Here is a 70,168-nt window from a genome sequence, read left to right as displayed (position 1 = left end):
GACAGGCAGGCTCCTTAGTTGCAGCTCCAGGGGTCCTTAGTTGTGGCATGTGAACTCCTAGTTTCGGCATGCATGTGGGATCTAGTTCCCTGACTAGGGATCAACCCAGGCCCCCTGCATTGGGAGCATGGAATCTTATCCACTGCACCACCAAGGAAGTCCCAATGTTAATATTTCTTATGTTTCTTCCCTTTTAACTGTATAGCACACATCTCTACAGCATATATCTCTAGCTACCCACCAATCTATATATCTATCGCCTATCAATGATTCACATGATATATGTATACGATATCTTAGATATATGATATATATGATATGCTACATGATATATGACATATATATGATATGACTATATATGTCCAAGCTTCCGTTTTCTTATCTGTAAAATGGAGACATAACCCTATAAATCTTTGTATGCTTGTGATGAGGATAAAATGATATAGCAGGGTACTTAAATCACATAACCCAATAATAATAAATGCAGCTGATATAAAATACTACCCCTGCCCACAGGGAGTTTACCGTCTGTCCCCCGTCACTTTCCTTCCCTGGTCCTCCAAGACAAACCATCCCTCCCTAAACTGTCCTCTGCTCATCCTTCTTACATTCAAGCAAGTGATGCTGAAGATGCTGAAGGATCGCAGCCTTGACCTGAAAAGAGGAATCTGTTTACCCCGAATTATCACCTCTTGGTGGAATTGGAGGAGTCTGGGAGGAAACCCTTCTTCTAATAGGGAGCTGTCCACTGCTCTCCCCACCCCACCCCCCACAACACAGAGAAAACAAAATTAAAGGGAAACAAAGGGGAAAACCATTTTGATGCAGTCTCGTAGTTCCTGGTAGTTCCTTCTAATCCACGCAGTGCACTGGGTTTACTGCCCTCACAGCTTCAGGGAAGCCAGGGCACCGCAGAAAGCAGAGGATAAAGGCTGCTTGCCTTTGTAGTTCCAAAACTGTCAAGGCTTTGTGGGAAGAGGAAGAAACGTGCCCACCATAGATTTGAGGGAAGTAAGGAGCGAGAGAAAGCCTTCCAGCCTCAAACCAGAAAAGGGTGTCCTGGCTGGCGGCAGGGGCTGACCCCAACGTGGAGTTGCCCGGAGAACCAGCAGTTCTGCTGTTCAAATCGAGGCAGCCATGGGCCACTGGTGGGTCCTAGCTCTTGAAATCTGGAAGTTCTCAATTGAGGTGGGCTGTGAGTCTAAGAAGGCTTGAAACAAATAAGAGGATGTAGAATATCTCATTAATAATATAACACGATGATTACATATCAAAATGATAATATTTTGGATATATTGTAAATAAAATATATTACTAAAATCAATTCCACTTCCTTCCTTTCTTCCTTCCTTCTTCCTTTCTAGGGGAATGGGTGGGCTGAGGTTTCTTCACACAGTGGAACACTGTACAGCAGTGAAACAAATTGGCTTCTTTGTTTTACAGAACAAGAGCCACAGGCCAGAGAGGTTACCTGAAACGACAAATGCCGCTCAGGTGGGTGACGGAAAATCTGAATCTTGTGTCCAGGACTCCTGGGATCTTAGTGCTTGAAAAACAAAACCCTTTATTATCTCAAAACAATTTCAAATATGTAGAAAAATTCTGAAAACAGCACAAAACACTCCCAAATATCCTTTATGCAGATTCACCTTTTTAAAAAACATTTTGCCACATTTGTTTTGTTATTCTGTTTATATTTATACATTTCTTTTTCCTGAATTATCTATAAATAGGTTGCTTATATTACATCATCTCTATTGGGCTAAGCCTGCTACACTCAGATGCCCTTGGTGTGTCTTCCAGTGGTGTCTGATAAAGTCCCCCCTGCCCCCTCCCCCAGCTGTGTCCTGCCTTTGTTTTACAATCCAGATTCCCCCTCAAAATACAGCACCATGTTTGGCATAGGATGCTAACATAAATATTTGCAGTATTAGATAATGTTAGGTTCATCATGTATTCACAACTGGTCTAAGGAATTGGAAGGCATTTCTAAAGTAGCCCAAATCCTTTAGAAAGATGACCCAGGGCTGATTTACCCAGGGTTAAGAAAATGACTACAAAACTATGTTCGTTTTTAAACTTTGCTTCCGAGCAAAATGTACTGTGGGGTAAACCCTGGATAAGGCTCAGCCTTGGAGCAAGACGTAGGGATTGGGCAACCGTGTGTCTCCACCTTGTGGCCATGTCTGGAATCACACATGGTGGATCCTTAGCCCATCTTCCTTGCTCCAGCTGGTCTGTCAGTGCAGAAGGAATTCAGTATTTTCCAGGTCACTGCAGCTGAGAAGGGGCAGGGCCTGAAACAGGAGAAAGGACAGGAAAACTCCTGCTCAGCTTTGCAGTTCCCCCGTTGCAGTTCCCACCCCGTGGATGTCATTGTGCCAAAAGAAAACAGGATTCCTGCTCAACCTTGACTTCTGTTGTTTGGTGCCCAATTGTCTCTTCTCAGTTCCTGGATTTTCCCCAGCCTGACTTCAGCAGATCAAAGGCAAGGGCAGTCACACCACCTGTGGCTGATGTAATGGATTTGGGGTCAGACAGAGCAGGTCTTAAACCTCACCCTGCCCTTACCAGCTCCAGGGTCTGGGGATGTCACTCCACACCGCTGAGTCTCTGTTTTCTCCCCCCCCCCCCCCCCCGTGACCACCAGTGGCCCTTCAGTGCTTTCTCCCTCACCAGGCTCAGAAGCAAGCTCTTCCTAAAGGCTCCGCCCACTCCGCGCCCCCTGCCATCCATGCTGTTCGTTGCCTCCTAGACGCCTTCCAGGTGCCCTTGACCTGGGTTCTCAGAGTCTGCAAATTATTTGTTGCCAATTCTTTGATGTAACACTCTCCCCAGTTCTCTCCTTTGAATCTGACCCTCAGAACCCTTCCCCTTTCCTTACATGCTGCGAATCTGGGCCACCTGGGGCAGATGAAGCCACACATCCTAAAACCCAGGCCAAGGGCAAACCCTGGGTTCCCTTGTGTTTGGGGGGAAAGTGTAAAAAGGGAATGACAGCGCTTTCAGGACATTTTTTTATCAAGTATTTTTTAAACTAATGAATTAAGTAATTGGCTGCACTGGGTCTTTGTTGCTGTGCGCAGGCTTTCTCGAGTTGCGGCAAGTGGGGGCTACTCCTCGTTGTGGTGCGTGGGCTTCTCATTGCGGTGGCTTCTCCTGTTGCAGGGCACGGCTCTAGGAACTTGGGCTTCGGTAGTTGTGGCTCTCGGGCTCTAGAGCGCAGGCTCAGTAGTTGTGGCGTGTGAGCTTAGTTGCTCCGCGGCATGTGGGATCTTCCCAGACCAGGGATTGAACCCGTGCCCCCTGCACTGGCAGGTGGATTCTCAACCACTGTGCCACCAGGGAAGCCCCACTTTCAGGATTATTGAATCATGTGGAGGCACCAAATAGAGGCCCTGAACCAAAAAGTGTTCTCCTTGTATGTGAATTACCTTCCTCCCCCTGCCTTCCTCCCCCCATCTTCCTTCCTTCCCCTTTTTCTCTCTCCCTTTTTCTTTTTCTTTCTTTCTTTCTTTCTTTCTTTCTTTCTTTCTTTCTTTCTTTCTTTCTTTTTCTTTCTTTGTTTTTCTTTTTCTTTCTTTCTTTCTTCCTTCCTTCCTTCCTTTCTTTCTTTTCCACCCTTCCTTCCCTCTTTCCTCCCTCCCTTCCTTTCTCTTTATCAGCAGTTGTTAAGAAGTCTATAAGGCACCATGACCTTTATTTTAATAGTTATAAGAGGGAACATAACTAATCGCCCTCTACAAGTAAAACTCAACAGCACATGTTGGTTGATTTCAGTGATGAAATGACCCAGTCGACCTCAGCTGCCTTGTGCAAGCTGTAATAACGTGTGTTTAAGAGTAACATATTAAAACAAACTGTCAGGATAGGACTGCACCAGCCAGACACTGTAACTGTTTAATAAGTAAAGCATGATGTTGGCATCGATTAGTTAGTGTGTGCAGGTGGATGAATCTGGAAGGTGAGTAAAGAGGAGGAATGATGGGTTATAAAGAAGGAGCAGGGAGCTTGGATTGACAAGGGTCTCTGATCACCTAACACTCGGAGAACTGAATTCAAGGTGAAAGTCGCCAGCGAGACACAGATACAGAGAACAAAGTAGTAGTTACCAGCATGGAGAGGAAAGGGGGGAGGGGCAAGATGGGGGGAGGGGCAAGATAGGGGCAGGGGATTAAGAGGTCCAAACTACTATGGATAAAATAAATAAGCTACAAGGATACACTGAACAGTGCAGGGAATATACCCATCATTTTATAATAACTACAAACAGTATAACATTTAAAACTTGTGAATCACTATATCGTACACCTATCACATATAATATTGTACATCAGCTATACTTCAATAAAATTTTGCCTGCAGAATATCGATTGGCTAAGCGGCTCTCCACTTCCGTAGAAGCAGAATTGTCCTCACAGTATGGGTTCGGTCAGTGAGAGGGTCAGACATGTCCTAAACCTATCAGATTATCAAATTCGTGGGCTGTCAGCTGATCAAAAGGGATGTGGGATCAGTAAAAAGATCTGTGTAAAATTCTCTACCAATGTCAGAGAAAGAGCTCTGGGGCTTTGGGGGCTCCTTCCATTCATGTCACTAATGAAGTTAAAACAGTGTCATCCCCACTAAGACCAGAGCTGGCCACTCAGCATCTTAGGAACACCTTGGAGCACGTGTGTGTGTGTGTGTGTGTGTGTGTGTGTGTGTGTGTGTGTGTGTGTGAGAGAGAGAGAGAGAGAGAGAGATAGAGAGAGGGAGAGAAAGAGAGAATCAAATATCCATACATCCATCCTTGGCCATCATGGACCACATTTTTGTACCTGTGTTGGGGTGTGTATCTGTGACTGTCACTGTAGGAAAAAAATCCCATCAGTGGACCTGTTTATTGTAATAGATATTTGACAAGCTCCCCTTCAAAAAAGTCTTTCCCTCTTACTTTTCCATCAAGAATACCCAACAGAGTCCATTTCCCATCACTCTTGCCAACCTTGGATATATTCAAACCTCTATTTTATTTTCAGCGTGATTGGAGAAAATAGTATCAATTTGCATCCCCTTACTTACGAGTGAGGTTGAACCCACTTTCACGTTTATTTACCATTTAATTTCTTGTCCTGTGAACTACCTATTTGTCCACTTGGCCACTGAGTTGTTCACCATTTTCTTAAATGAAGTTTTATTTTATTATTATTATTATTATTTTGGCTGGCACGTGGGGCTTGTGGGATCTTAGTTCTCTGACCAGGGATGGAACCCACGGCCCCTGCAGTGGAAGCTCAGAGTCCTAACCACTGGACTGCCAGGGAATTCCCTAGTTTTCTTATTGAGTCCCTACATGAGTGCTTTGTAAATTGGAGAAGATTTGCTCCTTGTCAAATGCCTGCAACATTTCCTCCCCAGTTTGCCATTTCATTCTGAATTTGTATGGGGTTTTTCACCCAGTGAAGTTTCATGTTTTATGAGGTCGAATTCTTCCATCTTTTGCCTTATGACTCACGAGGTCCGGGTCTTTATTTTATTTTATTTTATTTTCATTTTATTTATTTATTATTATTTTTTGGGGGGGTACACCAAGTTCAATCATCTGTTTTTCCCACTTTTATTTTTTTTCCAGAGGCTTTATAATTTAATTTATTAATACCCTTCTTTTTTTTAAATTTTATTTATTTATTTATTATTTTTTTGGGGGTACACCAAGTTCAATCATCTGTTTTTATACACATATCCCCGTATTCCCTCCCTCCCTCGACTCCTCCCCCCCCCCCCCCCCCCCCCCGTCCCAATCCTCTAAGGCATCTTTCATCCTCATGAGGTCCGGGTCTTTAGACCGTTCCCATTTCAAGATTCTAATAGATTCACCTATTAGTCTAAAAATTGTAGTTGCATTTTACTTTACTTAAAAATATTTTTTGGCCACACCACGAGACGTGTGGGATCTTAGTCCCCTGGCCAGGGATTGAACTCGGGCCCTCGGCAGTGAGAACGCAGAGTCCTGACCGCTGGACCGCCAGGGAAGTCTCTAGTTTCATTTTATATTTAAATCTTTCATCCATCCGTAAGTTAGTTGGGGTTACAGAGTGACGTACGGATAGAACTTTGTTTTTTCTAAGATTCAGCCAGTTATCTCAATGCCATTTATTGAAAAACCCTTCCTTTCCCATGTGCTGTGCTCCATTGGAAGCTTAGGGAGTAAGTCAAGTGACTTACCCAGCATTTGAAACCTCTTCTGTTTGGCTCAAAAGTCTGCAGCCTTTCCTTCCTGCCCTTGATTTTTTGAGCACTGTTCTTTGTTTTACAAGTGATAGCAAGTCAGTAGGGTCCCACTGCCTGGCATGGGTTCCAGGTCTGAGCTATTTGCATTCCTGCTGCTCTAAGTGGATGTGAAGGGTCTCTAAGGGTGACGTCACACACAGGAGCGGGGCTGGAGGGAACTTGCTCATGGGGAGGCAGCTGCTTCCACTTGGCGCTGTGTGGGGCCCCGGAGAAACCCCAGACACCATCATCTCTCCCGCGCACCCGTCAAAGCACCTACACCCCACCTGTGTGGGTGGGGCCATTTATTTGGATCTGCAGGTTCTGTTAGCAGACTCTGTTCCTCTGGGGAGACCTGGGAGCCTCTGGGGCAGGAGGGGTTCGGCACAAAGTCCTAGATAAGGCTCAGGATCAGCTGGGGTGGGGGAGGGGACGTCTCTGGACTTGAGTGGGACTTTGTGACTTTCCTCTTGAAAAGATGCTCTAATAAGAAGCCTCTCTCATCTAGGCTGATGCAGCCAGCTGTGGGACTGGGGGGGCAAAGGCTCTGGAGGGAGAGGACAGGGGTCCAGAGAGTGGGTGTCCGGCTGCTCACTGCTCACAAGCTAGCAGAGGCCAGGTTGGTGGAAGGGAAAGTTTGCTTTATTTTGGGTGCTGGCAACTGGGGGAAGGGTGGATGCCTGTCCAAAGGCCGACTCCCGTCCCTGACAATCAGGGGGCAAGAGCTTTGATAGACAGAGGGAGGGGGCCACATGCAGACACAGCACAGGCGGCTCTGACAGTCATCTTGAAATTGGGCAGCAGTGGTCTGACCAGCTCCTCTTGATTGTTTTAGGTGCAGTTAATCCTCAGCTCGGTTTGTTCCCATTTCCTTGAGGCCAGTTCTCGGAATTGTGGCAGCTGACGTCACGGCTACAGCCTGGTCATCATGGAGTTAACGTCTCCCACCTGGTGGGGGTTTCAGTATCTACAAGACAGCTCACAGGACAGGGCTCAGAATATTATCTACAGCCCTTGAGCAGGAACTGAAGGTCTTTGACTGTGCTTTATGACGAAATTACTATTATTTGGTCTCCTTTGACTCTTTTCCTTTGTTTCTGCATTTTCTCACTTTTGTGCTTAAACTCATTCTTTGGCTAAAGTTTTTCCACAGACAAAAGGCAGGCTGAGGACATTGGGTGGCGGGGAGGTGGGGGAGTGGGGCACGTGGTGGCAAAGACCATAAGGTCCTGCCCCATTTCAAGATCACCATTTTCTAGGACTCTTCCAAAATCCTAGAGGAGGAGGGAGCGAGAGTCTTCTAACCCCCTCGCTTTCACCTGAACCCCAGGTCAGGTGCCACCGAGTGCTAAGCCACGTTAGTAAGTATTGGTAATTGTCACGGCCACTGCGAATGTTCTTCCCCATGAAGTTCCTGAGGGGCACGTGGCCTCGTGTCACTTCCAGTCTGAGCCACATTTCAGCTGGAATCCCAGGCTGCGCCGACACCTCTGCTGCCTGGAAGCCTCCCACCTGGTCAGAGCAACACTCACCGCTCAGCCCACAGGATCCCATCCAGGGCGTGGACTCCGCCCACACAAGCAGAGATGCTCGGTGCTCTGGGACAGCCTGGAGGATGCAAGCCCCAGACGTAGCCTCCTCCCACCTGCTCCAGGGCCAAGACCCACGCATGCCGGGAGCACAGCCCGAGTCCATGTGCCCGAGAGAACAGTCCAAAGTCTATATTGGGAGCTCCTGGTGGAACCTGGCCAAGAAGGTGTGCAAATAGCAGGACTTCCTGACTACCTGGGGCTCTGGCTTAGGGACAAACACCTGCCCCCACCCTTGTCACTGAAGCATCTTTCTTCCTGGGGACAGAGCTTTAGGAGATTGACTTCAGAAGGCGCCACTCTCTACCCACAGATATTTGAAGTAGTAAGTCCTCTAATTTCAAATTCTCCACTGACAGAGGCAGCACAGCCTGGCCGGTGATTAGAGGGGCCCGGACCAGGTGTCGGGAAACGGGCGTCCTGTCCTGGCTCAGAGTTGTGGGAAGTCCAGGTTGGCAGGTATGGAGCAGGTCATGCATCATCCATTTCACAGATGTGAAAACTGAGGCCCAAGGAGGTGAAGGGAGGCACCTGAGTCTGCACTGTCAGCACGGAGCCTGGATCCTGGACCAGGCTCTAAATAGGCCTGAGTTATTCCTTTCCTTTCTCTCTTTTTTTTTTTTTTGGCCGCACAGTGTGGCTTCTGGGATCTCCGTTCCCTGGCCAGGGATTGAACTTGGGCCCTTGGCAGGGAAAGCACAGGATCCTAACCACTGGACTGCCAGGGAATTCCCTTTTTTTTTCTTCACTTTAAATATGGATAGTTTATTAAACACCAATTATACCTTAATAAAGCCATTTTACAATGGTTTCTTTGGGGGGGTTGTTTGTTTTATAAATTATTTATTTATTTATTTTTATTTATTGGTTGTATTGGGTCTTTGTTGCTGAGCTCTCGCTTTCTGTAGTTGTGGCAAGCGGGGGCTACTCTTCGTTGCGGTGCGAAGGCTTTTCATTGCAGTAGCTTCTCTTGTTGTGGAGCATGGACTCTAGGCACGCAGCTTTCAGTAGTTGTGGCACTGGGGTTCATTAGTTGTGGCTCACGGGCTCTAGAGTGCAGGCTCAGTAGTTGTAGCACACGGGCTTAGTTGCTCCGAGGCGTATGGGATCTTCCCGGACCAGGGCTCGAACCCCTGTCCCCTGCATTGGCAGGCGGATTCTTAACCACTGTGCTACCAGGGAAGCCCAATTCCCCCCCCCCCCTTTTTTTTATTTAATTGAAATGCAGTTGATTTACAGCGTTGTGTTCATTTCTGATGTACAGCAAAGTGATTCAGTTTTTTTATATACATATATATTCTTTTCTGGATTCTTTTCCATTATAGGTTATTACAAGATACTGAATACAGTTCCTTGTGCTATACAGTAGGATACTGTTTTATGTATAAAACAATTTATATCTGTTTTATATATAGTAGCATATATCTGTTAATCCCATACTCCCAGTTTATCCCTCCCCTCCTTTCCCCTTTGGTAACCATAAGTTTGTTTCCTATGTCTGTGAGTCTGTTTCTGTTTTGTGAATAAGTTCATCTGTATTATTTTTAAAGATTCCACATATAAGTGATATCATATGATATCTGTCTTTCTCTGTCTGACATACTTCACTTAGTATAATCATCTCTAGGTCCATCCATGTTGCTGCAAATGGCATTATTTCATTCTTTTTTTTTTTAATGGCTGAGCAATATTCCCTGAATCTATTCTTTGAGCTGAATTCCTTCACCTGTGAAGTGAGCTCGAGACTAGCCTCACCCACCAGCCAGAGCTGTTGGGAAGGACAGATAGGATGGATGTTGTACAAGTGGGGTTTCAGCTGTTAGAACTCTGTGCGTGTGTGTGTTACAAAACGTTATCACTGACCTGTGATGTAAGTTTCCTTCCCTCCCTGATCATCTGCCCACAGTGGTGTTGACTCTTTCTGATGTCCCTCAGGGGGCTTTTCTCCTTGTTGCTGGGTTCTAGGCTCAGCGCAGGAATGCAGTGAGGACACATGCGGGGGAGATGCTGAAATGAGGTCAGGGAGCATGTATGTGAGCGGCATGAGGATCTGGAGCCCAGCAGACGGATGGGTGCACTGGTCCCTTTGGGATCATTCTGCCTCATAAAGAGGGCCATGGGGACCCTAGTTTTGTTTGGTTGGACCAATCCCACCAAATGCTTTTGAGGGTGATGGAGTTAGGAGGTGATGCAGAGGCATTGTTAAGAGGCCTCCTCATGCAACACCACTTTGGTGAATTTACCCAGGTCTGGTCCTCATCCTTGCACGTCTAGAGCCCAGGCTCCAGCCAGATAAGCAGAGATGCTCAGACACCATGATGACTTAACTCAAGGGATTTATTTTGGGGATAGTCCCTTCCAGGCACCTGAATACCTTGATCCCATGTCCAGGCATGCTTCAGTGCCTCTCTCCAGTTTTCACCTACCAGGGGAGTTGCCTGAATCAGGAAATAGGTAGAAAATAGCTCGTAAGCCTAGGCTAGAACTGGCATCCCTCCACCAGGGACATCTCCTTCTGCAGCCGGGCTGGCCTCAAATGGCCCCCATTGCTTCTGTCTTTCTTTGTGTTCCATCATCAAATACTCTGCTGTTGGCATCATATTCTTTGCTTAGTATTCTAAGCAAAGGTTGAGTTTCTCAACCTTGGCACGCTTCAATTTTTTTTTGAGTGATCCAGTTTTAAAGATATAATCCCCATACTATGAAATTCACCCTTTTAAAGTACACAGTTCAGTGGTTCTCAGCATATCTACAAAGATGGGCAGCCACCACCACTGTCTAACTGCAGGACACTTTCGTTATTCCAAAAAGAAACCCCTGTACCCATCAGCACTCCCCTCCCATTTCCCTGCTTTCCTCCCCTCTGTCCCTCGCAACCACAAGTCTACTTTCTGTCTCGATAGGTGGACCTATTCTGGACACTTTGTATAAATGGAATCATATAATATGAAGCCTTCTGTGTTTGACTTCTTTCACTCAGCATAACGTTTTCAAGGTTCATCCATGTTGGAGAGTGTATCAGTACTTGGTTCCTGTTTGTAGCTCAATTATATTCCATTGTATGGATATACCGTATTTTGCTTATTGATTCCTCAATTGATGGGCAATTGGGTTATTTCCATCTTTGGACATTGTGAACAATGCTACTATTTCATGTGGACATGTATTTTCTTTTAAAAAATTTTTATATATGTATATTTTTATTTATTTATTTATTTATTTATTTATTTATTTGTTTGTTTATCAGCTGCTTTTGGTCTGCCTTGCTACGTGCAGGCTCTCTCTAGTTGCAGCAAGCGGAGGCTACTCTTCATTGCGGTGCGAAAAGTCTCATAAACCTATTCCAGTCAGTACTATATAGCCGATTGTGTTAGTTGGGTACCTAGGTTAACTTTGCTGGACTTACGAACAAATTGGACTTAAGAATGCGCCCTTGGCACGGAGCTCATTTGCATGTAGGGGACTTACTATACATTGTAGGATGTGCAGCAGAATCCCTGGCCTCTACCTGGTGGGTGCCAGTAGCAGCCCCCACCCGAAACACACACCTGTCGTGACAACCAAAATCGTCTCAGACATTGACAGATGTCCCCATGTTGTAGCATCCCTGGTTGAGAACCTCTGGTTTAGAGGGTTTGTTTGGCTTATTAAAGTGAAGTCGGGACTTCCCTGGCGGTCCAGTGTTTAGGACTCTGTGCTCCCATGGCAGGGGGCCTGGGTTCGATCCCTGGTTGGGGAACTAAGATTCCCCACAAGCCATTTGGTGTAGCCAGGAAAAAATAAATAAATAAAGTGACGTCAGGTCATAACATTGGTCCTTTGGGCCTGGCAAACATTCCGCGTGTCTTTCTAAACTTCCTCCCTCCTCAGCCCCCAACACTGAGTTGTTGTTTTTTTTAAGGTCTTTATTGGAATATAATTGTTTTACACTGTTGTGCCAGTTTCTGCTGTACAACAAAGTGAATTAGCTGTATTTATACATATATCCCCACATCTCCTCCCTCCCACGACTCCTTCCTGCCCTCCCTATCCCACCCCCCTAAGTCATCACCCATCATCGAGTTGATCTCCCTGCAACACTGAAGTTTTTTTTGTTTTTTGTTTTTTTGGCACACGGTCTTAGTTGCTCCACGGCGTGTGGGATCTTCCGGGAGCAGGGATCGAACCCGTGTCCTCTGCATTGGCAGGCAGATTCTTAACCACTGCGCCACCTAGGAAGCCCACTGAGTATTATTTTAAATGAACTTGTCCTCACAGGGGCAGACCCGCCCCCCCCTACTCTTATACTCGGAGCCACCACATTTTCTGTCATTTCCCCATTCCCTTATTTAGCGTCCATTTATTAACGGCCTGCTAGGTACCAGGTGCTTCCCACACCCCAGGGCATGCGGAAGTCAGCAAGATAAGCAAGGTTCCTGCTTCACGGCTCTCCTCTTCCTCATCCTGCTCATCACCATCAACAGCAAGTGTACGCTGGTGCCTGCTGTGCAGAGAGGGCTCAAGCGTTCTCGAAACTTAAAATGGAAAATCCGTTAGGAGCCGTTAAGTCTGTGCCCTCACTGCACACAGGACATTAGGGGAAGAGCAGCAGGGAAATCAGAGACAGAAGGTCACAGCAGCACAAGGACCATGATCCACACGCCTGGACCCCACCACGGTGCTTTTTGCCCCCATTATTCAAGACTGGGTGTGTTTGATCTGTTAAGACCAACCCCCAGGCTTTCTCAGGGCATCTTAGGAACCTAGCCTTATCAAAGGATGTGCAAATCCAAGGTTTTTGTTTTTTTTTTTAGTTTAAAATCTTTATTTTTTAGTCTAAAAGGGCTTAAGAGAGTTAACCAGGAGAGGAAAGACTGAAAAATCCTTATAACATCCATCCTGATTTAGCCTCAGAAATTCTTGGGCTTCTCAGCAGGATTTTTGATCATCTTAACTCTCTGACCCAAACCTGCCCCTTTAGCCTCACGTCCCTTCTTCCCGCCATCCTGAGACGCTCCGCTGGGGCGCCCACCGCTCCATTTTCCCAAGCAGGGTTGGGGGCAGCCTCAGAACCCTCCCTCTCCAGCTCTTGTCTCTCCTGACGTATAAAAGGAAGCAAATCCTGACCCCATGTGGATTTCACCCCAACGCCGTCCAACAGGAATACAATGGGAGCCACGTGTGTAATTAAAAATTTTCTAGTGGCCACCTTAAAGACACTCTTAAGGGACTTCCCTGGTGGTCCAGTGGTTAAGCATCCACCTTCCAATGCAGGGGATGCAGGTTTGATCCCTGGTTGGGGAACTAAGATCCCACATGCCATGGGGCAACTACTGAGCCCACGTGCTCTAGAGCTTGCGTGCCACAAACTATAGAGCCCACGGCACCCTGAAGCCCACGGCACCCTGGAGCCCAGGCGCCGCACGTGCCACAAAGAGCCCATGCGCTGCAAAGAAAGATCCTGCATGCCGCAGTGAAGATCTCACGTGCCACAACTAAGACCCCATGCAGCCAACTACATACATACATACACTTTTAAAAAGCTGAAATTAATTTTAGGGGTATATTTCATTTAACCTGATATACTCAAAATATGATCATTTCAACGATCTCAGAGGTATTTTAAATTCTTTTTTCTACAGTAAGTTTTCAACACCTACTGTGCATTTGACACTCACAGCACACCTCGAGGCAGACCAACCACATGTTCAAGTGCTCAATAGCCAAGTGCGGCTGCCATATTTGCCTCGATGCTTGTTTCCCAGCTCCCAAATCTCCATCCCAGACCTCCTCGGTGTTTCTCTTTCATCTACTTCCTCCTCCCACCTCCTCCAGCTGTGTGTGTCTTAATTTCAAGTCAAAGAGGCAGCAGTGACAGAAAACTTCCAGAACGGGGTTGAGAGCGTGACGCACACTTGACTATGAGCTTTGTCTTGGTAACCGAATCAACAGAATGCACTCAGAGTTCCCGTGTATAAACTACAGAATGTGGCAATCCTCCCATCTCCCCATCACAGCTCCCTCCTGCCTCTGGCCAGCTGCCCTTCCTCTCCAAGATTCTCATTTTTCCTCTTTGTGGTCAGGGCAGTGCCCTAAATAAACGTCTTCAAGACGAAGACTCTACTCATCTTTCTGGTTAGATGATTAGGGTATAATTAGCATCCATTTTTTTTTCCTTCCCACCACTTGCTCTATCAAGATTAGTTTAATCGGTGTTCATCTAGTCTTTGGACCATCGATGTCATATGATGAGTGGAAGAGACACTTCTGGTTCTGGGGAAGAGTCTGTGGCACCAAGGTGGGGAGAGGTTGTCAGTTGTCTGTTGTCCTCATAATACAATCTATGGGTTTTTTTTTTCCAGTGCCGGTTTGTGTGGATGGCACAACATAGCACATCCAGGACCCACAACAAACGCATATCACCAAATGAGGCCCAGAATACACGTCCAAAAGTCCCCCAATTCCTGCATGAACTTGAGAGTCAGAGGGCCACTCAAACTGTCTTAAAAGGGGCTGTGCCATTTCGTACTCCATCACCAATTGCTGAACGTTCCTGTTGCTCCACATCCTCACCAGCATTGGATGTTGTCGATGTTTTGGATTTTAGCCATTCTAATAGATGTGTGGTCGTATCTCATTGTTCTAATCCCAAGCTATGTTTTGTACATCATCTCTAATGGAGGCTAAATCGTCATAGGAAAGCCCGTGGGCGCCCTCGTCAGCTGCAACCTTCCTCTTCAGGATAAGAGGAGGGCGGTTGAAATGAAAACACGCTCTTGGATTTCAAATGTATAGAAGAAGACTGCCGGGGCTTTCCTCATTCAAACAATAGTCAATGTGCATTGAATACGGTGCCTGGACTTCGTAGGCACGTTACTTACATTTGTTGAATGAATGAGTGAGTTAATGAGGATCTGACTTGGCCCAGATCCCATGCTTTATTTTATTTTATTATTTTATTTGTTTATTGGCTGCATTGGGTCTTCGTAGCTGCACACAGTCTTTCTCTAGTTGAGACAAGCAGGGGGCTACTCTTTGTTGCGGTGTGTGGGCTCCTCATTGCGGAGGCTTCTCTTGTTGTGGAGCACGGGCTCTCGGCACGTGGGCTTCAGTAGTTGCAGCACGCAGGCTCAAGAGTTGTGGTGCACGGACTTAGTTGCTCCGTGGCATGTGGGATCTTCTTGGACCAGGGCTCGAACCTGGGTCCCCTGCATTGGCAGGCGGATTCTTAACCGCTGCGCCACCTAGGAAGATCCCCATGCTTTCTTTCTTTCTTTTTTTTGGCCGTACTGTGTGGCTTGCAGTATCTAGGTACTCCATCCAGGGATCCAACCCTGGCTCCAGCAGTGAAAGCACTGAGTTGTAACCACTGGACCACCAGGGAATTCCCACCCAATACCATGCTTTCAATGGGAACAGTAGACCTAACTCCCTAAAAGGTCATCATCCTTGGAGTTCCCACTGGATAGGGGCCCTACTTATTGGGAACTAAGGCTGACCTCCACACTCGAGACACCTGGCCCAGGCATGGGGCTGCACAGACACAGGGGTGATTTGTGAGCCGGGTTGAGGGCTGGCAGGGGTTGGACAGGGACCTGGTCACAGGTCTGAGGTTCCTAAGCTCAGGAAAGGCTTGAGGAAGGGTGACCAGCGGACGAGGAGCTGGTGTGGAGACGGTACACAGTAGCAGAGGCTGTCCTGCCAGCGAGGGGGTGGGAGAGTGGTACCCAGAGGGAGCCTAGGTCCCAGGCTCCCTCCCTGCTAACTCTCACCGCAGGAGTTTAGAGGGAGCCCAGGAGAGCCACCAGAGCTGCATCTGGGCCCCCGTTCTGGGAGGAGCCTTGACTCCCAGCTTCACAGGGGGCAGGGGGGCAGGGGTAAGGGCATAAACAGACCCAGTCATGAGGATCTGGGAAGCTCGGGGCCGGCGGATAAAAGCCAGGCAGACAAGCCAGCCGTGGAGAGTGACGTTCAGAGGATAGGTGAGCAGAGGTGCGGATAGGTGCTGGAAACTGATTCCTTTAGCCTCATCTATTAAGAAAACACCATTCAGGACACATCCATCCTTGAGGAGAGAGGACCCCACGTCCTGGCTTGGGCTGCTGCTGCTTTTCGTGCCCCTGACGCACTTCTCTCTGCTGTGGGTGAACTTCCTCTGCGGTCGCGCAGATGCTCAGAAGTGAAGACCCACGATAGGAACTCACGGGGAAGGAGAAGTTGTGCTTCCCTTTGAAAGGAGCAATCCACATCCGCTCTCTCCACCTCTCTATCTCTGCCGACTCTTGGTTACAGAATGTGCTGAAATCACACATGAAGAAACACCCGCTTCTCCAGCAGTTTAAGGCATGAGGGCTTGTGCACTAGGCTCCTGATGGAAACACATTGGCTGGAAAATACTCTCCCAGCTCGAGTGCTAACTTATTTCATTTCCGTCTTTCTCCCTACCCCGGACAGCGAGCGTATTAGGCAGGTTTTTCTTGACAGCTTTCATCGGAACCCAAGGGGCACCTCCCAGAAGTGTGTGTGTGTGTGTGTGCGTGTGTGTGGCGGGGATGGGGTTCAGGACAGACGGGATGCCTACTCCAGTGGATTTTCTTTGATGACGTTGTGAGGGTAACAACCCAACCACAGTTTCTCCAAAGAGATAGGGGGCTCCGTGAATATCACAGTAAGGAACTGTGGGAAAAGCACTGTCACTAGGTCGGCAACCCCCCGTGGCCCCTCGCCCACCTGAGCTAATGAGGCAGCTGGGCTCTGGCTTTGCCCTCCACAGAGCTGCTGTGTCACCCGCATCTGGTCGGATCTCCCAGAGGCTGGATTCACAGAGGGGGGGACTCTGGAGCTGGCGGACTGTGGGTCCCTAACAGGGTGACTCAAAGAGTCTTAATCTGGCTCAACTCCAGTCCTTTCTGGGAATTTTCAGGCCTGTCACTGACCACAGCCCTAAACCAAGTGTAAAGTGGGAGAAAGTTTCTCATTGGCTGAAGAGCACGGAGAGAGGATTATAGCATCCTGTGGGGTAGGGCGGGGTGGAGAGGCTTCAGCTACCATGCTGAGGACCGGAAGATTCCCCTCTCTTTTATCCCCAGATGAGGCATCTTCTGGTGGCCTCTTGAGGCTGAGAACCAGGGCCCACCCCTTAGGACAAAGGGCAGGGTGGACGTGTCCTCACAGCTGTTCAAAGGGAAACATTCCACATAGAACCAGGGAGAAGAATGGTGGTTACTGGGGGCTGGGGGTGGGGGAAGGAAAGGGAGAGGTTGGCCAGAGGGCACAAACTTCCAGTTGTAAGATGAAAAAACCTAGGGGTCTAATAGCACAGCGACTTGACTTAATCATACTGTGTTGTGTCTTGGAAATTTGCTAAGAGGGTAGATCTTACGTGTTCTCATTACACCGAAAAAAAAAAGAAATTAAAATATATTAAAACGGTAACAGTGTAAAGTGATGGCTATGTCGTTAACTTGATTGGGGTATTCGTCTCACAATGTATGTTAAATCATCACATTTACACCTTAAATATATACAATTTTTATTTGTCAATGATACCTCAATAAAGCTGGGGGATAAAACATTGGGGAAAGTTCCAAACGTGTGTCTATATTTGTGTTTGTGTGGGGGGGCGGGGGGGACCCATCTCAGACCGGACGGCTTCTCCTCACCCAAAGGGAGGCCGCCTTGCTGTGAGGACCGCGACCCACGTGACACAAAGCGACGGAATCCCAGGGTGTCGTTGACATGCATGAGGCGCTTCAAAGAGGGGACTTTCCCTCAGACGTTTCATTGTTAAGATGGTTTAAACAACGTCATTTAAGAGAGGCAACATGGTTTCCCTCAGTTTTCATATCACCCTCCCTGACCTGGAGGTAGTTTCTGAGGCCCAGCAGTCGTGCTGAGGGGAGAAGGGAAGGCCGGGCTCCCAAGTCACAGCTGCTAGGGAGCCCCAGCCCTGGAGAGGTGGAGGGCAGGGAGCTTGGAGAGTCAGGACAGAGGAGGCGGAGGGGGAGGGGAGAAGAAGGGGGAGGAGGAGGGTTAGGAAAGGAGGGGGAGGGGGAGGGGGAGGAGGGGGGAGGAGGAGGGAGGAAAGAAGAGGAGGGAGGAAAGAGGAGGAGGAGGATAAAGGAGGGGGAGGGGAGGAGGAAGACCAGCACTGGGGGCCCTCCTCAGCAGGGTGTACTCAGAGCAGTGTCCTCACTGGGCAGAGGGGATGTCCAACCTCTCATGGCCCAGAACCAGGACTCTCCACAGAATCACCCTCCTTGGGGGGGGTGTGTGTGTGTGTGTGTGTGTGCGCGCGCGCGCGCGCGCGCGCGCGCGCGCTCATTGGTCAGGGTTCTCATAGGCACAGGCCATCGATACCCAGCAGCTCAGACATAGCGGGCGTTGCGCTGGTCTCAGGAGTGAAGGGACCCCAGCACCGGGCAGGCCCCGACTCTCTCTACTGAATCCCTGTTTCTTCTCTCTGTGCCTCGGCCCCCGGCTCCGCGCCCGAGTGCTTCCAGGAGTGGGGACACAGCCGTCCGAACTTGAGTTCCATCCCAACAGCTCCCGACCTGGAGCCTGGACCCCCATGGGTGGGGCGGGGGGCGGGCGGGTGTCCAGGACGCTGGACCCCGGGCAGTGAGGACACATCAGAAGGGGCTGAGCCGTGTCCCTGAGCTGTGCCGGGCAGGACGGGTGCCTGGCCAGCCCCCAGGCCCCCAGCCTGGTCACCGCATCCTGACAACGCAGAGGGATTTCTTCCACAGCCCGCTTCTCCCCTGGAAATGGAGTCCCGGGTTGGAAGGTGCTGCTCATCGGTCAGTCTAAGGGGCGGTGTCTTTGGTCAGAAGGTCAGAGGACAGATTCATGTAGATGGGCTGTTCCCATTGTTCCTCGGCCTCCCTGTGAGGTTCCTTCAACCAGAGCACAGCACCGACCAAGATGAGCAAGATGGGCACCTTCAGGAACGCCAGGAGCAAGTAGTGGGTCCTGGGAGAGCAGGCAGACGGTCAGAGCCCCGGGCCCCGGCAGGGCCCGTCCCCGCAGAGCCTGACACGGTGGGGCTTGGCCAGCTCCGTGAAGCCCATGACCCAGGGCCCGGCAGCCCCTCTCTGAAGACCCCCAAGGACCTCCTCAGTGGCTCAACCGCCAGGGTCCTCGGAATAACTCAGCTTTTTTGTTTTGCTCTCAACTGGACCCACCTTCCTTTCTTAGTTCCATTTGTCCAAAGTGCATCTCAGCCCAGCAGAAGCACCTGCAGTCTGCCTCTGTGTTCTCACTGCTTCCACTAACGCCAGCTCCGGGTTCCTAAATCATCCTCCCTGATGCATTGGTTCCTGAAGATTGTGTCTTGTCTCCCTTGGCATCCACTAGGTCATCGGTGCTTTTTTGTTGACAATTGAATGGGCAGAGGATTTGCAGACCTCCCTTCCACCAGGGATGCTTACAGAGGAGAGGTCTGCAGGGCAGATTTCTGCCCGGGGCTAGAATGAGGAAATGGAGGATGCAGCGTGATGTGGGTGGGAGTGGGCTGAGAGGTGGGCTTTGGGCCTTGGCTCTGACTGTGATGGGCTCCAGGATCAGGTGACTGCATGGGGTTCCCAGGCTCAGCTGTCCCATAGGAAAGGCCCCAGGTAGGGGCAGGAGAAAGGACCGCAGCTACTCACCTGATGTGGGGTCTGGAAGACTTGTCTGAATGGCTGTTGGCAGCTGTCCTGGTGAGCAGGCTTCTTGATGTGGTCAGAACAGCTCCCTCTAGACACCGACAAAGTTGGTCCCAGGTTATTGGCACAGACTGGGGTTTCGTGCTCTCCTGGCAATGCCACTCCACCCCTGCCAGCCCTCACAGGAGACTCCCTTCCCCTGGATCAGGAGGCTTCGTCTCTTTGGATGCAGCCCCTCTGGCTTCTTCCCTTTCTATCGAGTCATCTGAATCACAACCCACAGTCATTTTCCCCCATTGTTTCCAGGTATGGCAAGAAGAAATAAAGATTAGACAGGAGGAAGCAGTGCAGTTTATTCTGGGGAGAGAGAGAGAGGAATCACACTGCAAGTGGCACTTTTGGTTGGGGAGAAAAATCCCTGGTCCTTTCCGCTCAAACAGTGCCTGAAGAAACAGGGCTCAAGAACAGACAGTTCTGGAAACAGGACGTCTAGTTATTGGGGTGGTAAAGGGCGAGGGGGATTCTGGCTGGTGAATAAGAGGACGCCTTCTGGTCAAATAGTGAACAGTGACAGTGATGAAGAAGATATGTTTATGAGGAACTGTTAAGACGATTTATGTGCGCAGCCTGGTGTCCAGAGAGGAGAGGTGCCAGGATGTTGGCCAGGTTCCTGGAGTTCAGCACTGGGACCCAGATGCCGCCCTGTGCCCCTCTGCGTGATGCCAGGTCCTGGGTGTGACTGTCAGAGGTTGCCCACTTCCCAGAGCAATGCCCTGCCTGGGACATCACTGCAGGTGCCTCAGAGGGACCTCAGGGATGTGACGGGCAGCCGGGCTGGGCTGCTGCTCGGCCTTGATTTCTCCCACCTCTTTCCCACGTGTCTGTCTGTCCCTCGCTCTCACACACACTTGCTCTCAAAAAGTCTCTGGCTTCCCCTCTGCCCTCGGGGAGGAGGGGGCAGGGGCCCTCGCTCGTCCAGTCCTGAGCACCAGGACCCCGCCGTGTAGACGAGGAAGTTCTTACCTGGGTCAACGGTGACTTTAATTCGTGTCCCCAGGTCAATTCCAGTCTTTTCAATCCCGCACCAGTAAGTGTCTGTGTCGTCTGACCTGAGCCTCAGCATGGTCACCGTGAACAAGCGGTTTCTCTGATCGTCCTTGATGGACACACGGTCCTTGCTCACTTCTTGCTCTGATCCTCTGGTTTCAACGAGGATCCTGCACGTGTCCCACCTTGCCCCTCGGCACCACCACTTCACGTGGGTCTCCCATCCTGGGCGGTAGTGACACTGCACGGTCACCGATCCCCGCTCTGGGCCTTGCACGGACCCTGGGCCTTGGATGGAGAAACAGCCTGGAAAACAGAAACCCGGGATACAGCTCCTGCCACCCTGAGCCAGCCCACACCGGCGTCCAGAGACTGGACCAGGGTCCCCAGCCTTCCCGGCTACCCCCTTGAGCTGACGCCTCGCATCCACCGTCTCCTCTGTCTAGCATCCCCACCAAGCCCCCTCGGTGACAGTGCTCTGGCCTCTTTGGCCCCCACTTCCCTACCTCTGCTCATGGCATCTGATTTTCTGACACTTTCTTTCCTTGTCCTCTCAAGGCTGTTCTCACCTGGGCCCTCCTTCTTCTCCAGCTACGCTGTCCCAGAGGCCTCTACCAATTTCTTTTCTCTCCCTCTCTCTTTAAATCTTAGTGTAAACAGTAATGTGCTGGTAAACATTTCACAGCCAGTCCTCTGGGGAGAAAAAAAATCTTGGGTTTGCAGCGCTTTTCAATTTCCTGAGTGTAAACATTCCCACCAGGCCTGATTTCAGGCTCTCGATGCCATGTCTCTGGACACAGAGGTAGGAAGAGATGTCCCTTGTCTGAGTGGGCCTGGGGCAGCTCCACTGTCGGGCAGCCCAGGGTCCCCCTCCAGCCTTTATCTGTCTCCCACTATTTCACCCCACGGGGTGATTTTCCATTTATACGCTTTCAGTTCTCGCCGACATGCGGATGGTTCCCAAATCCATATTTGCAGCCACAATTCTTCCCTGAGCCCCCGTCCACCACTTACAAGTACACAGTGGATGTCTGTTTCCCAAAGTCAATAGTTACAGAACTGGAACACCTTTTTTTTTTTTTTTTTTTTTTGGCCTCGCCACGCAGCTTGCAGGATCTTAGTTCCCAGGGCTTGAATCTGGGCAGTGAAAGCTCTGAGTCCTAACCACTGGACCACCAGGCAAGTCCCTCAAGAGTTGGTTTGAAGGAAGAGAGAGAGAGAAATGACAGGACAGCCGTGATGTGGAAGCAGAACTCTGGGGAACAGGGCTGACAGGTTTTAAAAGCATACGGCTGTTTAAATTTCCATTTTTCATTTTCGTGAATTTGAGATAGAAACCTTCTCCTTTGTGTCAAACCTTCAGGATAGTTTGCCTTATGTGCAAAATCCCTGGTTAAACAATTGCCTCAAAATTTAGATCACAGTTGATCTCCACGTCTGGGCAGATAGCAAGTGACAGATGACCTGTAACATGAGTCAGAACAGCCGATGGGGAGCTCAGAGCAGAGGTGCCTGGGGAACGTGAGTTGTGCAATGGGTTTGTTTTGTTTTGTTTTTAATTTATAACGGTTCCTTCTTTCTCTGTCTTTACATTCTTAAAAATAAATAAATAAATTAATTAATTAAATACATTAATAAATTTATTGGCTATGTTGGGTCTTCTTTGCTTCTCGGGCTTTCTCTAGTTGCGGAAAGCGGAGCTACTTTTCATTGTAGTGCATGGGCTTCTCATTGCAGTGGCTTCTGTTGTTGCAGAGCACGGGCCCTGCGTGCTCGGGTTTCAGTAATTGTGGCTCGAGGGCTCAATAGTTGTGGCTCACGGGCTCTAGAGCACAAGCTCAGTAGTTGTGGCGCATGGGCTTAGTTGCTCCATGACATGTGGGATCTTCCTGGACCAGGGATCGAATCCGTGTCTCCTGCATTGGCAGGCGGATTCTTAACCACTGCGCCACCAGGGAAGTCCCTGCAATGGGGTTTGAGGCAGTCTTAGTTTGCACTTTGGGTGCCAGGGGTCTGTGCTGGCGTTCCCAAGCCATCATGCCAGCCCAAGCTCAGAAGAGTAAGTTCCAAGGTACAGGTCCAGGCCCCGGGCCATTCTTGCAACCCTTTGCTCATTGGGGGAACAGGGGTCTCTTCTTCCATTCTCGGGGTTGTTGGGGGATCAGATAACCAAGCAGACGAGAGAATGTCCTGCCGGAAGCTGGGTCACTGTGACTTCACCTGGTCCACTTTCTCTCCTGCCTTTCACAATAGGAACCCAGAGCGGCTGATGGGATCTAGAGTTGAAAACTTGGCAGGGTGGCTTTTTTCCATCCTTGGCTAACTTCACACCCACGTTCATTCAGAATCGAAGGAGGAGGGACCCCGCCCCATCTCTCAGCACCCACCCTCCCCAAGGCTCTGATTAGCCTCAGTGGGTCTCAGTCTTCAAATGGGGGAGAAGAGTGTTTGTGTGAGTGTGTGCATTTAACTCTGTGTATGTGTGTGTGAGACGGTATGTGTGTGTCTTTTGGTGTGTGAGATGAGAGTGCGACTTTGTGTGTGAGTGAGAAAGATTGTGTGTGCGTGTGTGTGTGGCTGTGCAAGTGTGTGTACCATTTTGTGTCCCTGTGAGCGAATATATGCATGTGTGCCTGTGTGTCTAAATGAGTGTGTGTGTGTGTGTATGAGAGTGTGAGAATATAAATGTGAACTGGGGTGTGATTCCGTGTGGGTGTGTGCGTTCGACTCCATTGTGGGAGTGTGTTGTGTGCATGCATGTAAGAGCTTGCGAGCCCAGCACAGCCCCCCCACACTCTTCTCCTTGGCCTCCAGGTGAGCTGGACTTTGGGTTTAAGAGAGAGCAGATGGCAGGGGGGGCCTCAGAACTCAAATGCAAAGCCGGAGCCCAGGGGGAGATGCAGACATTCTGAGTTGCTGTGCTTTGGGAATTTGGGCCATTCGGGGTCCCACTTAATGAACGTGGCCGTCACAGACAAGCCTCTGCCCTGGCAGCCTGTCCACAAGTATCAACACAAGGCTTCTTCAGCATCAGTACCATCAATGACCGCGAGAATTCAGGGATGCCCACAGCCCTCATCTATGTAATGGGTTGGCCAAAAACATTTTGGCCAACCCAATACATCTATCTGAATGGTAGAGTCCTACATCATTAGAGTTGGAATGGGCTCAGGGACTCCGTTCCACTAGAAATCCAGGTTCTAGAACAATAAGGGACTGAACTCGGCTCTCCCGTCTCCTTGGCCACACTCTTTCCTGGGTGCCCTGCATGGACAAGTCTGTTTGTGCCAGATGGTCAGTCCCCTGGCCTGGAGAGCGAGGACTGTGTAAGCCACACCTCCTGCCTACATTGTGCAAGCCTCCACGCTGTGCCCTAGTATCCAGGGAACAGCGTAGGCAGTGTTTTCTCCACAGAAGAGAAGCCCCTCGCGTCACCCATCTGGGTTCCTGAGAAATTTCCTCTTTGAAAGTCTCAGTTCCTGGACATGATGTCCTGGGCCCCTCAGAATCCTGTCTCTCCCATTCCCAGCCTTGCTTCCAACCGGTCACCCCAAGGCTCTCTGCAAAGGCAGAGCTCCCTCTGCAGGGACCCCTATCTTCTCTCAAGCCTCCACCCCTTGGCATGCAGTTCCCACTTCAGGGAATGCCTTTCCCTGTTCTCTGCTTGAAGGGCTGATCCCTTTCTCCCAGGCTCATCAGATAGATGGTTGCCATGAGCCTTTTTTTTTTTTTTCTTCTCAGCTGTGCTGTGCAGCTTGCGGGATCTTAGTTCCCCGACCAGAGAGCCAACCCGGGCCCTCGACAGTGAAAGCGTGGAGTCCTAATCACTGGACCTCCAGGAAATTCCTGGCTCCTCTTTCTTTTTTTTTTCCAGCTGTTCTTTATAATGGTCAGTCATTTCTCTCTTTTCCCATCACGTCCTCACAGCCCTGTGCCTGCCTGGCACAAAGAGTACCCCAGTGCACTTTTGCTGGATGAAAGAACAAAGTCACCTCTCATTTCCCCAGACGTGACATCCTTCCTTGTACCTGCGACAGACCCTCTCCCCCACCTCCCTGCCCCTGCGGTGCCCCCGCACACTCACCTGGGAGGCTGAGAAGCAGTAGAGCAGGGGACAGCCACATGGCCCTGCCTCCCCGCCCCCTCGCCCCTCTGCGCTACAGCTGGAAAGCACGTGCAGACCCCAGCTGGCTCTCGAAGCTCTGTCTGAACACAGGCTTGTACCCTCTGCTTGGCCAGACCGCCTTTGAGTTTCTTACTCATTCGCTTCCTTTTATAGAGTGTTTCCTGTGTTTAATTATTCAGCAAAAGGGGTGTTGTTCTTGGCAGGGCTGGGTCACAGGGGCACGAGAGTCCGCACTAGGTAGGAAAGAGGAAGAAAGGGAGCTCTGCGGAGGCAGAAGGGCGGGGGTCGGGGGGGATGTGTCTGCAGAAAGGTCAGAGGAGGCGGCATCTGACCTATCAGGCCTTGGGGCCAAGGGGCACCGCAGTCTGGGTGTCAACTCCAGCACAACAACGGATCCCGGCAGCAGGGAACCCCCAACTCACATGTCAGCTGAACGTGCTTGGCACACCTGGAGATGTCTCTGTCCAGGTGTTACAGCCAAGTGCACAGAAGTGCAGGCTGTGAGATGAGACAGACCCGGGCTCAACCCCCACAAGCACTACATATAAGCTGTGTGACTGTGGACAACTTCCTTAACCTTTCTGAGCCTCAGTGTGTATATGTGTAAATTGGACTAATGAGAGTTGTTATGAGAATTCAGTTGAGAAAATGTATCTGCAGTTCCGAGGACAGAGTCCTGGGACAGGGGGAGCACCCTGTGTCATTGTTAACACCCTGGGCAAGACTTGTGATGCTAGATGAGGAGTAGGATTAAAACAAGCCCAGGACAGGAGGCTGAGAGGAGGGTTTCCTCACTAGTAGTAGGACAAATTCTAAACGTAACCTGACATTGTTTAATTCAGATCACGATAGATGTAACCCAGTAGTAAAGCTCTTGAAGAACACTTTTGGGAGGCAGGGGAGGTTTATCTCTTCCCAGGTGTCCAGAGCAAACTTGGAGGGAGGAGCTGTCCCTGGAAGTCCTGTGGTTTGGTGGCTCAGGATACGTTCAGCAAGGCTGAGAGAAGTTAGAGGACTTAGTCCTGTACCAGGGCGCTGGGGGCGCCAAGAAAGTGATGGGAAATAGGAAAAGATCTGGGATGTGCGTCAGACAGGATCGGGCCAGATCATCGCCCCGCTATCTTCACTTCTCTGCGAAGGTGGAACAAGTTTGTTGTTAGTATAAAAAATGTAGGGAATTCCCCGGTGGTCCAGTGGTTAAGACTTGGTGCTTTCACTGCCAGGGCCCAGGTTCAATCCCTGGTCTAAGATCCCACAAGTCGCGTGGCACGGCCAAAAGAAAAAATTTTTTTATACAATTCATCATGGTAATGTAATAAGAGAAAAACCACAGTCATAAATCAATACTACGTATGCAAAGCATTATATAAAAATCCTTTACTTTTCATGATAAGCTAGGAATGGAAAAGTATCTATAAGGAAACATTCTGCAAACATTAAAACCAATGGCGGGCTTCTCTGGTGGTGCAGTGGTTAAGAACCCACCTGTCAACGCAGGGGACACAGGTTCGAGCCCTAGGCTGGGAAGAGCCCACATGCCGCGGAGCAACTAAGCCCATGTGTAACAACTACTGAGCCTGTGCTCTGGAGCCTGTGAGCCACAACTGTTGAGCCCATGTGCCACAACTACTGAAGCCCGCATGTCTAGAGTCTGTGCTTGCAACAAGAGAAGCCACCGCAATGAGAAGCCTGTGCACCACAATGAAGAGTAGCCCCTGCTCTCTGCAACTAGAGAAAGCCCACATGCAGCAACGAACACCCAACACAGCCAATAAATAAACAAACAAATAAATAAATTTTTTCTTAAGAAATTTTATTGAGATACAGTTAACAGACAATAAACTGCATATATTTAGGGTGTACAATTTGGTGTTTTTTTCTTATTTGTAATGTATATATGGCAATCCCTATCTCCCAGTTCATTCCCCCCCAACCCTCTCCACTTTCCCCACTTGGTGTCCATATGTTTGTTCTCTACATCTGTTCTCTACATAAATAAAATTTTTTAAAAAATAAAAATAAAAATAAATAAAAACAAAACAAAACAAAATCAATGGCAGAGAATTCCCTGGTTGTCCAGTGGTTAGAACGCCACGCTTTCCATGCCAAGTGCATGGGTTCAATCTCTGGTCAGGGAACTAAGATCCCACAAGCTACATGGTTCAGCCAAAAAAACCAAAAACCATGGAAAATCGTGAAAAGGCTTTCCTTTAAAGCAGGAGGAGGACCAGGCTGCTGGCAATCATGACTGATTCAGTGCTTTAACAGGCTTGTGGAATCAACAAGAAAAAGAAATAAAAGATATGAGAACTGGAAACGAAGAAACAAAATTCTAAACAATCATAGATGAATTGATCGTCTTCACATAAAACTAAAAAGAGTCAGATTTTCGTAGGCTTGCTATAGACTGTAGTTTCCCTTTATTTCTAGTTTGTTGAGTGTTTTTTTTACCATGAAAAGGTGTTAAATTTTTTTTTAATATTTATTTATCTAGTTAGTTAGTTGCACCAAGTCTTAGTTGCAGCGCGCAGGCTCCTTTGTTACGGCATGCGAACTCTTAGTGGTGACACACATGTGGCATCTAGTTCCCTGACCAGGGCTGGAACCCGAGCCCCCTGCATTGGGAGCACGGAGTCTCATCCACTGCACCACCAGGGAAGTCCCAAGGTGTTAAATTTTTGTTGTATGTTTTTTCTGCATCAATTGAAATGATCTTGTGGGGTTTTTTTTTCTCAACAGAGTTCTTTCTTGTAAATTTGATTCATTGTAAAATTTATATGGAAGAGGAAATGGTCAATGTTTACAAAGATTCCTAATATCAAAGAACGATGTGCAGTTGTGTCCTATCAGATCTCAAGACTTTTTTTTTAAGAACTTTTATTGAGATACAATTGACATACAATAAACTGCATATATTTAAAGTGTACAATTTGATATTTTTTTCTTATTAGTAATGTATATATGGCAATCCCAATCTCCCAATTCATCCCACCCCAACCTTCCCCCCTTCCCCTGCCACTTTCGCCACTTGGTGTCCATGTTTGTTCTCTACATCTGTGTCTCTGTTTCTGCCTTGCAAACCAGTTGATCTGTACCGTTTTTCTATATTCTGCATATATGCGTTACTATACGATATTTATTCTCTTTCTGACTCGCTTCACTCTGTATGACAGTCTCTAGGTCCATCTATGTCTCTACAAATGTCCCAATTTCGACTTTTAATAAAGCTGTAACTGTGCTGTGCCAGCTATCAGAGTCAAACAATTGGATGAATAAAATAGGATAAAGAGTCCAGGAAAAAAGTCCAAGAGTACACAGAAATCAGACATAGGGAAAAAGTCCTTAACATTGGTCTTGGCAATGATTTTTGAATATGACACCAAAAGCACAATCAACAAATGCTAAAATTATAAGTGGGACTGCATCAAATTTTAAAGCTTGTGCACAGCAAAAAAGCAAAACAAAACAAAACTGAAAAGGCAACTGACAGAATGGGAGAAAAAATTTGCAAACCATATTTCGGGATAAGAGGTTAATATCCCAAATATATAAAGAACGCATGCAACTCAATACAAAAAAAAAATCCACTGTAAAAACGCCAGAGAAACTGAATAGACATTTTTCCAAAGAAGACACACAAGTGTCCAACAGGTCCACGAAAAGGTGCTCAACGTCACAGAAATGCAAATCAAAACCACAACGAGATATCACTGCACACCTGTTAGGATGGCTGTCCCCAAAAAGACGAGCGTTAGCAAGTGTTGGCAAGAATGTGGAGAAAAGGGGACCTCTGTGCACTGTTGGGGGGAATGTAGATTGGTCCAACCCCTGTGGAAAACAATATGGAGTTTCCTCAAAAAATTAAGAATAGAACTACCATATGATCTGGCCACCCCACCTCTAGGTTTATAGCCAAAGAAAATGAAAACAGGATCTCGAAGAGATACCTGCACACCCATGTCCACTGCAGCTTTATTCACAAAACCCAAGAGATGGAAACAAACCTACATGTCTAACAGAAGATGAATGGATAGAGAAGATGCGGTGTACACACACAAGGAGCCACGAGAAAGAAGGAAATCCTGCCATTTGCAACAACACGGATGGACCTTGAGGGCATCAGGTTAAGTGAAATAAGTCAGATTGAGAAAGACAAATACTGTATAATATCACTTACATGTGGAATCCAAAAAAAAAAAAAAAAAAAACCCACCAAACTCAAAAAGAGTGTAGAATGGTGGTTACTAGGGGGTGAGAGAGGGGTAGGGAAATAGAGGAGTTGTTGATCAAAGAATATAAACTTCCAGTTATAAGAGAAATATGTCCTGGATCTCTAATGTACAACGTGGTGATTATAGCTCATAACACTATATTACGTACTTGAAGGTTGCTAAGAGAGTAGATATTAAATGTTCTTCCCACAAAAAAATAAATAGTAATTATGTGACGTGATGGAGATGTCAGCCAGCACTAACGTGATGACCATTTTGCCGTCTATGAGTATCAAATCAACGCATCGTACATCTTAAACTTATGCGATGCTGTATGTCAATTATATCTAAATAAATCTGGAAAAAATAAAAATAAGGTAACCTTGGGGACTGTTGAAAATATGTGAATACTCTGGAAATACATATGCATCTATATGGCAAAACCATGAAGAAAGAAGACAATCAGTGTAAGATTCAGAGTCAGAAGAGGCGCTTAGGGCTTCAGAAGTTTTAATGATGTTTATCACAAGCTGCAAGGTATACACTCAAGTGTTGAAGACTATTGTTGGTTTAAGAGTAGGAATTTATTAGGTATATTTTTGGTTTGTATAATACATTGCCAGAAAAAAAGTTTCCCAAAATTTTACAGAACTTTCAGAGAGAAACATGGACGACGGCACTTGATTTATTACTCAGAGGTCATTGCCATCCACCAGAGGGGGCTGTGACCCTGGGCGGGGTATCCATGGCAACAGATGTTACTGGTTCTCAGAGCTCCTCAGAGGCCTGTTGACCCAGAGGACGGCACTGAGCATGCCCAGGAGCAGGGGCACCTCCAGGAAGACCAGGAGCAGGAAGTGGGTGCTGCCCAGCAGGGACCTGTGGGGGACACGGTGACAGACAGTGAGCAGCGTCCTCAGGGGAGGCCCCAGTGGCCTCTTCTGCCCCACCCCCACCAGGAACCAGATCCTGAGGCCACGACTGCCCACATAAACATCAGCCCTGGATAGGGCAGGCCCACTCTAGGGACCTCTGCACCCTTCTCTCTGCTTAATACCTGCTGTTGGGAATTAGAACTTGGACATGAGGGTGGACGTGACCATGACAATAATGTGAGGAACCCAGGCATCCCGGCAGGACCTGGGCAGGAGGAGGAGTTCTTCAAAAGCCTCCACGTGCGGGGGTGACCCTATCTGGGGTACAGTGATCAATAGCGGGGTTATTTGTTTGATGTCTGCTCTAATGTAAACAGAATTTCCCGTGAGGGAAGGGACGATTTGTTTTAGTCAGAGGGAGAAACTGCTACCAGCTTGGTACCTCCAAAGGTCAGCTTTTAAAAGTCCAGGGCATCCTCTATACTCTAATATAAAATAAAATTTAAATTTAGAAAAGTCATATGGCAAAAAGTAAAAGAAAAAAAAAAAACAAGCTCAGTGATGGTTGACGGATGAATGAACGACCCCCTCTGCCTTCTCCACCCTCAGAGGCCAGGGTCCTTCAACAAGGATGACACTTCTGACCAGGGCTCGGGGGAGGCAGGGGACAGAGTGCAGGCCCACCAATGCCCAGAGCCTCTGCTTCCTGCCCTGCCCTGGGCTGAGGACCTGAAGCCTCCTCTTGTGGGACATTTGCACTCACTTTTCTCTCTGCCTGGACCCTTATCTCTGCAGACACCTGAATGCTGGGCTCCCCAAATCCTGAAGGTCACCCCTCACATGATGCTCAGCGGGGGCCCCCTGAATGTCATGTATCAAATAGCAAATCCAATCACCTTCCCCCACACACCCTCCCCAACCCTAGTGATGGGTGTTTCTCCATAGGGCTCATCACAAATTTCCATATTTTCATGTTGACTGTGTGCTGATTGGTTCGTGGTGTGAGTCCCCCTTAGATCACAGCTTTCATCAGAGCAGGACCCTGTCTGGGTGGTTGGCACCTGTATCCACAGAAGAGCGCCAGGCACTCAGTAGGACCTTCAAGTTATGTGCGGGATTAAAGGAGGGACCTGAGATGGAAGACACAAATCCCTCCCCCCGTCCCATCACCTACAAGAGAATAACCCAGGTACTAAAGTGCTGGGATGCGGGCCCCTTACTGAGGGTGTTGGCCAGGATCAGGGGTCTCCTGCCCAGACACGATGCTCCAGGTGGATACAGGCAGGGTCGTGGGAGCCCCTGGGGTGCTCATGGACCTCTCAGGGCTGGTGGCTGTAACGGGGGCTGAGGGAAAATCACAAGTCAGGCCCGGTGTCTTCCCGGGGTCCCCACTCCCCGTCACTGGCGTGGCTCTGACTCACACAGTGAAGGGCACTCAGGCCGTCTGGACAGGTGTGCTGTGTCCACCACCCCCTATGGACCCCCCAGGCCTGACCAGCACCCGGGGCCCCCATCGCCAGCCCTTTCCAGGTGCACCCGGGCCAGGTGGGCACTTTCAGATGCAGAGTCTAGAGAGAGAGGGAGACGCAGGCTCAGCCTGGGGAGACAGGACGATGTCCCTCAGAGGGAAGGATGAAGCCGCACTCAGGAGCGGGGGTTCCTTTTTGTGCTTTCCTTGAGGTTACAAGAGAGGCCCCCAGAACACCAGGGAATCCTTCCTGAACACTGTAGGATCACTGGTGACCTTAGGGCCAGCACAAGAGCCGGGAGGGTACCAGGAGCAGGGGATGTGGCGGCGAGGCCCAGCACAGGGTGTGGATTCTGGAGCGGGGACCACCCCGGGCTCAGAGGGAGTGCCCATCTCATGTCCTCAGGGCCCCAGGGTCAAGGCCAGCCTGTGTGCAGTGGGGCCTTGTGCCAGGGAGCTCCTGTAGGCAGGACCTACCGCAAGCCCAGTAAGAGATGCAGGGTCCCCTCTGGAGTGGACGTGCCCCTGTGAGGACAGCAGGCAGCCCAGACCCCAGGTGCGGACGCTCGGCAGCCCATGAAGCAGGCGCTGCCGGCCTTGACCCCATCAGGGTGTAGCTCCGGGCCGGCCACGTGCAGACAGAGACATGCGTGTGTGCAAACACAACCCCCCACACCCCACCCAGGTCCCGGGTCACTGCCCAGCCCCCTCCCCGCCGTCCTGGCCCCGCCTTTCTGTCCCACTTCTCTCCTGAGGTGGGGCGACCAGCCCTGGGGCTGACGTGACGGGAGCTCACCTGGGATCACAGACACCTCAACCCGGAAGGCAGGGTCTCGAAGAATTCCTTCCAAATATGAAGTATCGATCCCACACTGGTACGTTCCTGCATCATCCTCTCTGAGTCTCTCCAAGGTCACTGTGAAGGTGAGGTTTGCGGGATGGTCCCTGATGGACACTCGGCCCCTCCTCATTTCTCTCTCTGACTTGCTGGTCTGCACGATCCTCCACGGTGGCAGACATAGGCTCTTGCAAAAGTACTTCTTGTTGTCTATGAATTCCTCCTCGTACCGACACTCCACACTCAGGGATCCCCCCACGATGCCCGTCACCCTGCGGGGGCCACTCAAGGACAAACAGCCTGGAAAGAAAACAAAGTGGGGCTCCTCACCAGGTAGGCCTGGGTCAGGGAAGCCCTGGAGGCAGGTCCCTCAGAGCCTTGGTATCTGGAGGAGGTGGAGGCAGGAGGCCGGCCTCTCCTCAGCACCAGGGGAGGATGCGGGAGAGAAGCTCCCTACTCACACAAGAGAGGGTGTCCATGGAGACAGGTAGGGCCCAGGATGGGAAAACCTCTGTGTGTGTGTGTGTGTGTGTGTATGTGTGTGTGTGTGTGTGTGTGTGAGAGAGAGAGAGAGAGAGAGATGCCCTAAGACATCATTTCTGACTGTGACAACTGAGATGTGACCATCACCAGCACTGCTCTGTCCAGCGCAGTGGACGAGACGCACGTGCTTCATGCACTGAACCCTCGTGATCCCTGCTGAGGCAGGAGCTGGCCGCCCCAGGAAGCATCTCCACCTCCCCTCCCTCCCTCCTGTTGGGCAGCTGCTCACCCCCTCCAGCCCTGCCCCTTCCCCGCTCCCAGGAAGGGCTGAGCCGCTCACCTGGGACGTGGAGCAGCAGCAGAGCTGAAGGCAGCCACCCGGGCCCGGCCGTGGGGGTCATTTCCCCAGCACGGATGTCACCTGCAGCAGCTCAGGCCCTGGGTGGGGGGCGAGGACGAGCCTCCTCTGAGGATTCACTCTGAGTCCCCACGTCCTCTTTCTGGGCCTCTCTGCTTCCTTGTCCAGCCCTGCCTTTGGTCTCCACAATCCTCCAGGCGACTGGAGCTGCTCAGGGTGCAGGTCGCATAGGGAGAGGAGGAGCTCGGCTGGTCCAGGTCTCGGGACCCAGTGCCCCTGGCTTCTCTCAATCCAGTGACTGGACGCGTCCAGGGTCCCCCTGTTGGGGATGAGCTGCCCCCTCCCCACAGCTCACAGCTGGTCCTCCCTGGGTCTCACACATGTTCCCGCACAGCAGGGCCAAGCTGGCTTCCTCCTCTGTGATGCATCATCTCCTTTGTGGTCAGGATGGACAGGCTGGGGGGGATGTCATACTCTTCCATCCTCTCTGGCCTCGGCCGTCTCCGCAGAGGGTGTGTCCCATCAATCTGCAGCTCCAGGCACCCAGGAGAGCTCTGCCCTGTGGGACCTCCAGCTCGTCTTCTGGCCACACAAGTTGGCACCACGAACGCACGTCTCCAATGGTCCCATCTTGGTTCTGGGTACCAGTCCCAGCCAGGGTTCAAATCCCACAGGCTGTGGTTTTCCTCCTGGCATGGTTCCCAGATCCCCAGAGGTAGACGTGGAGCAGCTGTCGCCAACCCTCTGCACACCTCACGTGTTACTTTCTTCTTTTGAAAGTCAGCTACACCGTGAGATTCAGGACAGAGAACTGAGAAAGAACGAGGGGAGTTCAGCGGTGGCAGGTGCTGAGGGGGAGGTTGGGACCCTGGGAGGCTGAGGCTGGTCCTTTGCTCTCCAGCCCAGGGCATAGAGACGGCGGCTGTATAACACGAGGGCAGTTTGCCCAGAGACACTGGCAGCTGGCGTCTCTTCTGGGTTCACAGTGCTGAGCAGAGATGCGGACATGGGGGATGGTCCTTCCCAGGAGGTGGGAAAGCAGGTCTGTCCTTGCTCACAGTGGATGGTTCGCAGGATATGATGGGTTCAGGGTCAGTTTATCCTGGAAATGACAGGGAAGTAGGTCAAGTGCAGGGGCGACTCACCCAGCTTGACCTTGTCTTGCACAAACCAAGTCTGTTGACTTCCTCCTAAACGCTCTCTTCCCAGAGCTGTTCCTCTTCCACACTATCTTATCATATCAAACCCTTTAATCCTGGATTCACTTCTCTCACTCCTCACTAACCCTTTCTCTAACTCTCTCTCTCCCCACCCCCCCCCGCCCCCTCCGCCCCTCCCCCCCATTCCTCCATTGCCCTGGGCATTACAAGAGCCCCCTCCCCCCTCTCGCCTTTCAACACTAGGGTAACATCCCTCTCCATCCCAACCCCCCTCAAGCCCTCTCCTGTTTGTATGTTATACCTTGATAAAAGAATTTAAAAACCTATTGAAAAAGAACAAAATAATGCCATTTGCAGCAACATGGATGGACCTAGAGATTATCATGCTAAGTGAAGTAAGTCACACAAAGAAAGACAAATATCATATGCTATCACTCATACATGTAATCTAATTTTAAAAAATGATATAAATGAACCTATATACAAAACAGAAACAGACACAGATTTCAAAAACAAACATATGGTTACCAAAGGGGAAATGGGGGGCGGGGAATTAGGAACTTGGGGTTAACATACACACAGTACTATGTATACAATAGATAACCAACAAGGACCTACTGCATAGCACAGGGAACTGTACTCAGTATTCTGTTATAACCTATGTGGGGAAAAGAATCTGAAAAAGAATGAATATATATACATCTATAACTGCTGCACACTTGAAAATAACACAGCATTGTCAATCAACTATATGCCAATAAAATTCTTTTAAAAGAATTTAAAAACCAGAACATGAAAATAAAAAACAAATAAATAAATAAATGAGGACTTCCCTGGAGGTCCAGTGGTTAAGACTCTGCATTCCCAATGGAAGCGGTGCAGTTTCCAGCAATAAAAAAAAATGAACACACTCGCAAAACCAGAACATGAATCTCTACTTCTGAAAGTTTGCTTGACTTTGGGGGGGTAAGAGATTGATCGTCTATTGATCTTTCTCACAAAGCGGAGAGTACATTGATTAATCTCTACCCCTCACAGCTACTGAGGCAGGTTACTAACAAAAGCAGGGAAGGAAGAGGCAAACAGAAGAGAATGCAAGCCTCAGGGAATAAGTAATTTATGGCCTCTTTCACAAAGATCCTGCCATGGGCAGCCCAGACATCTGAGTTAAGGAGATAAGGGAAAACCTAACTCTGCACTCTGGCTTCTGTGCCTTGCTCCTGCCTAGATAAGCATAGCTATAGGCTCCCAAAAAGCATGGCAACTGGTTTATAAAAGGAGAAACTTTCCTTTGGTTCAGGGCTCAGTCTTTGGATGTGAATCCACTGGGCCTGTACTGGTACAATAAACATTGCTTCCGGTATTACAAGCCTCGGTGTCTTGCCTACCTCTACCGATCCCTCCAACACTACCTTTCCAACAGGTCAGAGTGTAAACAAACCGACTGGAAGCTTATCATAAGTGATGGTAAACCTGAACCCAGATTTCCCTGGCACTACGACCCAAGTGTGTTTCTGTCATGGCTCTGAAGTGTCTTTCCAGTGTGGCTCCAAAGGGGAGAGAGGGGGCTTCCTAGGTGGCGCAGTAGTTGGGAATCCGCCTGCCAATGCAGAGGACATGAGTTCAATCCCTGCTCCAGGAAGATCCCACATGCCGCGGAGCAACTAAGCCCGTGTGCCAAAAAAAAAAAAAAAAAAAAAAAAGAGTCAAAGGGGAGAGAGGAGCCAAGGGCCAGCAAGAGGGAGAAACACAATCTTCAGGCCCAGGAAACAGAGTGGGAGGTTTGTTGGGTGGCTGGTCGCCATGGTAACCCAAATTGAGAAACTTGAGAGGGAGTCGCTGTTTCCTAAGGCTTCTCCGCCCACCACAGTCTCTCCCTTCTTGCTCACTTCCCCAGTTCATCTTCCTTTGCAGAAAACACTTCTTGATGGAATCTAAAAAAAGGGTACAAATGAACTTATCTACAAAACACAAAGAGAGTTACAGGTATAGAAAACAGATGTAAGGTTACCAGGGGGTAAGATGGGTGGAGGGACAAATTGGGAGATTGGGATTGACATATACACACTACTATATGTAAGATAGATCACTAATAAGATTTACTGTATAATACAGGGAACTCTACTCAATTCTCTGTAATGGCCTGTATGGGAAAAGAGCCTAAAAACAAAGAGTAGGTATATGTACGTAACAGGGAAGAGCTAAATCGGACTCCATGTTCAATTGATTCCTCTGACCTTAACCTTGGCTTTGCGTTGCTTTTGTTATTATAATCATGCATGATGGCCTGACTCGGGGAACCCTGCCCCTCTGCCTGAATGTTAAACTAAAGTGCCTCTGTTCAGCTCACAGGCAGAGGATCTGCCCCTGCCCCTCGTGAATGGCTGCAAGAAAGAAGAAATGAACACGTGCCCTCACCGAGGCTGGTCATTCCCAGAGATGTTTTGCAAGACTGATGGCCCTTTTTACTTTACTTCCTCCCCGCCTCTCCCTCTCTGATTCTATAAAAGAAACTGGCATCTAGACCTCGATAAGATGATTTTTCAGAGACACGTAGTCTGCCTTCTTCTCCGTCTGCCGGCTGTCCAAATAAATTCATGCTCCTTGCCGCAACACCTCGTCTCCGATTCATTGGCCTGTCATGCGGCAAGCAGAGCAAACTTGGACTCAGTAGCATGTGTATGTATAACTGATTCACTTTGCTGTACACCTGAAACACAACATTGTAAATCAACTATATTCCAATACATTTTTTTTTTTAGAAAAGAAAACACTTCTTGGACTAAAAGCAGTTTCTGATCTTGGCAAGGCAGCAGCGAGGGGTAGCATGAAGAGAGATCTTAATTCCCTGCCCAGGAGTTGAACCTGTAGCCTGGATGAAGAATCAGGAATCCTAGCCATCAGACCAGCAAGGGCTAGAGGCTAGAAGCTATTTTCCCCTGGCTCTTGCCCCCAGTGAAATTTCTCATGGAGGCTAAAACTGTAAAAGCAGGTGCAAAGTTTATTATTAGAGACATAGCATAACAACACGAGGGAGAGCACACAGGGAAACAGTTTGTTTAGTTAAGACAGAAGCAAAGCAGAGACGCACCCTCGTGGGTAAGTCATTTATACAGGGCAGTTCTTCCGGGTCTGTGTTCACCTTTGGCCAATTATCGGGTTCCTTTTTCCACACCTGACCTGTCCTAGGACCCTCCCCATCATGCACGGGCAATTTTTTCCAAGATGGATTTCAGCCCAGAGGCCTATGGGAAAGGTTTAGCATGACATATTGTCGGGTGGTGCTCGCTCCTTTTTGACCTCCAAGGAGCCTTTCTGTGCATGTGTAGTGTCTCCCTTGCCCCAAGGATGGGGAGTGTATGACCTCTTGATCTCTTGACAGGGTTTAGCCCCTCCCTGTCCCTGCAGAAAAGTGTCCAATGTCCAGTTATTTACCCTATTCCTGTTGCTGTTTCTTTACATCAAAGTGCAGATATCCAAACACAGACAGGAGTCCGGTCATAAATATGGAGTCCTGGAACTCCTTTGTCTCTTGCCTCAGGAAATGTAAACAGGGAACTGGTAATGGATGTCAAGCCTGGAGCTCATCTTCTTCTCTGCCGCATGAGATGTAAACGGGAGGCCAGTTGTAAATGCCCAGCCTGGAGCCCATCTATCTCCTGCCTCATTTCTACCAGCTCCTGGCTGTGCTGATAGGTTGGAAGAGCCAACAGTGCCATGGCCAACAGTAATTCAGGAAATGCATTGGGATTTAGGTGGGAGTACCTGCTGTGATGGTTAATTTTTTGTCTCAGCCTGAGTGGCCACGGGGCACCAAATTAAACATTATTGTTGGGTGTGTCTGCAAGGGCATTTCCAGGTGAGATTGTTACCTTGTAGAGCTAAATCGGACTCCACGTTAGATTCTTTTCTTTGACTTTAACCTTTGCTTTTTGTTGCTTTTGTTATTGTAATCATACATGATAGCCTGCCCCAGGGAACACTGCCCTCTGCCTGAATGTTGAACTAAAGTGCCTCTGTTCAGCCCAGGACTGGACAATCTGCCCCGCCCATCCATGTGAATGGCTGAAATTAACATATCCCCTCACTGAGGCTGGTTATTCTGGGAGATCTTTTGTAAGACTGATGGCCCTTTTCACTTTACTCACAGCCTCTCCATCTCTATTCTGCCCTTTTGCTTTACTTCCCCACAGCCTCTCTCTCTCTGGTTCTATAAAACAAACTGGCATCCAGACCCCAATAAGATGGGTTTTTAGGAGACATTAGCCTGCCGTCTTCTCAGTCTGCTGTCTTTCTGAATAAAGAAATACGGAGACAGATTTTGGAGGAAGAGAGAGATGGCTTTGTTTTTGTTTGCCAGGCAAAGGGAAGACACAGCAGGCTAGGGCCTCAAGAACTGTGCCCCCCGCCCCCCTACTTGGGAGTTGGGGATGATTTTATACATGGAGCTGGCAGTCTGGGGTCTGTGATAAGGATCAGGTTGGTAGAGGTCTTGCATTCTTTTCCTTTGCATTGTTCTTTTTTTTCCTTTCCAACATTTCAAAACAGTCATAGCTGGCCTCAGGCCACCCGGTTACTGGGCTCTGGCAGTTTGCTGATTGTTTGTCTATGCCTTGTCGGCTGGGGATCTCCTTTCTGAAACGCAAAACAAACTATAGGAATCATTTTGTTACAAAGGTGGTACAGAATGCAGCTTCCAAGTTGTAAATAAGGTTAGGGAGTGAGAGGCAGGATGTAACTCACACAGAGTTAAGTATCAGGCAGTTAGCTTTGTGAAGTAAAAATCTAGTTACTACAGATTAGTGACAGCTAAAGTAAAAGAAGGAATGACTAACCCTTTCAGGCCAGGTTATCTTTCTCCGCTAGCCTGTTCAAGACATTCTCTTTGTTTTCCTTGCTCTCAAGAGGAAAAGAACAATCCCTTCTATTTGCATTGCAACATCAACACCACATCTTCGATTCTTTGGCCTGTCATGCGGTGAGCAGACCTCGCTTGGACTCCGTAACAGGTTGGAAGAGCCAACAGTGCCATGGCCAACAGTAGTTCAGGAAATGCATTGGGATTTAGGTGGGAGTACCTGCTGTGATGGTTAATTTTTTGTGCCAGCCTGAGTGGCCACGGGGCACCCAAATTAAACATTATTGTTGGGTGTGTCTGCAAGGGCATTTCCAGGTGAGATTAGCACTTGAAAGCAGGCTGCCCTCCCCAGTGTAGATGGGTACCATCCCATTCATCCAATGAAAGCAGCCTGGAAGGTGGAGGAAGAAGGGATTTGGCCCTTCCTGCCTGGTTTCTTCCTGCCCTTGGCCCTTCTGGTTCTCAGACTTTTGAACTTGGAATGAGTTAAGCTGTCAGTTTTCTTCGGTTTCCAGCTTGTGGAGAGCGGAGAGTAGTATTCCCAGACACCATAATTGTGTGAGCCAATCCCTAGGAATACATCTCTTCATGTACAAGCACCTCCTATTGTTCAGTTTCTCTAGAGAACCCCGACCAATACGCCTGTGGGAATTTCCTTCATTAACTCATTACCAAGTCCAAGCTTGCTGCTGGACAGGCCAATGAATCAGAGATGAGTTGTTGAGGCAAGGAATACGACTTTATTCAGCCTCCGAAAAACCACCTAATTGGGGTTTGGATGCCAATTTCTTTTATACAACAGAGAGGTAGAGAGGAGATGAGGAAGTAAAGTAAAAAGGCCTTAAGATTTACAAATGTCCCCTGGAATGGCCAGCCTCGGGGAGGGGGTGTGTTAATTTCTTCTTTCTTACAGCCATCCACAGGGTCTGGATGTTTCCCTGATCAAAGGCACTTTGATTTAACCTTCAGGCAGAGGGGTAGGGTTCCCCGGGGCTGGCCATTGTGTATAGACAGTATCCCTTCAGTGAACAAAGCAATAGAAAGCAAAGGTTAAAGTCAAAGAAACAGATCCAACATGCAGTCAGATTGGTTCTTCCCAGATGGCAAGACGGCACATGAAGACCTAACTCTGGGAATAAGAAACCTAGAAGAGCAGCGTGGGTGCCACTTCTCCTCAAAACTGCGTCTTAGACTGGAATCAGATGCGGCCTCATCTTTCTTGCCTGAGTCTACCCCATCCCTGGGGAACAGGCCTTTAAGGACATTGATCAGCTGCAGTCTGAACTGCCCACCGGGCTCCAGACCCTTGGTTGCACCCTGAGCCCTGGCCCTTGAGCCCCTGAATGTCTGAGTCCACGTCTGGTGGGTCCCACAGTGACAAGGTGATCCCTACTCAGACAGCTCAGGCTGATGAGCGGGATGAGGCTGTAGGATTCAGCTTGGAGAGGAAAGGCTGTCAGGATACAATGGGTGTAGTTCTAATGCTCATGGTGGCCAGGATCAAAATATTCATCAGCTAGAAGGGACCCAGCAGTTGAGATGCAGCCCTGTTAAGGTAGAATTATTTGTGTCCTTGAAGGAGGGACGCTCTGCAAGGGGCCACTGGTGCCATCTGTTGGTGGATTGAAGAACTGACAGAAGTGTGCTCTGGAGGTTACCTTCTCTTTTTGCCCTTGAGGTCAGGAAATAGAGATGCCACCCCCACCCAGCAAGCCTTCCAACTGACCTGTGGCTTGGACACAGGAGAAGGGTCCCAATGAGGTAAGCTGCACCTCGATCCAGGCTCCCACCTCTCAGAGAGCAAGGTGCTTTATTTTATGGAGACAGTGTTTTTGATGTTGGCTCACTTAGAGGAAGTAACACAGCTGGGGAGAGGCTCCTCACTGCCCTTGCTCCTTCTTGGCCCAGGCCTTTGTCTTGGTCCAGACCTTCCACCTTCCCTCCCTCGCCCACCTGAGGCTCTTATCCGAGAGCTGTCCCTGTTCTCTGTCACCCCATCCTCTGAACTCTGGTCTGATTTTCTCCATAATGCTTATTATAAACCAGTGTTATTTCTTTGTTATTTGAGAACAGCCATTAGCATATAAACCCATGTTTTGATGATGGCTTTATCCCTGGCACCTAGAAACAGGCCAGGCTCTTTGTGAGTATTTGGTAAATGAATGAAGAAAGGAAGAAACCTTGAGTTGAGAATCCACACCTGGGGGAAAGGAACTCTGGTGGGTGAGATGGCAGAAAATCAGGCCCCTTACCTTGGGGTCCCCTGGCCATTCATGCTGTGCCTGGCGTTCGCTCCTAGGGAATGAGGAGCTCTGGGTGCCCTTGTGAAATGCTCTCCCTGGGTCTCCCCAGCCCAGCACCAGGCACATGCACATTATATACACACTTTTGTATACATGATATATTTCATTAAATTTTTAATAAATTTCTTTATTTTATTTTTGGCTTCATTGGGTCTTTGTTGCTGCCCGTAGGCTTCCTCCAGCTGCTGATAGCCAGGGCTACTCTTTGTTGTGGTGCTTGGGCTTCTCATGTGGTGGCTTCTCTTGTTGCAAAGCATTGGCTCTAGGTGCGTGGGTTTCAGTAGTTGTGGCACGAGGACTTCTGTAGTTGTGGCTCACGGGATCTAGAGTGCAGGCTCAGTAGCTGTGGCACATGGGCTTAGTTGCTCCACGGCAAATGGGATCTTCCCGGACCAGGGATCGAACCTGTGTCCCCTGCATTGGCAGGCAGATTCTTAACCACTGCACCATCAGGGAAGTCCCTCATTAAATTTTTTAAAGTTTGTTTTGTTACAAGTCTCTTGCTATAAGGTGGAGAGAGATATGAGGTTCAGGGTCAGAATCTCCTTCTTCTCTAGTCTGAGTGGCTGTGTCTCTGAACAGGATACTGATGGGAAGGGGGTGGGCTGCGGGTCGTCTTGGTCAGGCTGGCTCTGTCTTCCCACAAATGGCCTGCTGAGACCTGTTGACCCAGAGGATGGCACTGAGCATGCCCAGGAGCAGGGGCAGCTTCCGGAACAGCAGGAGCAGGAAGTGGGTGCTGCCCAGCAGGGACCTGTGGGGGACACGGTGACAGGGGGTGAGTTTCCGTTTCAATGGGAGGCCCAGGCCCCTCCCCCATCTTCCTTTGTGCTCAGGTTCCACGGCCTCAAAACTCAGTATCAAGGCTAAACCCAGTTGGTACCAAGGCCTGACAGTCCCATGCTGAGGGCCACAGACTCCTGTCCTTCAGCTTGAGAACAGACCTTTAGTGTCAAGACCTAGCAGATGTAGGAGGAATGGAGAGGAAGAGAGAGATGTGGGGACCCTGGTTTTCTGAACCCATGTACTGGCCCCTCAGCCATCAACACTCACAGAAACTCAGCTCTTGCTGGGACCAACTTCGAGAATGAAATGTCCCTGTATCATTCATCCCTCAAATTCAAGTCTTCACTCATCCTTAAATGTCATTTTGGGAGCATCTCTTCTGCTTAAACAGTTCAACAATCTCAACCCCATAGAGTGATCTCTCCAAGCTCAGCTCATGGCCAATTCCTTCACCTTCTGGGTCCCAGGACCTGCGCTCATTTGCCTCCTCACAAATGTCCTGTCCCCGCCCCCCCCGCCCCCCCCTCCCCATGCTGAGCCTTTGTTTAATCTCTCCACCTCCCAACCCTTTCCCTGGCTCACAGCCTAAGGGTTGGACTGATGCCTTCCCAGGTCTGCCCAAGATTACACTGGGCCCCTGTGGCAAACCCTATTGGTACCCTGCCCCGTACCCTCTCTGCCCACATGAGCTCCTGGCAGCTGTGGACAGTCTTGGACCCGTCAGTGGTTTCCTACCTCAAGCTCCTGCATCCTTGGCCTGAGGGCTATCTCTGGCTTTCAGGGTCTGCGTGGCTTGCTGAGCAGAGCAGGCCAGACGTGCTACAGAATTCATGCCCCCACGAGTGACCCTCTGCCCAGATGCTCCTTCTCCAGATCCTTGTTTGGTGGACTCTCCCACTTCCTTCAGGTCTCTGTTCAAATGTCACTTTATTTGAGAGGCCACCCCTCATCGCTCTGCATGAAAATAGACAACGTTTCCATCTTCTCCCACCACAAGGATGGATGCGTATGGACCACCACCCCAGCTTCCTCACCACGCGGGGGGATGGTCCTGGGGGATGCCCTACGCAGTCTCTCTGAGGGGGTCCTGCGGGAATGAACCCAGTTGCTACGGTGATAACTCTCTCACCAAGGTGCACTTCACTGGCTTTTCTGCTTCCCCGCTCCCTCACCATACTTCCTGGGGTCAGCTCTCCATAACTACTCGTAATTGGCCTAATTCCTTGCCATAGGATCAATTTTGAAGAAACCCAAACTAAGACAGTCTCTTGGTAATTTGTTTTCACTGAGCATCTTGATAGCCTTCAGCATGTCTCATCATCTTCCCCTATACCCTATCACCTATTCTTACACACCTGCTTAATTTTCCTCCACAGTTATTACCATTAACTGACATTTCCTCTATCTATTTATCTATATCTATGTATCATCTATCACCTATCTATCTATCCAACTGTCTATCAGTCCATCTGCCTCTATTATCTATCATCTATCTATCCATCTTATCACATATCTCCATCTATCTTTACCAACTACCATTTATCTATTCCTATGTACGTATGTGTGTATCTATTAATCAATCATCTATCCATATCTATCTATCTATCTACCTATTTGTCCTATCACATATCTCTATCAACTATCATTTATCTATTTCTATGTATGTATGGCGTATCTATGAATCAATCATCTATTCATATCTATGTATTTACCTATCTATCATCTATCTTTCCTTCTTCCTTCCTTCCTTTCTTTCTTTCTTTCTTTCTTTCTTTCTTTCTTTCTTTCTTTCTTTCTTATCCATCTTGCCATTGTCTAAATCTACACATTTGAAAGAAACTTCCTTGCAACCACAACCTTGCCCGTTCATTCACTGTCATATTCCTAGCCTTTGGTTCAGTTCCTGGCACATACCAAGTACATTAAATATTTGTTGAGTGGAGACTAATTAAGGAAACCTGTGTCTAGGAAGCCCTACCGTAGGGCAGAAGCTGTGCAAGAAGGTAGATGACACGGGGACGCATGCACCTTACCCTTGCTGTTGGCCTTGCAGGCCAGGCATCCAAGTAGAACTCTTTTTGCTGGAGGCAGTGGTGGAGAGGGAGGTGAAGAATAGTGAAGAGTGAAGAATGGTGTCCTGTCCACGACTCTCCCCAGCCAGCTGCCTGTCACCAGCATGGTTCTGACTTCACAGGGTAGAGGGAACTCACAGAAGGGGTTAAATGGATGTTCTGAGACCTTCATCTTCCCATAGTCAGACCCAGGTGTGACCCATCTATAGGGTCATTTCCACCCAACTCCATCCCAATCTGCTCTGCAGCTGGGTGGACACCTTATAAGCCAGGACCAGAGAACCACTGCCTCTGCCATTAAGCATGTTGGGTTCCTCATTGCACTGAACACGGGAGTGCTTGAAGGGCAGCATGAGATTTGGACCTCAGGTCCCACCCCCTAGCCAGTACATCTACATATAGCACCCCAACCCTCACCTTGTCCATCCTGGCAGAAGACTGTGGAGGTTGATTCATGGAAGTCTGAAAGCAGGGATGCCTCACACAGCTGATGGCTGGAGAATGCCACCAGCCCCAGTGAAGTTAAGTGGAATCTGCCCTCTGGAAAGTGGGACCCCAACTCCCTTAGCCCACCCAGTTCCTCAGACATTGGCAGTTTCACCTGCATCCCCCCAGGCAGGAGACTGGAGTATCCTCACTGGGTCGGTGGCCAACCAGGAAGAAGGACATACGGAGATAGACACTCAGGGACCCAGAGGAAAACGGCTGAGTGTCTGGGCAGCCCCACCCCCTCAAAGGTGAGGCCCCTCCCCCAGCCCTCCACAAGCTCCTCCCTCAACTCTGAGCTTGAGACCAGTCTCTCAGGGCTGCCTTAAATGCACATAGACAAAACCTTTGAGGAAAGCCTCCAACACTAGAGAAACCAACACAAAGGGAAAAAAGAAACAAAGAAACTCAGAGGAAGCTGAGACAATGCAGGAAGCAGAAGAAAAAAAATGAACATCCTTAGATGACAAGGGAAAATGCAGCTCTCATGAAACAAGAATATGCTTATTTAAAAAAAAAAAAGATGAAGAAGGAAAAAAACGCTTATAAAAAGATCAAGAATCAGAAGTTGAAAAGTAAAATACTATATTAGTGTTACCCCAGCCCACTTCTGCCTTGTTGTGTCTAGGGGTTTACGGGTTCCCTCCTTCCTGGTCCACAGTCCGGAGGGAGAAGCAGCAGAAGCAGAGAGAGCCTGAGGGGCCAGAGAGGATGCCAGACAGACAGAGACACAGACAGACAAGGGCCAGAGTACTGGGGGCTCCCTCTCGGGCATTCCCATGCCCACAAACCAACCCCTTGGCCCACAGCCCAGTGGCTGGGGCCTCCAGAAAATGCAGGAAATTGGTTTTCCCTGGGTCAGCACAGCTGTCAGAGGCTGAGGAAAGGCCCAGGGGAAGAGCTGGGGCTGAGGCTTGGATTTCTGGAGCAGAGATCATGTAGTCAGAGGGGTGAGGCTGGCAGGCTTGGCCATCTCTGAGCCTGGACCACTCAGGGTTCCTGGGTGAGGCTCTCGGCCCTGGGTTGTTGAGCGGCCTCAATCCCAACAGCTCAAGCCCAGGGAGAGTGAGAAGGGATTCCTTTGGTGTGGACCCCACCCCCACCCCCTACACACACAGCCCTCTGAGGACAGGAAGATGGCAAGAGCCCCGTCGTCCTGACAGATCCAATGACACGGGGTCCACCCCACCTCTACTCACCTCAGAATCCCTGAGGCCCAGAGACATTGTCAGGACCTGGGCAGAAACCTGGATGTCACACACACTCACACCTGGCACACACTCACACTCACATTCACACACTTGGTCTTGCATCTCTGACACACAAACCCCAGGCCCAGTCCTTCTTCCCTGGGTTGAAATTTCCTTGGAGGCTCTGCAGAGATGAGCTCAGATTCCTTCACCGCTGGTACCAGAGAAAACGCGGGTCTTACCTGGGGAGATAATCACCTGAACCTGGAAAAAGGGCTCAGGTAGGAAGCCAAGGAGTCCATCTTCCTGCAGAATTGTTGCAACCCCACACGTGTATTTTCCTGTATCGTCTGCAGTGAGATTTTCCAAGGTCACTGTGAAGGTGAGATCCCCAGGATGGTCCGTGATGGACCCTCAGCTGCTCCTCACCTCTACCTCGGACCCTCTGGTCTCCACAGGTTGGTGCCAAAGTAGCAAGCATGGTTATTGGCACCAGTACTTGTGAAATGCCTTGTATCCATCCTCGTACCGACAGTGGACACTCAGGGATCCCCCGATGGTACCCATCACAGTGCTGGGGCCACTTAGGGACAAACAGCCTGGAAGACACAATCAGTCTTGTCTTCACCCTGAAGAGCCTGGGCCAGAAGGGCCTTGGAGGTCAGGTCGTCTGGAAGCCCAGAAGTCACCATGAGGCCAGAGGGAGGAGGGATCAGGAGCGAAGGAGGTAGGGGCTGTTTGCAGACACAAGGGGGACATCTAAGGAGATGTTCGGTGTGGGATTCTGAGACTCAAGTGGCCATGCCCAGCCAACTTGGAATGTGAGGGGAGAAGACTTTGGTGGTCCCAGACAGGTTCTGGGTCCCCAGAAGTGTCAGTCCTGAGAGGAGACACCTGCCCTCATCAATCATCAAGAATTAAAAAAGTCACTGAGTATACTCTGAATAAGTGAAGAGATGGATAGATGGATGGATGGATGAAAGGATGGATGGCTGGATGAAAGGATGGATGGATGGATGGATGAAAAGATGGGTGGATGGATGGATGGATGGATGGATGGATGGATGGATGGATGAAAGGATGGACGGCTGGATGAAATAGGAAACAGAAAATAAGAATGGGAACAAGGAAAAACTCTATGAAGCCCAGCATGGAGGGCTCAGATGAAGTCTTCAATTTCTGGCCATGCCCCCCTGCACAAATGCTCACCCTTGGGCCCCAAGCTCATAACCCCTGCTAGCAGAGGTGGAACCTCTGCTCACAGGTCTGGATCATGCAGGGGATGAGAGTGGGCAATGGGCTATAAAGAGGCCATTTAGGAAGGGGCTCTTCTTGGCTGTGATTCAAGGATAGTCACACCTTGATTTCCTTCTTGGGACAGAATCCTGCAGCAACACTCGCTGTCACCTAACATCTTTATGGGCTCCTGCTCCACTCTGATGACCCACCAGAGGTTCCTTTCCTCCCCTACTCCCCAGTAGCACCCGCCCCCCACCCCCCACCAGCCTTGGCATGCCTTGGGCCTCATCTCCAGGTCCTCTGCCACATCCAAGATTTTGAGATTGTCCCCCATCTCCTGCAGTCACTCTGGAGGTTCCAGTTACAGATGATTAGGACTCCACCTCCTACACCCTCTGCTTCCTGTCTGGAGAGTCACGCTAGCTCTAGACCCCCAAGGCATCATCATTACTCCAAGGAACAGCAGCTGTCTGATCTGCTCTTGACAGGAAGCGAGTTAACGGAGGGCAGAGGGCTGTTGAGAAATGGTTTTGGCAAAATACCAAACTTCTGAAAAAGACTTGTGTATATAATCTACTTGCCTATCATCTGGCTGGCTGGCTGGCTGTCCATCCAGCCATCCTTCCCTCCCTCCTTTTCTCTTTCCCTCCCGCTCTGTATCCACCCACCCAGCCATCCAGGCAATATATTGTCATCCACAAATTGTGAGGCTTTTGCCTTTTTTTTAATTCTTAAGTTAAAATTAAAATCATATTTTTTACTTCTTCATTTTATTTTTTTTATTTTTTTGGCCACACCATGCAACTTGCAGGATCTTAGTTCCCCTACCAGGGATTGAACCCAAGCCCTCGGCTGTGAAAGTACCTAGTCCTAACCACTGGACCACCAGGAAATTCCCACTTCTTCATTTTAAATATTTTGAATTATTTTATTTTATTTTTTTAAGATTTATTTTATTATTTATTTATTTTTGGCTGTGTTAGGTCTTCATTGCCGTACATGGGCTTTTTCTAGTTGTGGCGAGCGGGGGCTACTCTTCATTGTGGTGTGTGGGCTTCTCATTGCAGTGGCTTCTCTTGTTGCGGAGCACGGGCTCTAGAGCACAGGCTTCACGAGTTGCCGCACGTGGGCTCAGTAGCTGTGGTGCACAGGCTTAGCTGCTCTGCGGCATGTGGGATCTTCCCGGACCAGGATCGAACCCGTGTCCCCTGCATTGGCACACGTATTCTCAACAACCACGCCACCAGGGAAAGCCCAAAATTTTTGAATTTTTTCGCTTTATTTTCCAGCAATTTCAAGTGGATATTCTGCATCAGAACGCTGTCTACCTCTCCCATCAATAGTCCCTAAAGCACTGGTTCCCAACCAGCAGTGACAGTTCCCCCAGGAGAGATTTGGCAACATTTGAAGACGTTTTTGACTGCCACAATTGCTGGTGGGGGGATGGCGGAGTAGCTACTGCCATTGAGCAGGTAGAGGTCAGGGATGCTGCTAAACACCCTGCAGTGCCCAGGACAGCCCCACCACAGAGAGTGATGAAGCCCCAATGTCAGCCGTGCTGAGGTTCAGGAACCTTGCTGGAGGGGGCAAAACGCCCAGCCCGAAGACCTCCAGCCAGACTCAGGCTTGGGGCTCAGTGGGAGTGGGGACAGCAGTGCTGAGTCTTATCTGTGCATTTGCTGCTGTTCTGGGCTCAAGCTCGACGGGTGCTGTTCTCTCCGGTTCTGACAGCGGGGCGGGGAGGGGCAGGGGCAGGGGGGGAGGGTGGCTCCAGGGCCGGACTCTGACTTAGCCTACTCCTTCAGGTGCAGAAGCCCCACCCTTCAAGATCTGGGGGCTGCTTCTTCATGTCTGGATGGAAAACATGAGCGACACCCAGAGCCTCGCTTCCCTCTGATACTCTGCCAGACCCTGACCCTGAGCCAGCATGGGCATCTCCCCCCAGCCCACCCCAGGGCACCCCTAGAGCGAGCTCCTGCCCCCCAGGGCCTCAGAAAGAAACACTGACTTTCTCCTTCCACCATCATTTACAGAAACTCTCAGACCAGGACTGACCACCCTTCCCAGCAGTCTTACCTTCCAGGGGCCCAGAGGCAGAGCCCCCGGGGCCAGCCCAGACCCCAAGAGAGGCACTGGGCCCCACAGTGGGGATGCGTCCATGCCTGGGTACCTAAGTGGATATTCGCAAGCGGGCTTAGTGGTAACTGACATGTATTCTTCAAAAGAGCGATGACCTTGGAGATAAAAGTATTTCGGTTTCATTCTTTTCTGCTTTTAATGAACTGATCTGGAATAAATTATTTGCACCTCTCTGAGTCTCAGTCTCGTGTCTTAATAAGGATTGAGATAGGATTGGATTAGGTAACAGGGGAAAGCCATGTCCCACTGTGATTTGCCCAATTCGTATTAGCGCTCTGCTCCCCTCCCCCTTCTCTCCATGTATCAGGACGAGATTGTTGATCTAATAACGGTGGGAACAATGGCTCAAGGGGCCAGATGTAACATCAGGGCTCAGTACGTGCTCTCTGGGTGGGAAGCACTTTACATTTCATCCTCAGCCTTTCCCAGTGAGGAAGTAGGACGCACCAGGGTTTTTACACGTACATCTCATCCTCTTTGTCCTTATGCCTTTAGTTCTTCTCCTTGCCATCACCACCCCTTTCCTCACACCCTGACGGGCCCAGCCCTGCTCCCCTGGGACCCAGAGAAGCAGCAGAACTGAGGGCAGCCGCATGGCCCCGTCTGCCCGGGCGTATCTCTCCAGCTGCAGCTCATCCAGAGGCTGGAGCCTTCTCACCCCATCTCCCTTTTCTGCTTTTCTTGGCACTTTTCTGCTTCCTTCGTCAGCGTCTTGGTGCTGTTCTCACTGTTGGTGAGAAGAGGGGGGAAGCTGGGACCTCCCGGCACCATGTGGTGAGTTGATAAACGATGCTGCAAATTTCCTGAACTTCATTTTCATGTGACGCATTTGAATATGCAGTTCCCGTTTCTGTTCCCTGTGAAGATAATGCCCGTCCCATTCCTCACCTGTGGTTGCCAGGCCCGCCTGCCCTTCTGTAAATCAGCAGTGCCCAGGCAGCCGCACCAGTCTGGGTTAATTTCCCTCTAGATTTTGCAAGCAAGTCCTCCCTTTGCAAACAGCCCATTTCCTGTGCCTGGCATCAGCAGTCTCGTGTGGTCAGACATGACTAGACCTTCTATGGACACGGTCAGTTGATGGCAGGGCCCAGTGCAAGATGGAAACGAGGAAGGAGATAGATGGGCTCCAGGCTAGGTATTTACAACTGGCCTGTTCACACCTCTGGGGTGAGAAGAAGATGAACTCCAGGCCAGACATCCATTACCAGCCCCCTGTTTATATTTTCTAAGGCAAGAGACAACTGGGCTCCGGATTACATATTTATGACCGGAATTCTGTCTATATTTTGAGATCTGCACCTTGATATAAGACACAGCAACAGAAATAGGGTAAATAATTGGAGATTTGGACACTTTTATGGCAGGGACAGTGAGGGGCTAAACACTGTGAAGAGATCAAGAGGTCATACCCTCCCCACCTTTGGGACAAGGGAGACACTAATGCATGCATAAAAGCCTTGGTGGGGTCAGAAAGGCAGGGGAGGCCAGACCATAATAAGTCTTGCTATCTCTCTCCCAGAGGCCTTTGTGATAGGATCCATCTTAATTGAGGGGTGCATGCACACCCAGGGGAGGGTCCAGAGGCAAATTCACCCTGGGGTCAAAACAATATGATTGGCCAAGAGGAAGACAAAGACTGGGAAGGCCACCCCTTTATAAAGAATTTAAACTCCCCAAAGGCGCGCCTCTGGGGACTCTCTCCCTGAGCTGGCCCGTGCGTCTTTCCGCATGTATTTTGCTTTTCCAACAAACTTTTTTCCTTTTCTCTTTACCTTCTGCCTCCTCACCTGCATTCATTCTTGACAATGCCGGCAAGAACTAGGGGCCCAGGCCCTAGCCACTGGCCCCTGTGGTCCAGTGGTTAGGACTCCCAGTCTGGGAACTAGGAATCAAGATCTTGTTTCTAGCTACTGCTCACTGCTGCTTGCTGCTGCCTGCGTCCGAAATCAGAAATGCCCTTATCCCAGAATTATTAAAAATTTCAAGATGGTGGCCGTAGAGCCTTAAACCAAGCATGGGGCCCTTCTAAGTGTGGGGCCTGGTGCAGCTACACGGAGTGCACCCTCGCGATGCTGGCTCTGTCTCAGTCCCTGATGGCACAGCTCAAGGGCAGCGTGGAGGCCAGTGAGGCTGCCAGAGACCAAATGGAGGGAGATTAGCTGGACAGGAGGTCAGAGAGAAACTCAGAGTGAAGTGGGGGCCTCGGAGGGTTTTGAGCAGAGGAGTGATATGATTCCACGTTCATTTTCAAAGCACTGTTCTTGCTGTCAAACGGAGAATAGACTGTTCAGATGAGGAAGGGGCTAACATGAGAACTGGGAGACCAGCAGTCTGCAAAAGTCCAATAGTCAATGGTGACTTGTACTCAAATTAAGAGCAGGGACATGTGGGGAAGTGGATAGATCCTGGAGACTGGCATTTTGGGGGAAGGGCATTTTAACAGATCAGATATAGTATATGAACAAAAGAGAAGGGTCAGCGGTAGCACCCCAGTTTGGGGCCTGAACAACTGAAGGAATGAAATTGCAATGAACTGAAGTGGGGAAGTCAGGTTTGGGGATGAAGATCAGTCTGATTTATGGGTTTTGTTGTTGTTGTTTTTGTTTTTTTTTAATATTTATTTATTTATTTGGCTGTGTCAGGTGTTAGTTGCAGCACACAGGGTCCTCATTGCCACATGCGGGATCTTCATTGCTGCATGCGGGATCTGCATTGTGGCATGCGGGAAGTTTTTGTTGCGGCATGCAGGATCTAGTTCCCTGACCAGGCAGGAATCGAACTCGGGCCCCCTGCATTGGGAGAGCGGAGTCTTAACCACTGGACCATCAGAGAAGTCCCTGATTTAAGTTTTAAGCTGTCCATCAGTCATCCGTGATGGCCAAACATTTGCGTCTCCTCCCAACCCCAATTTATATGTTGAAGACCTAACCCCCTAGGTGACAGTATTTGGAGACGAGGCCTGGGGGAGGTAAATAGAGTTACGTGAAGTCATGAGGGTGTGGCCCTGGTCTGATAGGATGGTGGCCTTATAAGAAGAGGAAGATTTCTCTCTCTCTCTCTCTAGCTCTCAGAAAGACAAAAGCAGAATTTAGTGAATTTGAAAACAGAAAAGCAGTAAAGCCATGAATAAATCAAGGACTGGCTTTTTGTTGAGTGGAGGGAATTGTGGGAAGAATACAATACAGCAGAGGAATTAAAAAGGAGAATATTCCCAGATAAAGAGAAAATGAAAAGAATCACAAGAGAGCATTTTACAAAAGTCTCTACAAATATGCTTGTAAACTGAGATAAGACCAGTCATTTCCTAGGGGAATATAAATTACCTAAGGTTACTGCAGAAGAAATAGAAATCTTCCAAAATACTAAGGAAAAATCCGAGAATGTTACCAAGGAGCTAGTCCCTCCAGTTCCCACTCCAACCCCCAATCGATGGAGAAACCCCAGAGATTTCACAGGTGAATCCTCCCACAGCTTCAAGGAAAAGATACTTCCAACACTATGGAAATCGTTCCAGGGCGCCCAGAAAGATGGAACTCCAACATTTTTGGGTGAAGTCAGCATAATACTGATATTACAAACTGACCAAGAGAACACACATGGGAAAGAAAATATATTCCAAGCTCATTTATAGATATTGATGCAAAGGCTGATAAATTGGGAGAAGTACTTTAAAAGAACAATATAATTATCACATTTGATTCATTCTGGAAATGTCAGGGAGATTCACATGGGAGCAATTTTTATATGATTAATCACTTTAAAATTCTATTGAGGGACTTCCTAGGTGGCGCAGTGGTTGGGAATCCGGCTGCCAATGCAGGGGACACAGCTTGGATCCCTGCTCCAGGAAGATCCCACATGCCTCGGGGCAATGAAGCCCGTGGGCCACAACTCTTGAGCCTGTGTGCTGCAACTACTGAAGCCCAAGCGCCTAAAGCCCATGCTCCACAACAAGAGAAGCCACCACAATGAGGAGCCCATGCATCACAACAAAGAGTAGCCCCTGCTTGCTGCAATGAGAGAAAGCCCATGTGCAGCAACAAAAACCCAACACAGCCAATAAATAAATAAATTAATTTTAAAAATTCTATTGAGAGATATAAGTACAAGTAAATGGAAAGCCATGCCTTGTTCTCTCAATATCGTTCCTTCTTTCAGCCCCGTCTTGGTTCTGACCTAGAGCTGATCACCGAATCAGGAAGCTGGGAGCACATCAAACTTAGCTCTGGCTCTGCCTTATCCCACTAATCTCTGTTTAGAGGCAAGTTGCCACCTTGTTTCATTGGAATATGAACCCCCTCAACCACCCACAACTGTTCTTCACACTGTCTCATGGAATCCCCGAGAACAACATGGCCAGGTTGGGATTATTTCCTTCTAGATGGACCCAGAAGCCCCTCCCCACTGTAAATGTATCACTTCTTTTTGGGCGGGAGTATGAACCACCCTGTGGGGGGAGACGCTTCTCTCCTCCTGCGGTTTTGGTGGTCCTGAGGATAAGCCTGCAGTGTATTCAGGTTCCGAGCATCCATGGAGAGCTCTTGGTCTGGACCAAAGTCAGCACCATGATCCTAAAGCCCTTGAATGGCTTTCCTTCTTGGTCACGTGTCCCTGACTTGACTCAGTGTCTCTCAGTCAGAGATCTCCCCTAAATGTGACCCCCTTTGGACACAGCTCAGGCTGGGTACCAAGCAGAGGCTCAGCAAATGTGTATGCACTCACATCACCAGCTCTGAGAGGCGCCACCCTGGTCCAGGCCGACCTCTCTTACCTGAATTCCTGAAAGACCTTTTCAACCGGTGTCTTCTCCTTCTCCTGCAACACCTCCCAATTCACTCTTCACAAAGGGACCATCTTGATGTTCTCGCCCAGAAAGTCAGGTCACCTCACTCCCTCAATTGAAACATTGGGTGGCTTTTCCTGTATGTAAAATAAGTCCAAATTCCTTACCTGGGAGTCACCTGCAATGTTCATGGACTTATTTTTTCATTCCATGGGGTTCAGGTCCCCAAGCAATCATGGGTTTCAAAAGTCTAGACTCCATGAAAAATGGAAAAATGGAACCAAACCCTGGAAATGTGCCAACCACAAGTGAAGAGCTGAATCCACAAGGGAACAGAAGACTCTGGGGTCCTGGCCCCGCGGCATTGTTGCCACGTGTGGGGAAAGCACCTCTGATATCAGCTTCATCCCTCCCCTCCTGGATGTGCATCCTTCCAGGTGGCACACACGACTCCGATTTGCCCCCTTATTCATCATGTCCACTTTGATCATTTGGTTAAGGTGGAGGCCACAGAACTTCTTCATTATAGAGCTACCCTTTTCTGGGAATTCCCTGGTGGTCCAGAGGTTAGGGTTCTGCACTTCTACTGCAGGGGGCATGGGTACAATCCCTGGTCAGGAAACTAAGATGCTACAAGCTGTGTGGCAGGGCCAAAAAATTTAAAAATTGAAATAAAGCTACCTTTTACTTATTGTAATTCGTGTTTCATAAGAGGTATTTTTAAATTTATTTTTTATTGAAGTATAGTTGAATTACTGCTGTACAGCAAAGTGACTCAGTTATACATATATAGACATTCTTTTTCATATTCTTTTCCATTATGTTTTATCCCAGGATATTGAATATAGTTCCCTGTGCTCTACAGTAGGGCCATGTTGTTTATCCATTCTATATACACTAGTTTGCATCTGCTAATCCCAAACTCTCACTCCTACCCTCTCCCACCCCTTGCCCCCTTGGCAAGCACCCGTCTGTTCTCTATGTTGCTGATTCTGTTTCTTTTTCATAGATAGGTTCATTTGTGTCAAATTTTAGATTCCACATATGTCATATCATATGGTGTTTGTCTTTCTGATTTACTTCACTTAGTGTGATCCTCTCTAGTTGTGTCCATGTTGCTGCAAATGGCATTATTTCATTCTTTTCATTGGTTAATATACCACTGTATCTATGTACCACATCTTCTTTATCCATTCATCTGTGGATGGACATTTAGGTTGCTCCCATGTCCTGGCTAGTGTGAATAGTGCTGCTATGAACATGGGGGTGCATGTGTCTGTTTGAATTATAGCTATGTCCGGGTGTATGCCCAGGAGTGGGATTGCGGGATCATATGATAATTCTATTTTTAGTTTTCTGAGGAACCTCCATACTGTTTTCCACAGTGGCTGCAGCAACTTACACTCCCACTAACAGTGTAGGAGGGTTCCCTTTTCTCCACATTTGTTATTTGTTATTTGTAGACTTTTTGATGATGGCCATTCTGACCAGTGGGTGGTGATATCTCGTTGTAGTTTTGATTTGCATTTCTCTAATTATCAGTGATGTTGAACCTCTTTTCATGTGCCTACTGGCCATCTGGATGTCTTCTTTGGAGAAATGCCTGGGACCTAATTTGAAGAGAAGCGAAACTTCAGCCAGGGTGATATCCTGAGCCACAAAAGTGTTTCTTGATCGGGAAAAGTGAGGCCCTGAGACCTGGGCCAGCACACCTGCCAACTCACTGGAGCTCTTGATCTTCCCCTCTGCTCAATTTCCCAGAACCCTAAGGGTGGGCAGAAGTGGCCCATCCACTGGTTAGAAGAGAGTGGCTCCCCTGCTGCTGACTGCAGGGGTCTGAGAGGGAGCCAGCCCCCGAGGACACACCCCTGCCCTCAGGATCTGCCCTCGTTCCCCTCCTGACCACCAGACCAATGACTGAGGTTAAATGTCAGCCTGGCCCCCCCAGGATATGCTGGGCTATGGGGGAAGAACAAAACTCATTCGTATCAGCAGGACCCAGAAGGGTGTGCCTGGGAGTGGACCTCGAGGTCCTAGATCAGGGTGGTGGAATCGAATGCTGACCTAGGAAGAGGCTGTCAACACGGGCACTCACACACATACACACACACACACACACACACACACACACACGCACGCACATACGCAGGGACACTGGCACACGTGCCACGCCTGGGAGACTAGGACCAGTGCACTGCCGGGACGGCTCTCAGGAGCTCTGGAGCAACGAAGCCCCACATTAAATGAAGTAAACAGAACTGGCCATGGCAGAAGGTAAAAGAAGGGCTCAGAGGCTCAAAGAACCTAGCGTGCTAAAATGGAACTATCATATCTGACCTGAAAACCCAGCAAATGAGTATCACCCTTGGAAGGTCCTACAGGACGCTCCATTTACGAGGAAAGTAAGACGTGCTGCTGAGGGGGATGTGAGCATTCCCAGAGGTTCCGTGGTGCCTGTCCTGTCTGCAGGGTTCACAGGAGACGATGCCATCGTATAACTGAGCTGCATAGGATCAACGGAGCTGAGAGAATTCCAGAACAGCGGAAGGCAAGTGGAAGCACTTACCTGTCTGGGGCAGGGTGAGCATAAGTAGTGGACCAGGTAGCAAGGTAGCAAGTTCTGAATGGCTCTCAGCTGCCGGGGGAGTGGGGGGTGGAGGGGTGGGGGGTGGGAGTGGGGGTGTCGGTTGAGACGACTAACAGAACAAGAAGTAAGGTCAAGTTCCTGGAGGCTAGAGAGGGGACTCTGAGGTCTTTTTCTTGGCCTGGAATCATACTAACGTGGACACCCCTGGCAACGGGCACAATTCTCATACTGATTTCTTGGCCTGTGGAGTAAAATGATCACATCGGGCAAGGTCAAGTGGAAGCCCTGAAACTGCCCCCCTGCTGTGACCAAGCGAGGAAATGGACAACAACACATTCTTGAGGAAGGCCAGAGGCTAGGGCCACCCTCCAGGACTTTAAGGACACAGGGTGGGGCCCCCACGGTATTTGCCTTTAATTCACCAATGACGACGGGCTGGTGGGAACCCAACCACGGAGGAGCCAAGACGCAGCTCAGTGTCCATCGCGCTGCTGGAGTCGTGGATGCATCCTGGAGGGATGAAGCTCAGAAGACAGAGGAGAGGGAGCAGGGGGCGGAGGAGGGAGGAGAGCACCTGAGGGATGCGGGAGAGCTCACGCCGGACATCAGGAGATTGCTAGAATAAGCAGTTTCTGTGCAGTGACGTGGCCAGCGGCCCAGAGCTGGGAAATGTGCAAAGAGGTAGGAGAGGAAGCAACCGGACAAAATGAGGTGACAGGAAAAGTGGCTTCTGCTTTCTGATAGCCTCCCCATGGCGGCCTCTGCCTCACAGTGAGTCAGGACCGCCGAGGAAACTGACCCGAGGGAGGGGCAGGGGTCAGTCTCAGGAAGGGATCTGATCCAGGGCAGGAAGGTGGTTTGAGACCCATGGTGGTGCGGCTGCCCGCAAGGAGGGAAGGATGGGGCTGTGGGGCTGTTTCTGCAGCGAGGCTGGGCCTGAGCCCCAAGTGCTGCGTTCGTCTCAAAGTGCAGAACCAGCTTGTGTGCATCGCTGCCTTTGACCCCTGCCCGGGGGCTCCTCTCTCCTCACACCCACGGCCAGCTCTGCCCTCTCCTGCCAGCAGAGACCCTTGGCTCCTCGTGGGCAAACCCCACCAGACCCAGATCATGTGTCTTCCCCAAATGCACAAAGGTCTGCACGCAGCTCCCAGGACCTGCTGCAATTCGGTCCTCCCAAAGGGTGACACCCTTCCTCCTAATACGCAAAATGCAGAAGTAGGTGCTGACAATGGGAAGTGAATCAGAGACAAACACCAAGCTCCTTCACTTGCACCTGGAAGGAGACTAGAGGCGTTCGTTTCCAACCTTGGCTTCAAGTCCCTGAAGGGTACTGAGCGCTTGTTATCCCCGAGGATGGGATGCAGGACCACGTGGCTGCTCCTAGCTCTGTTCCTTCTCGTCCACCCAGGTGAGTGGGGCTGGGGCTTTGGGAACTGGAGTGACTGAGGCTGGGCAGGAGATGGTGAGGGTCTGTCCTGGGGGACATGGCAGGGGACACAGCAGGGCCAAGTCATGGATGCAGATGCTTTTTTGTTAAACAAAAATCAAGCTCTGCTGCCTCTCAGGTTCTATGCCAGGTGCTGGGAACCAAACAAGAAACAAACCCAAACCAAAGTGCCCCCCTTTTAGGACGGTGTTTTTCAACGCTGGCCGTTCTACACAAACAGATGAATGAATGAAAGAGCAAACTAATGAAGGAATCCACTCTTCATGAGCTTTCAAAGAGCACAGATGATCAGCCTCCAGCTCAGACCCACTCAGTCAAGGTGGGGCTCAAGCATCTGGATCGTTTCAAAGCCTCCACAGCTGGTCTTGACTTGTAATATGAGCTGAGAACCCTTCCTCTAAAGAGCTTAGAGGGCAGGGAGGAAGACAGGCAGGAAAGCCGGGGCGGGGAGGGGGGCAGGCTCTATGGAGTGTCCCTCAAATCCAGGCATCGGCTGCCTGTGTTTCTGCTCCGGGCGAGCCAAAGACCAGCCCGTGGTCCAGAGTCGTAAGTGCAACAGCCGAGATACAAAGAGTGGTGTCACCAGGGAAGGGAAGACCAGAGATGAGAAGGTGTCTAGGTCTGGGCTCGATGTCCAGTCCCTGAGGGGCAGCTGGTCCTTGATGCTCAGAGAAGACAGGATCTAGGGAGGTAGGACCACAGGGCTCTGCTCCTTCTCAGCCTCCCAGGGCAGCCACAGAGGAACGGGAACCACAGGGCTTGGGGCAGGATGCAGGGAGGGTCTCTTCAGGGTAGGAGGTTCTCAGGGGAAATAAAATGACCCATTTTTTGCATCCATTGAAGTACTCATCATCTATGTAGGAGATAAAACTCTGATAGGGAGATTTGCATGTAGAAAATTCACTGGAGACAATTTCATGTTATTATTATTAGTTTAATTTAGAAGTTGATAGGTATAAAAGGGTACATTTGTATATTAATCTTAATAGCAAAATAGAATAGACTAGGGTGGCTTAAACAATAGAAATTTCTGTCTTTTTTTTGAAAGCAGTCTAATTTTTAATAACATAGAACAATAGAAATTTCTAAAAGCTGAGAAGTCCAAGATCAAAGTACAGCCTGATTTAGTTCCTGATGAACTCTCTCTTCTCGGCTTGCAGGCAGGCAACTTCTTACTGTGACCTTCTCTGAGCGCATATGTAAGGGGAGAGAGAGAGAGACAGAGAGCCAGCGAGCTCTGGTGTCTTTTAAGGGCACTCACTAATCCCACCATGAGATCCCCACTCTCATGACCTTATTTAGCCCTAGTAATCTCCCAAAGGCCCCATTTTCAAACACCACCACGTTGGAGGTTATGAATTTGGGGGTAACACACACTCCGTTATAGCAATACAGGTGCAGAGTTGATAAGGTGTTGTAGCGCTAGCTCATCTGTTGTCAAGTTGACATCACCACCACCATCCTCTGAGTCCTGTTCTGCATCACAGAGGAAAATCCAGGCATCACATTTCCCCAGATTACTTCCCCCCATGCGTCGCAGTTGATCAATAGAAGCACTTGCCAGAGATTTAGAAGGTGGAGAAGCAGCCATCATTCTCTGGAGACAAGCGGGAGCAGGTCCCGGAGGATGAGAGATTCAGAGCCACTCCCTGTCAAGCTCTAGGGAAGTCTCGCTCAGTGGATGCAGGCTGCAGGCAATTGGTGGGAGTGTCTCAGAGACCTTTCGGAATTGCAGCAGCGTCTAATGGGCTCTTGAGAAAACCCATATTGAAACTTCTGATTGTGAACACAGTGTCAAGTTCCCTGGCCATTCAGAGGAGCATTTGCACCTGCCCAGAAACCCATGCAGCCCCATCCCTCTAGCCATCTCCCCATCAGAGTTAGCAACCAGGTCCACTGCTTGAAGTTTTATCTACTGGGAAAAAAATTTGCCCCCTCTTCCATGATTGCTGTATTGTAGGTTTCTCAACCTTGACATTGTGGACATTTGGGACCAGATCATTCTTCGTGTAGGGACCGGAGCGTCTTGTGTCGAGTAGCATCCCTGACCTCTACCCACCAGATGTCAGCAGCACCTCCTCCCCCACTGATAATCAAAAATGTCTCCAGACATGGCCTAATGTCCTCTGAGAGCAGGGAAGGGAGTGATGGCAAAACACCTCCAGTTGAGAAACACTGCTTTTGTGTTGTCCTAAATTTACCTAAATGCTAGAGCCATTCACTTGCAGGAGGTCCAGCATATCGTGCAGAACCATCTGATCCAGCCACGTAGCTTCCTGCCTCAGTCAACTGATGACAGGGAATGTGGATGGAGGAAGAAGAAGCAATGTAGCAGCAGTAGCTGCCCCAGATCACAGGATCTGGTCTACTTACGAATGCAAACTGCCTGTCCCTCTGGGACCTGCCCGACCCTCCTCTGATGTAGAACATTTTCCACTTGACTTTTTTTTTTAAAGAAGATTTATTTATTTATTTTTGGCTGCATTGGGTCTTTGTTGTTGCACGCGGGTTTTCTCTAGTTGCAATGAGCAGGGGCTACTGTTCTTTGCGGTGCGCTGGCTTCTGATTGCCTCTCTTGTTGCAGAGCACGGGCTTTAGTAGTTGTGGCATGTGGGCTCAGTAATTGTGGTTCGGAGACTCTAGAGCACAGGCTCAGTAGTTGTGGCACACGGACTTAGTTGCTCCATGGCATGTGGGATCATCCCAGACCAGGGCTCGAACACGTGTCCCTTGCACTGGCAGGTGGATTCTTAACCATCACACCACCAAGGAAGTCCTGACGCTCTTTTTAAAAAAAGAATTATTTTATTTATTTTTGGCTGCCTAGAGTCTTAGTTGCGGCACGCAGGATCTTTCTTACGGCATGCATCATCTTTCACTGCGGCACTCAGGCTTTTCTCTAGTTGTGGTGTGAGACTTCTCTCTTCTCTAGTTGTGGCACATGGGCTCTCTAGTTGAGGTGCATGGGCTCAGTAGTTGTGGCCTGCAGACTTAGCTGCCCTGCAGCATGTGGGATCTTAGTTCCCTGACCAGGGATCGAACCCACGTCTGCTGCATTGGAAGGTGGATTCTTTACTACTGGACCACCAGGGAAGTCCCTCCACTTGACTCTCGATCTTCAGTAATCTTAAGTCAGGAGGTGCACAGACAAACAACACAATCTGTAACGTCTCATCAATGCTAGAGGAGAAGAATGCACATTTTGCCAAGTGCGCTCTGCTGCACATGCCATGCAAGAAGGTGTACAAGAGTCCAGCTGGCTTCCAGCCAAAGGGGCCTTGAGAGGGATGCTGGGCAGAGGCCAGTGTAAGAGCATTGACACAGGGGTCAACTGCCTTGTTGCAATAGAGGGGCACCCTGTGGGAGCTAGAATATTGTGTGAGCTATGTGAATATCTCACCATGTGAATATCTCACCATGTGAATATCATGGTGAGATGATACAAGAAAAGGCAGCAGAGAAGATGCATGCAAGTAGGGGCCAGATTTTCAATTCCACAAACAGACAGAGTGGGACCACCAGATGAGGAACAGAAACCGGGCTACACACTCAAATCTGCTTTCTGTGACATCCACAGGGAGCTAACAACTACACACTGCCCTTTGAGGAACGATAAGATTTTTAAGGTTTCTTATGAGGTTAACTATGAAACACTTTCTGCATCACAGAAGAAAGACAACACTAAGCTAAATATTCCAAAAGAAAAAAAAAAGGGTAAACCTGAAAATTATTCACAGGCAATAAAAGTACACCTGAAGATATATACCCTTTAGGTCTTCACAAAGCATCAAGCTGATCTCCCCGTGCTCTCTAGCAGCTTCCCACTAACTATCTATTTTACATTTGGGAGTGTGTATATGTCAATGCTACCCTCTCACTACGTCCCAGCTTCCCCTCCCCCTGGTGTCCTCAAGTCCATTCTTTATGTCTGCATCTCTATTCCTGCCCTACCACTAGGTTCATCAGTACCATTTTTCTAGATTCCATATATATGCGTTAGAAAACGCTACATATCAAAACCATGTGGCATGGCCAAAGCTGTAGGCTAAAGTAAATTCTTAGGAAAAGTCTGACATTTCCCCCAAAAGTTAAACATAGACTCACCATGTGACCCAGCAATTCTGCCCCTGGGTATTTACCCAAGAGAATTGGAAACATACCTCCACGCAAAAGCACGTACACGAATGTTCACAGTGGCACTATTCACAATAGCCAAGATGTGGAAACAACCCCAGTGCCATCAGCTGATGACTGGATACACGAAGTGCAGCACATCCGCACCATGGATTGGAATTCGGCCATAAAAGAATGGAACACTGGCACGTGGTATAAAACAGATGAACATTAAAAACATTATGCTAAGTGAAGGAAGCCAGATGCCAAAGGTCCTGCATTATTTGATTCCATTTACACAGAAAGTCCAGAAAGGCAAATCCGTAGTGACAGAAAGTAGATTAGCAGTTGCTAAAGGCTTCAGGAAAGAGGGAAGTGGGGAGTCACTGCTAATGGGTAAGGGGCTTCTTTTTGAGGTGATGAAAACATTCTGGAATTGGGTAGAGTTGATGGTTGTATAACTTTGTGAATATCCTAAAACCCCCTGGAGTATACACTTTCAAAGAGTAAAATTTGATATGTGAATTATATCTCAAGCTTAAAAGTGGATAAAAAGCAAATCCTTGGCCTTGAACATGCTTTAGTTAATTTTATAAAGGAAGAAAATTATCAGTCTTTAACTTAGCAAATTAGAAAAGATAACGTGTGGTAATCTCAAGGACATAAAATTATACATATTGGAAATTAATAATTTCAAAATAAAATGGTAACGTGTATCAACTAAATCTCAAAATTGTTTAACGCAGGGAAAAGTAGGAGGACGAGGAGGAGGAAAAACATGAAGGGGAGGAAGTCCTATGGCACGTGTAATCAACACAATAAAACAACACATCATCAAAATTTGCCACTATGATAGGTACAAAAAATTCCATTATAAAAGGATACTTCATAATTGCAGAACTTTATGCTAATACATACACTGTAAAATAGATATCTTTGGGGGAAAAACAAAACAAAAGAACAGAATTTATTAAAGAACAATAAAAAAAAGCTTGAACAGGTCAACACTCATGGAGGAAAAAATGGAAGTAACCAAAGAATTTGCCCCAGTGAAGAATTTGCCAGACAGTTTTGTAGACAATTTTTTAAGATCCTAAAGAAACCAAAATTCCTTTGCTCTGGTCACGTTCTGATCTCAGAGCATAAAAAAAGGCTATCTTCCAGGTCACATGTGTGGCAGCGGCGTATCTCTACCAGCCCCGCCAAAGATGCGAGGAAAGTGACAGAAGGAACCTCGCTGACCAGCGTGGATCTGAGTTGAGCCGGGACAGCAGGCTCTGCCGGCAGGCGGGGCTGGGTGGCCCAGGCCCGATGGCTGTTGTTTCCAAATAAGGCAGAGTTTTAAAGTTGACAGGCTCCATCCCAAACCCAGATTTTGAGCTACTCCAGAAAAGTGCAAAGGTCTGAAACCACATTGCCTGCTTCTTGCATGAGGACAAGGGCGGAGTGGGAGGGGCCCCGCCTCTGCAGGGCGCACGCGCTCCCCAGGTTGCTGGGGTCCTCACTACCTCCCAGGCTCCGACACGGAGGCCTTTTTTTCATCGTGCTCGACGTGCTGTTTTTCTTACGGTAAAGAAGAATTTCCCTGTATGCGAAATCTTTCCAAGGTGAGGAAATGAACGAAGAGCATGTATCATAAGAAAATGCCGTTTCACTCTATGATACCTGCCTTACTGCAAAGCTCTAGTATTCAAGACTGGGGATTTGGTATAAGGACAGACATGGATCAATGGAGCAGAGTGGAAACTCCATAAATAACTCACATATTTGCTTTTTGGCAAAGGAACCAAAGCAATTCAATGGGAAGAACTGGGATCTGGGTGACACAGATTCCGTAGCACAGGGAGACTGACTGGTATCACTGTCTTGGTCAAATTCAAAGGTGCGCCTGCAGGGTGGTTTTACTATAGAACCACTGGAAACAGAACCCTTAGCAACAGTTTCTCCAGAGACAGGTGAGGGGGATGTTTCAGTTGGACCTCCTGAGGTCGTCAGTCCAAAGTCATCTTCTGTGGAAATGGGTCCTCTGGTCTTTCCCCCTCCATCAGACCAGCATAACAGAGATGGTTGCCAAAGGACATCTCTGGAAATAGAAAGATGTATTGGCCACAGACAGGGGGAGAGATGAAAAAGCTATTATTGCTTGTGTCTTTGAGATCTGTATTGTGCTTTTATGGGATTTTCCTGGTAGCTTTGACCTGATAGAATTTTGAAGGACAAAAGGGTCTGTCTTACAGAAGGGGCATTTCTTCCTTGACCGCTATTTGACTCAGGAGGTCCTTGGGTTTATTGGCGCTATTCACGATGCAGGAGGCTGTGGTCCTGCCCTCGGGGTGGGAGGTGACAGGTACATGGATATGTGTTTTCCAGGTTCATTTGCCATCACGGGCCCAAGAGAAGTGAGTGGCCTGGAGGGGGGCTTGTTGATTGTCCAGTGTCGATACAACCCTGGATGGGAGACCCATGTGAAGTGGTGGTGCCGAGGAGCTGCCTGGAGCAGCTGCAAGATTCTTGTTGAAACCACTGGATCAGAGAAGGAGGTGAAGAAGGACCGTGTGTCCATCAGGGACAACTGGAAAGATCGCTCATTCACTGTGACCATGAAGGAGCTCAGCCTAAGCGATGCAGACACTTACTGGTGTGGGATTGAGAGAGTCGGAAGTGATGTGGGGGCCCAAGTCGAAGTGACCATTGACTCAGGTAAGAGTATGTGTCTGTGTGCATGTGCCCTGTCTTAGTCCCTGGGGTCCCTCTTCAGTGACCTAACTGTCACTCAGAGTGAGCTGTCCCAGAGGGTGGGCGAGTCCTGAGGTCCCATGGAGCCCCCACTGCCCACTTGGGATTGGGAGGGGCAGGGCTTCCCTTGGAGGCTCTCCTGGCTCCCCGGGCCTCCTCCCGGAGGGGATCAAGCCTTTCTCGACACATTATTTGTCCCCTCTGCACAGTCAGTACCCAAGTTTACTCCCATGGAGATGAGGTGCTGGTCCCAGCTTCAGCCTGTGGGCCAAAGGCACCCTCTTCCATGGGACCCGGAGACCCCAATTCCTGCCAGTGCTTCCCTGGTACCCTTGGTGCCCAGATGTCCCAGCTCTTTCTGGAGTTTTGGGGCTGGGTCTTCAGAGCTGCCATTCCTACCCCCTGTCGCACATCCCATCTCAGGGGAAAAGAGACCTAGCATAGTCTAGTTGCTGTGGTTAATTCCTGGGGTCTGGAAAGGCCTCCACAGTCAAAGGGCTGTTGAAATCTATCAGATCCTTTTGTCTGAGAATCATATGATATTTCTCCTTGGTTCGTTACTGTGGCATATTATACTTACCGATTTTCTAATGTTCAAACAATTTTGCATTCTTGGCATAAACCCAAATTGGTGATGATGTATTCACTTTCCTATATATCCCTGGGTTCCGCTTGCTGATGTTTTGTTTCAGACTTTTGCATTTACATTCTTGAATGATAGTTGCCTGTAATATTTCTTCCTTTCACTGCCCGTGTCAGGTTGGCATCAAGGTTATGCTGGTCTCATTGAATGGACTGGGAATTGCATCCTCTTTTGCTTTGTTCCAGAATTTTTTTTTATATATAAGATAGACATTATTTCTTCCTTAAATGTTTAGTAAATATCGCCATTGAAGTTTAGTAAATATCTGGCATCTTCTTTTGGGGAGAGTTTTAATAATGTAGTTGATTCATTTAAATAGTTGTGAGATTCACTAAATAGTTGTAAGATTATTCAGCTTTTCTGTTTCTTTTTGTGCTAATTTTAGTATGTTATTTTTCAAGGAATTTGTTATTCCATCTTAAATTTCAAATTTATTGGCATAAATTTGTTGAGTATCATCTTATTATCCTATCCCCGTATTATCTTATCCTCTTATTATCTTTTTTTTTATCTTTATTGGAGTATAATTGCTTTACAGTATTGTGTTAGTTTCTGCTGTACAACAAAGTGAATCAGCCACATGTATACATATATCCCCTCCCTTTTGAGTCTCCCTCCCAACCTCCCTATCCCACCCCTTTAGGTCTTCACAAAGCATCAAGCTGATCTTCCTGTGCTCTCTAGCAGCTTCCCACTAGCTATCTATTTTACATTTGGTAGTGTGTATATGTCAGTGCTACTCCCTCACTACTTCCCAGCTTCCCCTCCCCACCGGTGTCCTCAAGTCCGTTCTCTACATCTGCATCTCTATTTCTGCCCTGCCACTAGGTTCATCAGTATCATTTTTCTAGATTCCCTATATATGTGTTAGCATATGGTATTTGTTTTTCTCTTTCTGACTTACTTCACTCTGTATGACAGACTCTGGTCCATCCACCTCATTACAAATAGCTCAATTTCATTCCTTTTATGGCTGAGTAATATTCTATTGTATGTATGTGCCACATCTTCTTGATCCATCCACTACTGGGCATATACCCAGAGAAAACAGTAATTCAAAAAGATACACTTATTATCTTTTTAATATGTGCAGGATATGTAGTGATGTCCCCCTTTTCATTACTGATATTGATTATCTAAATAATCAATAATCCTCTCTTTCTATCGTACATATCGTGCAAGGTTTTTTTTTTAATATTTATTGGCTTTATTGATCTCTGTTTTATATTTATTTTCTACTTCATTAACTTTTTTAAAAATATTTTTAATTAATTAATTTATTTAATTAATATTTGGCTGTGTTGAGTCTTTGTGGCTGCGCTCCGGCTTTCTCTAGTTGCGGCAAGCAGGGGCTACCCTTCGTCGCAGTGCGCTGGCTCCTCACTGTGGTGGCTTCTCTTGTGGAGCACAGGCTCTGGGTGCTTGGGCTCCAGTAGTTTGTGGCACACGGACTCAACAGTTGTGGTTCCCGGGCTCTAGGGCGCAGGCTCAGTAGTTGTGGCCCACAGGCTTAGTTGCTCCGTGGCATGTGGGATCTTCCCAGCCCAGGGATCAAACCTGTGACCCCTGCCTTGGCAGGTGGATTCTTAACCACTGCGCCACAGGGAAGTCCCTACTTCATTAACTTTTGTTCTTTTCTTATTTCCTTCCTCCTGCTCTTCCTTGAGCAAGTGACCACGGACTGTCACTACAGCCCAGGGTGGGAGAACTATGTGAAGTGGTGGTGTCGGCACGCTGATCCGAATCACTGCGTCATCCTTGTTCAAACCATGGGATCCAAGCAGGAGGAGACAGCGAACCGTGTGTACATCAATCAGAACAAACGCATGTTCACCACGACCAGGTCCGATGAGAAAATCATCCTTTGAGAAAAACACTTTGGTTTCTCTGACGTGCTGCCTAGCCATGTTATAGTAAGATACCCCTGGTCACACCCAGCATCTGGTCATTTACATAAAGATTTGCGTTTGAGGCCACCATAAGTTCCCACTTTGCTTCTCCCAGGGCACCTTTAAAAATAACCACTTAGAATGAAGGCTGCAAAAAAGTAGTGACCTCTGCCCTAACCACCTGATAAGTACCAGGTGCTTGCTACCCAGCTCTCTCTCTCCTGCTCTCTTGTGACCTGGGATGGAGGACAGCCCTTCCCCTGGCTCATGGCCACCGGCCCCCTCCCACCTTCCCAACTCTGCTTCTGAGATCTGTACGTAATAAATCTTTTGACTCTACTGCCTTTGTGTGGGTTTATTGAAACTGTGCCTTCAACCAAAAGGACCCTGTGGGTTTCACTTGCAAAGTGGCATTTCGGATGCTGAGGTCAGCTACCTGCTGACCCCGTGTGAGTGGCTTGTGCCTCCTGGTTCAGCAGGTCATCATCTGCATATTGTTTTTAAAATATTTATTTATTTATTTATTATTTATTTATTTGGCTGCCTCAGGTCTTACTTGCAGCACAAGGGCTCTCTAGTTACGGCAGAGAGAGCGCAGGCGCTAGAGAGCACGAGGGCTTAGCTGCCCCTCAGCATGTGGGATCTCAGTTCCCCCACCAGGGACTGAACCCACATCACCTGCACTGGAAGGTGGATTCTTACCACTGGACCTCCAAGGAAGTCCCTGCATACTCTTTTAAAAAAATTTTTATGTTTTGGTTTTCAAACTCTTTTTTTAAATTAATAAATTATTTTTTATTGACGTATAGTGGATTTACAAGGTTGTGTTAGTTTCAGGTGTACAGCAAAGGGATTCAGTTATACATACATATATATCTTTTTTTTTCAGAATCTTTTCCCTTATAGGTCATTACAAAATATTCAGTATAGTTCCCTGTGCTATACAGTAGGTCCTTGTTGTTTACCTATTTTCTATATACTTGTGTGTTTACGTTAATCCCAAACGCCTAATTTATCCCCCCTCTTTCCCTTTTGGGAACGATAAGTTTGTTTCCTATGTCTGTGTGTCTATTTCTGTTTTGTATATAAGTTCATTTGTATCATTTTTTTTTAGGTCCCACGTGTCATATTTGTCTTTCTCAGTCTGACTTACTTCACTTAGTATGATCATCTCTAGATCCATCCGTGTTGCTGCAAATGGCATTGTTTCATTCTGTAATCTGCGTATTCTCCATGCAATACACCAGCTCCAGCTTCTCAGTACATCTGGAGAAGCTCAGGCAACACAAGGAAACACTTAGTGGTGTGGGGTTGAGAGGACCAGAGCTGACCCTCAGGTCTGAGTTAAAGTGACCACTGGCCCTGGTAAGGACTCTTTCTTCGTGCATCACATCGCCATGGTGCTGGGGAACGGAGGCTTCAGGATCCCCTTCACTCTTCTTCAAACAGTGAGGATGAATCCCTGAACCCTTGCCTGAGACCATGTATGTGAGTCTGAGTGAGTGAATGAGTGACTGTGTGACATCAAAAGAAGCTTACTATCTTAGCTTCTCAGAGCAGGACAAGCTCAGCTTGGGGAGAAGAATTTGAAAAAGACAGTGTGCCCATTTTGATCATTGGTGGCACCAGTCCTGCCCTCCTTGGAACTGGACAAGCCTGACAGTCTCACTGCAATGGAACATCCAATTTTTAGCATAAATATATTCCCAGTAGTTCATGGGATATACTTATATTTTAAAAGTCTTTGTTGTTTAGCCAAAGTTCAGTTATAACTGAGTGTCCTATGTTCTTATTTGCTAAGCCTGGCAACCCTATCTTCCGGGAGTACTCAAGCTGGGACCCCTACACGGTCCCTCTGATGTTTCCCTGTGTCAGTAGAGTCACTGGGAAGTCTGCGGGCGGGGGATGAGTCTCCCACCTCATTTTACCTTTGAATACAGTAAATTTCCCACCTCAGCTTTGGCTACATGAAGGCAAGATCTTCAGCTGGATGGCAGCACAGGAGACTGAACCTTTGGTCTCTCTGCACATATCCACCACGCCCCGCTCAAGGGGCAAGAGAGAGTTTCAGGGTTTGGCCTCTAGTGGGTTAGAAAGGGAGGTTTCTCTCCCATCTGCTCTTGGTCCAGCCTGCCTCTCCCCAAGGACAGAGTGGAAAAATGAGTAGCCTCCCTCTTTGGTCTTAAGGCTGCCCAGAAGTAAAAGTCCAGGGGAGGAATTTGAGAAGAAGACAACAGTTGTCCTATGCTCTTTATAAAGTATCTCCCTGATGTCCTGCTCTCTTCCTCCACATTGAACCATCAGCAAGAGCTTCCTTGACATCCGAGGAATCTTAGTCTAGGGCTCTTTAAAAGGATAATAAGTCTTGTCTCAGCCCCATCCCTCGCCAGCCACCCATAGCTCCCATTCGCTGACCTGTTCTGGTTCCAGGGTCTGACTGATGGGTTACTCCACAGTCCCCAAAATGCATGGGGTATCTCCCTGTGGACCCCGAATGAGAGTCACAGGCAAAGTGAATACATTCAAAAGAGGTAAGAAAATGTGGAGATATTAACAGGCAGGGTTATGTTGACAAGGAGAGGACGTGAGGCCCTTCTCATCTTCAGGTGTGCCTGTCCAGGAGGTGAGGGATGGAGCTGCTGCCGGGGTCTACTTCCACACAAGCGGCAAAAATACATCAGGGCAGGGATGCCAGAGTCTCTGTCCCCTTGTACATTCATGTCTTCACTTGCGGTTGGCATGTTATCTGCGTTTAGCACAGTTTTGCTATTTTCATGGGGTCTAGAATTTTGAAACCCCACTATTGGCTGAAGCCCTGAACCCCACGGGATACAAAAATAAGTCCATTATGTTGTAGGCAGCCACA

The 70,168-nt window shown here is 48.7% G+C and overlaps 3 protein-coding genes and 1 pseudogene across 4 annotated transcripts; 1 reads left to right on the top strand and 3 right to left on the bottom strand.

The window, feature by feature from the left end:
* Positions 1-18,625: 18,625 nt before the first annotated feature.
* CD300LB (CD300 molecule like family member b) lies at positions 18,626-24,639 on the bottom strand. Its single transcript, XM_057713877.1, has 3 exons — positions 24,597-24,639; positions 20,374-20,818; positions 18,626-18,791 (listed from the first exon to the last, which is right to left on the bottom strand). Exons 1-3 carry the CDS (start codon positions 24,634-24,636, stop codon positions 18,626-18,628), a joined length of 651 nt encoding a protein of 216 aa, XP_057569860.1. The 5' UTR covers positions 24,637-24,639.
* Positions 24,640-29,563: 4,924 nt separating this feature from the next.
* Positions 29,564-32,917, bottom strand: LOC130839649 (CMRF35-like molecule 6). The gene is made up of 4 exons (XM_057713876.1): positions 32,854-32,917; positions 31,989-32,330; positions 30,945-31,056; positions 29,564-29,728 (listed from the first exon to the last, which is right to left on the bottom strand). Exons 1-4 carry the CDS (start codon positions 32,912-32,914, stop codon positions 29,608-29,610), a joined length of 636 nt encoding a protein of 211 aa, XP_057569859.1. The 5' UTR covers positions 32,915-32,917; the 3' UTR covers positions 29,564-29,607.
* An 8,896-nt stretch (positions 32,918-41,813) lies between these two features.
* On the bottom strand, positions 41,814-46,332 carry LOC130839648 (protein CD300H-like; annotated as a pseudogene).
* Positions 46,333-57,754: 11,422 nt separating this feature from the next.
* Positions 57,755-67,626, top strand: LOC130840669 (CMRF35-like molecule 1). 2 transcript variants are annotated; one of them, XM_057716390.1, is made up of 3 exons: positions 57,755-57,882; positions 64,405-64,734; positions 67,085-67,626. In XM_057716390.1, exons 1-3 carry the CDS (start codon positions 57,828-57,830, stop codon positions 67,279-67,281), a joined length of 582 nt encoding a protein of 193 aa, XP_057572373.1. In that variant the 5' UTR covers positions 57,755-57,827; the 3' UTR covers positions 67,282-67,626. The 2 variants fall into 2 exon arrangements, with proteins under 2 accessions (XP_057572373.1, XP_057572374.1); XM_057716391.1 differs by having other exon boundaries at positions 67,081-67,626.
* Positions 67,627-70,168: the final 2,542 nt, after the last annotated feature.

This window comes from Hippopotamus amphibius, chromosome 17 (assembly GCF_030028045.1).
Source record: "Hippopotamus amphibius kiboko isolate mHipAmp2 chromosome 17, mHipAmp2.hap2, whole genome shotgun sequence".
NCBI lineage: Eukaryota > Metazoa > Chordata > Mammalia > Artiodactyla > Hippopotamidae > Hippopotamus > Hippopotamus amphibius.
This window is presented reverse-complemented; position numbering and strand designations above follow the sequence as displayed.

Bases quoted from the DNA above. Each gene is read 5' to 3' on its own strand.
- LOC130840669 (XM_057716390.1), top strand. From the start codon at position 57,828: ATGGGATGCAGGACCACGTGGCTGCTCCTAGCTCTGTTCCTTCTCGTC. The intron at 57,883-64,404 runs GTGAGTGGGGCT...TGTGTTTTCCAG, and splicing joins GTTCCTTCTCGTCCACCCAG to GTTCATTTGCCATCACGGGC. The intron at 64,735-67,084 runs GTAAGAGTATGT...TCCTTGAGCAAG, and splicing joins CGAAGTGACCATTGACTCAG to TGACCACGGACTGTCACTAC.
- LOC130839649 (XM_057713876.1), bottom strand. From the start codon at position 32,914: ATGACCCCCACGGCCGGGCCCGGGTGGCTGCCTTCAGCTCTGCTGCTG. The intron at 32,331-32,853 runs GTGAGCGGCTCA...TTTTCTTTCCAG, and splicing joins GCTGCTGCTCCACGTCCCAG to GCTGTTTGTCCTTGAGTGGC. The intron at 29,729-30,944 runs GTAAGGGGCCCG...TGTCCCCCACAG, and splicing joins GATCCTGGCCAACACCCTCA to GTCCCTGCTGGGCAGCACCC.
- CD300LB (XM_057713877.1), bottom strand. From the start codon at position 24,636: ATGTGGCTGTCCCCTGCTCTACTGCTTCTCAGCCTCCCAG. The intron at 20,819-24,596 runs GTGAGTGTGCGG...TCTGTTTTCCAG, and splicing joins ACTGCTTCTCAGCCTCCCAG to GCTGTTTCTCCATCCAAGGC. The intron at 18,792-20,373 runs GTGTGTGTGAGA...CTGCTCTCCCAG, and splicing joins CAGAGACTTTTTGAGAGCAA to GACCCACTACTTGCTCCTGG.